The sequence below is a fragment of the Dermacentor silvarum genome, chromosome 3, assembly GCF_013339745.2.
Source record: "Dermacentor silvarum isolate Dsil-2018 chromosome 3, BIME_Dsil_1.4, whole genome shotgun sequence".
NCBI classification, from domain to species: Eukaryota; Metazoa; Arthropoda; class Arachnida; order Ixodida; family Ixodidae; genus Dermacentor; species Dermacentor silvarum.
Genome location: NC_051156.1, coordinates 131,273,264 through 131,345,352, shown reverse-complemented (window position 1 = coordinate 131,345,352; position 72,089 = coordinate 131,273,264). Strand labels below are relative to the sequence as shown.

The window sequence follows — 72,089 nt, the reverse complement described above, 5'->3', positions numbered from 1 at the left end:
CGCGATGCGGTGAGCGCTGGAGTTGGGTGCCGGAAGTAGCTCGCGCAGGCGCAGACGGTCGAGGTGCGTTATCTTGAACCGCGTCGACTGCTACGGCGGCGCGCGCTGGCCGCATCGTCGAGAAGCGTGCTACTGTCAAGGGCAGTTCATCGTTACTGCGGGAACTAAGACGATAATGTTAACTAAGAGTGTAAGATAGGTATCTTACACTGTGAGGTGGATACACACGCGAGGGCAAAATCCGGCCTGCTCCGCGGGTAAAACACTCACGTGATCACTTGAATCCGGCTCAGCCGAGTTAGGTCGCATTCCCACAGCCGGAGTAGAGTGACCTAGAATATAGGAAGGAATATAGGAGAGAGAATATTGAATATAGGAGAGGCTCCGGCGATCGAGGGCCTTTTTCCGTGAACTGCCGCGCCGCGCCGCTGCTGCTCCGGACCCGTGGGCTTTTCGCGCTCGCGAAGCGTGCGGGAAGCAAGGGTCGTCTGCTACGCGCTGTAATTTTTTGCGTTCATTTTCCACGCAAAGCACTTAAACTCTATTTAACTTCAACAGTGAGGCGCTGCATGGAGTTTATCCATCTTTGAGCGTTTCTTTGTGCTTGGGCTGCAAGATAATGCAAAAACTAACGTATCAAATCCATCAGCGCGGCCTAGCTGCGGTGCTAGAGTTCACGAACGGTATTACGGTAACTGTGCCTGCGTAGAAACACGCTATATGAGCCCGCGCAAGGGAAGAACGTAAAAAAAGGTATTCGCATGGGTACGTGGGTAATAGCACCATGCTTGCAAGAATAAGAGTAACGAAAAAAGTAAATTACTCGCGCAGTCAAGTGAAATATACTTACGTGCGTGCATTGACTGCTTCAATCACCACTACGCGCATTTCGCTGTGGTTTAGAGCCATATGCATATGTATTCATTCATAATATTTTTAGCCTCGACAATACTTTATTATGAACAAAGCGCCGTGAGAAGGTGTAAGGGCAACAAGAAAAGGAGCAGAGATGGCCCTAACGCCGTAATATTGTTGGCCTATTTCGCTTCAGAGATAACGTACACGAACAATTCTTGCTGTACGCTATCTCTTCAATACAAACTTCGCGCACGATGTACCTTAAGGTTCACTGTGAGCGAAGCTGATTTCAAATTCAGACATTCGAAAGAAAAGCAATTCCAGCCAATAGGTAAACAAACATAAAAAGGTATATATATTTTTCTACATTGAAATGAATAGATAGCTACTACTGGCCTAGCTATTTACTCATTTCGTATGCAAAAGTTATTGCAGCAATAGCCTTGCTTTATTAATCCGTGAATCCTGTCTGAAATTACCAACATATAACTTCTCATGATATAATAGTTATTGCTTAACGTGTGATTTTTACATATACTAATAAGCATTCATGGCGCGTAATGATGTTTGTGATTGCATTATATTGAGTGGAACATCGTCTTGAAAATTACAACCTTTGATGCACTACAAATATCGCTATTGATTCTACATATCCCTAAAATAGTTACCTTCAATCAGTAAAACATGAGAAGTTTATGTTCTGGTGATTAGTTGCCTCCTTCATTACGTAACTACAAGTACGTAATTATTTATCAGTAAGTATATTTGCTGTGTACGAACCAGCGAGCATACGCAATAAATATTCCTAAAGTTACTTTCATGTTAAAATTCGCTTAGTGTTTGCGCTCTTGCAATACAAGAAGGCGAAAGGCGAGTTGCACATCGGTAATGCATCACGTTTGTTTTCTGACGTTCGCTCGTAATTATGAAATGAGGCGTACGTACACAATGTCGCACTGTTAGCGTTTCATTTATTTTGGTTTGTCTTGTTTTTTGCCGCCGTTTATTTCTCGCGTACCCTTTACCTACACGCCGTGGTAGCTTAGTGGCTTTGGTAGGTTGGACTCGAGGACGTGGGTTCGATTCCCGGCCACGGCGGCTTACATTTAGATGGAAGCGAAATGCTTAAAACACCCGTGTACATAGATATAGGTGCACGTTAAAGAACCTCAGGTGGTCGAAATTAGCGGAGCCCTCCAATACGGCGTTTCTCAAAGCCATATTGTGATTTTTGGTTGTAAAACCCCAGAAATTACCATTACTATTATTACCCTTTACCTGTACGTGCTCTCAGTTCTTCATGATATATGAGCAAGTTCGACACGCTGAGATCGAGATTGGCATTCAACACGGTATTATCGTCACATCCACACTATCAGAGGGATTTCTGGCCGAAAAATGCGGGTTTGCACCACACGTGATATTGTTGTCGTTAATCGCGACGTGAATGCAAGTATGTCAAGTTACTAATGCCATGACCCATCAGTCATATGCATCTTAGTCACACATTTGTGCCTTTTCACGCTATACTTTGGAATATATACCAAGTGAACGAGACGCGATAGTTACGTGGTTTGTATTTATTTTTGGTACCGCGGCCCCACCGACGGATGCATTAAGCTTCCAAGAGCCTGTTAAGGATTTCGCCTTAATAAAGAAACAGCAGAGCGTGGGAGGCAGTCTTATAAAACGAATCTAATGCATGAAATAAAAGAAAGGGAACGGTAGGGTGTAAAAGCGTTATCATGAGCTAGCCATATCTTCCACGTTCTCCTGGTTGTCATCGCGATCTCCAGCTTATTTTCTTCTGCAGCACGTTCACGTTGCTCATTCCACGCATAACTAAATGAAGTAAGTGCGCGGAATGCGTTACTCAAACAGCCGCGTAAGCGCGGACCAAGCGAGCTAGAAGGAAATAGACAAAATACCCGTATTCACAGCCGGCAAACGCGTTCTCTGTGTGGCGAGTCACTGCAGTATTACCTTGCAGCAGGGGCGTAGCCGGAAATTTTTTTCGGGGGGGGGGGGGGGGGGTTCACCGGCCCGACCGGGGGGGGGGGGGGGGGGGCAAGCTTCTGCTTTCCTCTACGTCACGTGATCGATAATAAATATCGGTAGTTTAAGCAGACTCTATACATGTAGATCAAAGACATGGGACCGCCCCCCCCCCCCCTCGTGTGTGCTTGTGAAGAAATTAAGTAAAAATTAAAGTAAGCTCAGTAAATACAGTAATTACGACAGGTACAGTGGGCGTTTGGAGCCACAGTCTCTCATCGCGCCACTGAATGAACCAGTCTTGGAAAACGCATCATTGAGACGACCCGTGCGATCGGAGAACACATCATTAATTGTTAATTTCCGTTAAGTGTAGGTGGCGTCGTCCTCGTCGGGGCGAAGTGCGTTTCACACGCAAGTCAAGGACGGCTATACGCGTGAAAATGTATTTGTGACCACGCTATACCTACTCCCATAGTAATAGCTTGTTCGCTGCGTCTTTGCGCTAGAAAACTTAAATATGCGCAAAAACGCATAAGGCTTTTTTTTTTTTCGAAGCTTTCGTCGCCCTGCTCCCTCATACGAGACGGTTGCATTTCCTGCGGCAAGTGCATGGGCCGCTGTGTCTTCCGCTGTGTGCGAGCGTGCAGCCGTCATTTGCCTTTACGTCAACAGATTCAGAATTGTACAGAATATTTCACCGCACAGCATAGATATGGCATGTGTACGCATTTTAAGTAGTGCGTGCAACTCATTTCTGCTTCACTTACGCCGGTGCAAACAGGAAGCGGCCTTGTACCTCGCAGAATCTCGACTGATTGGTGTACTAGTGATGCAGGAATGAACTCCGGTCTTGTTCAATGCATAGTGCACATAATCAATTTCTCAGGACGCGTGAACTCTGACGAGAACTGTCAGCGCCTGCAACAAGGGTTTACTTACGCTGTACTGCGCACAGCAGTAATTCATGCTTTTCGGCTGTCTGTTTCATGCATTCTGTTGGGAGTCGATGGAATTTCACTGCTGTCATCAACCCCTTCGTGTGTACACTGCTGGTTTGGGATTCCACAACAAAACAGCAACTACCAGCCTTCCGTAATTGCTGGTTTGGGATTCAACAACACAACAGTAATTGCCAGCCTTCCGTAGGGGCGCAATCGCAAACAAGAGACGTTTCTCGCGCAGACTAAGCCTACGTTCACACTTGGGAAGCGGCAAGCGGGCGGAAAAACCAAAGCGGGCGGAAAGGCCAATGCGGCCGGAAAATTTTTTCCGCGCCTGTCCAAGTTGTTCACATTTGTTTTGCTACCGCCGCGGCCGCCGCTGCCGTTTTCGTCCAGACCCATGTAGTCTTTGTACGTTTGTCGGCGTGGTGGCGCTCATTATCGCATTATTTCGAGCAGTATGTTCATTCATTGACCCACGTACCGTCATCAAAAGTGATCATTTTACGCAACTTCGCGTGTCATCTGCGACCTTCGGTAAATTCCTCGTTGGCGTTCCGTGATTCTCCTCACACGGGCGCGGTAGCACTGACTCACAGGTTGTGCCTAGGCGTGATAATATTTATTTAATAGCTTTTATTTACAAGTTGTAATAACATTTCATCATTTCGTATTGTCGGCGCCTCCAGGACACTAAAGGGGCAACGGGAACACCACAGTTAAAACCCGGGCTGGCCCTTCTATTGGGGCTCGCCAAAGCCTGCGCGTCCTACGTGAGACCTACGCTCTCAATCTATCGTCGCGACGAGAAGAGCACCCCGCGTCTTCTGCAACATACCGTACACGTGCGAGGAAAATTATGGAGCACCAACGAGGAACCTGCCTAACTATTGTCTGCCATGGAAGTGGAAGAAGAAATGGCTTTTATACTTCTACCTACTTGTTTTCTAGAAATGGACAATGAATAAACGGAAGACGCGGACACCTCGGAAACGGCGGTGGTGGGTTCGCCTGGCTTTGAAAAAGCGCGAGAAGTTGGGACACGCCAAGGCTTCGTTGCCGCACCTCCGGTCGCGCGACGTTGAATACTATCGCGAGTATTGCTGACAGTACGCTTTAGTGCCACTCTTGTCGTAGAGAAAGGGCTGGTTCTTGATCGCGTCGATCAGCATTACAGCCTACACTTTTGGTGCCATGTTTAATTTTACGACCGGTTGTTTACATGCTAGTGTAGCTTCCAGTGAAGCAGAACGACTTTCCGCCGCGTTTACGCTTCGCCATGGCGAAAAAATCGGCCCGACACCGATTTGGCTCGCAGCCTGTTTTTCTGCCTGTTTTGCCGCCTAGGTGGGCGGACTTTTGCAAGATTTTGCCGCTTCCGATAGCTTCGAGACCAAGTGTGAACGTAGCCTAAGATCCTGCGCGAGCGCGACCTAACCGGCACCTGAAGGGAAGCGGCGGAAATGTATACCGGAGATTTCGACCACCTGGGGTCTTTAACGTGCACTTAAATCTAAGTAAACGGGCCTCGAGCGTTTTCGCCATCATCTAAAATGCGGCTGCCACATTTGTTGCGCATTTGTTGCTTCAGAATGCGGCCGCCACATTCTCGCCCAAAAATTCACAGAGTATCAAAGCCTTGACAAACACCGTGACAGTTTTTTTCCATATGCAGACATGATTCGCTGTAAATTACCAACCCAAACGGAAGCGCCCAGGAATGAAATTGTGATAGTAGCACCGGTTTCATGAATTATGTCAGCGCGAAGCGACGAGAACAAAGGGTGGGTAAGTGGAGGGGGGGGGGGGTGAGTTGAACCCCCCCCCCCCTGGCTACGCCCCTGCCTTGCGGTGACGTGGTACTTAATATATCCCAAATTTTTGTGATGTTGGCTAATAGCAACCAAAATACCAGGCTCGTAGCCGACGCCCACCGCCTTGGCGCGGCTTCCGCAGTGGAGAAAGCCCACGATGGATGGATGGATGGATGAGGCTGAACCCTTTAAATCGGGCGGTGGCATACGCCACCAAGCCATGACTATGAACATATTTTGTACATTGTGGTGGGTGAAATGTCACCCCTGCCTTGTTTTTATCCACCAATCAGATAGCCTCTGTTTGGTTATTTCTACCCGCTTAAAGTCTATTTTGCCTTCACTGTCCCTAAACACCAATGCTTTGAAAAAATCAACCCCGTTGCTTTGCACTGTAGGGTTAAGCCATTTACACAAAAGTATGAGGTGTTCAGCCATTTCCTCTTCTTCTCCACACGCACAGCACAACGTGTCTATACCTTGGTTCTTGACTCGGTACATCTTAGTCCGCAATACTTCCGTCCTGGCTTCAAACAACAAAGAGCTTTCCCTAGAATTATCCAGCGCCTCCTCTACTCTGAGATGCCTGGCACGTCGGCCGCGCTCCTATTGTTCGTCCGGGACCGCTGTGTTTCTCCGGTTTTCCGCGAGGTGGCGCTAACTTCTGACACTACGCACCGCTTGCTCCGCAATAGAAAGTCACTGCTCCGGTCCCTCTCCGAAGGTTTGCAGCGCTGAGCGGGGAAAAAAAAAATTGTGCTTCAAGATTTGCAAAGCTCAGCAGAGTGAAATTAGGTAGTTTTGAAGACGAAATGAGAAAGTAAATGAAGTAAAATAAAAATAATTGTTTTTTTACTGCAGCAGAATTGCAGGCTAAATATTCTTTTTAAGGGCATGTTGCAGATAACGCATAATTACAATTATTGATTCAATATGAAAAAAAGACAAAAAGCATGAATGCAAAGCGAGATCAAATATGGGCTCATGCACATAATGCTAAGGAAATTATGAACACAGAAGAAAAAGATATGTAAACATTTTATGGCAGGAATAAGTATGACACTGTTTATGCATATTAGCAGCAGTCCCAGCTATGAAGAAAAATGCAAAAGATTGACAGTTAATAGACGTGCAAAACAGGAAATGACTTTGCTATCACAAACAAGGGTAGGGAAATGAGGGTGTTCGTTATGCCATATATACATATTAAGGAAGCCAATAATTATTGAAAGCAAGGAATAGAGAAGAAAGGTTCCCCAATTCATAACACTGTTATCGTAGTTTTTCATGCCTGCAGTCCGATAAAATCACTTCACTAAACAAACAAAGAACATCAAAGTCTACATTTATTATATACAGTTTCAATATCGATGTTATTAGATGCAGATATCGGCTTCATAAATTTTTTTCATATGAGCTGTACAAAAGCCTCCCGTGGTCATCGTTGCAGCTTTCACGTTTCAACACAGGCAAGCGATTACACTCACGCTGCGCTACAAACACTGATCCATAGGTTTCAGGAGAGATTTTCGGTTTGATAGCATTCCACATATTTCTTCAGACCACAAAGAACTAATGAGTTCTACTGTCTGGTAGTAGGGGCCACCCCTATCTTGGTGGGAAATCAACCCATCCATAACAGAGTTTCTCTTTGCCTTCTTAACTAAAGCCACACAGTTCTCACACGCAATTTTTTCACTAACTACGCGAGATATACAAGACAGAAAAGCCAGGGAGCTTCTTGCGCTGGCTTGACATGCAAAAGGGCACGCAGCAATACCGTGTGGCTGGGCTTCAACTGCGGTTATTAGGCAGAGCAATGAAGCGGCAAGACAAACGATAAAAAGCAGCACGTCGGGCGCCGAGAAAAATTAAGACCTAGAACGTTAATCCTGACTCCGAATGGGCTACCACCGATACTGCGCGGGCACTAGCGGTGCCGGTGGGGCGCACGGTACTGTTAGGGTGCCTCGATGCCAGCGCCGCCGTTCAGGGTGGTGCCAGCCTTTGACCGCACCCGCGCCGCCGCTTTCTCGCTGCGACGCCATCTTGAGTCACAGCGAGCGGTTGCGAGTGCTTGGTGCCGGTGCTTAGTTCGAGACACAGTGCGCGCGGATGCTTCGCTGACGCTTCTACTTGCTGGAGAGTGTTCAGCCGCATGAATGACAAGCTTGTCAAGTGCATCGAGTCGACATGACGGGCTGTTGTGTTCCCAAGTGCACCGGATCGACGCGTAAAGTAAAGGGCTTCGTTGTTTACGCTTCCCCCGGGACCCAGAGCGAAGGAAGAGATGGGAAGCCCAAGTAAAGCGGTATCACTGGAAGGCAACGGATAACTCCTACATTTGCGAGGTAAGTGTCAAGAAAGTTTAGACTATCGCATCGTGTTTTTCATAAATAAGAAAGTATTCTCTGATCCTCGCTCACGTACCTACGTTCGCTCACGAACTAAGCACTGCACGCAAACCATAGGCTGAGTAGCCTATGGTTTGCGAGCGCGCGTCGCATAGGCTTTTGCCGTTTTGATCAGCGCAGTCTATGCGAGTAGTACCCTTATTTTAACTGACGAAAATGCTTCGCCGCGAAATAGCCTTACATTAGCTATAAATCGTCATGTAAACCACCTATTTTACTTTTTCACGGGAAGCACACATCGTGTGTCTCTTGTTTCTTTTTCCCCTCAGTTTCTTTTTTCGCTACTGGTTATTTGGGACTAAAGAACGCAGTGCTTCTTCTGGGGAGAGCGGCTGTTGTGCACGTGGCAAGCGAAGCATTGTGATTTTCTCTATTCTCAGCAGATATCTTGCGGATCTCAGGTTGTTAAGCTATATAGCTGATTTTTTAGACGAATATATTTGTAGCGTGGTGCTCGTAAGCCGATGGTGATTCGTGCTCATTCCCGATCGTAGTGGGTACTGTGACGGTCTTTAAGTGCTTGTGCACGGTATGCCCAGGTGTAGTAGAGTAGTAGAGGGACCAAAATGTTTCGGCGCTTTCTGGCATGGTGTCTGTTGTAGCCGGTGCATTTCTTCGAAACGTGTGAAGCGAGGTAATACAGCATTACTTCTGCGAAAATTTATTTTTAAGCACTGTAATGGGTTCTCTAGCTGTATTTACAAGGCAACTTTTCATATCAATAATCACTTTTGTTGTTTTACTTGTACTTACCCTTACAAAAATGAGTTTAGACTGTCTGTAGAATGTCTATAGACTACTTGTAGACAACTTTGCCTTTTTATAGATTTGTTCTTTTGTTGATAAATAATCTATAGACTGTCTATAGACAAAAGTTGATATGATTTTTATTTATTTTTGTATACTCACTTTCTATAGACATTCTATAGAAAAAAGTCGATAAAGTGTTTGTTTCTTCTTGTCTACTTCCTCACTATAGACTATCTATAGAAAAAAGTCGATACAGTCTCTATTTATTTTTGTCCATCCATTGTCTATAGACTGTCTATAGACAAAAGTTAGTAAGATTTTTATTTGTTTTTGTCTACTCCCATTCTATAGTCGGTCTACAGAAAAAAGTTGATAAGTTGTCTGTTTATTTTTGTCTACTTCCTATCTATAGACTATTTAGAAAAAAGTTGATACAGTCTCTATTTACGCTTGTCTACTCATTGTGTATAGACTGTCTATAAACAAAGGTTATTAAGATTTTTGTTTCTTTGTGTCTACTCCCATTCTATAATCTGTCTACAGAAAAAAGTCGATAAGATGTTCCTTTATTTTTGTCTACTTCCTCTCTATAGACAACCTATAGAAAAAAATTCGATACGGTCTCTGTTTATTCTTGTCCATTAATTGTCTATAGACAAAAATAATAAGATTTTTATTTCTTTTTGTCTACTTGCATTCTATAGTCGGTCTACAGAAAGAAGTTGATAATTTGTTTGTTTCTTATTGTGATCTTCCGCTCTATAGACTACGTATAGACCAAAGTCGATACCGTGTCTATTATTCTTGTTCATTCTGTGTTTAAGGACTGTCTGTAGGCGACAGTCGATAAGGTGTTGATTATTTTTGTATGCGCCTGGTTTACAGATTTTCTATAGGCGAAAGTTCATAAGGTGTCTACTTCTTTTATCTATTCCCCGTCTATAAATTTAGTCTTGACAAAAGTCGTTAAATTGTGTTTTTGTCTATGCTCGGTCTATATTAGAGCACTGCACGGGCTTGGGCTTACCCGAAAGCCCGAGCCCGGCCCGGCCCGTGGGCCGGGCCGGACCGGGTAGAACAATTTTTTCACGGGCTCGGGCACGGCATGTGCTTTTTGACCCGGGCCCGGGCCGGGCTCGGGTTTTTTGACGCGGGCCCGGGCCGGGCTCGGGCTTTCTGGTAGTGTGCATGTAACGTGCAGCGAGTTATTCTCGGGCGTCTCAACTCTGAAAAAACATTATTTTTCGGTCTCGGGCCGGGTTCGGGCCGGTTTCGAGTCGGGCTCGGGCCGGGCTCGGGTCTAAGGTAAAGGGGTGGCGGGCCGGGCCGGGCGGGTAACGTAGATTATTTCCGGGCCCGGGCCGGGCCCGGGTCTCGCCATAAAAGTTTTGATCGGGCTGGGGCGGGCTGCGGAACGTTTAAACGGGCCCGAGCCGGGCCCGGGCTGAAAAAATCGGCCCGTGCAGTGCTCTAGTCTATATACACCGTTTATACGCAAAAGTTTTTCTGTTTGCTATTTCTTTAGCCGATTGCCAGTTTATAGAATGTCTATAGAGAAAAGCAATAAAGGTCACCATGTCATCTCTGTCATTGAATTACACAGTTCTTAATTATTATTTTACCAGATAATTAGGTCTTTAAGAGTCTGCTCGCCGAGTTTCATCCAGTATTGCACTGGTTTTTAACATGTAACCTCTGGGCCCGGCACCCTAGTTAGTCGGGAATGCATCCCCGACGATAATTTTTCCTTGCGAACCACACGGAGGCGGAATATATACTTCTATGTGATTGAAATTATTCTTTAATGGTTTCCTATATCCCCCCCGATGAACGCTATAGGGTGGGACATCACCAAAGATCATGTTAGCTCGAGGAGCGAACAGACCGTATACCGATTGCGGTAAGCTGTGAGATGAACTAAAGGACAGCCGATATTGTAAACGTCTTATTGCTTCAGATTTACTTGCCGTCTATAGACAAAAGTCGTTAAACTCGGCCCAACCCGTGTACGCTGTAACCAAGTGGGGGTACAGGCGGATAATACGGAGCAACGTTTGATATAAACCACTGGGATTGTATATACTGCTGACATTTCTTTAAAGCCTTTTTGTAGAGTTTATTATAGACATGGTGTATATACTTCCGCATTTGTTCACCACATTATATGACCTCCGCAGTCGCTCTCGGCAATCCCAAGACAGTCCTTACAGTTGTTTTTCATAGCGTTACGTTTGCGGTAGTAAAATAAAGAAAACAAACTGCCGATCCAATCATGTAAATAGATGTTATGAATGCCAGTTTTAGCAAGAAGCGGATTACAAACAGGCATCAAGCTAACAGCACAGAGACTTGTAATGTGTATAGCTGACAACGCAGAATTTGCTAGTGTGCGATGAACCGATGTCGCGCATGAGGTGTGCGCCTTATGCGTCGTCTGATTCTCAGATACTCTTTAGGTTCTCCCCATATCTAGGCTGCATCACTAATATCGCGTGGTTTTTCGCAGACTGATATCCCGCGCTATAAATTCATTAAAGCTTCTTGTTCACTTACAATGTGCGCCAGATACTCTGAGCCCACCCAGTCCTTTCCAGGCGCTATATGCCTGTGCGGCCGAGCATATGCGTGCGTCATTAGTGTATTGATTGCTTTGACATATCACCGGAACAGGCAGGTATCTTATTTGGCAGTACGTTGGAAGCTATGCTAGAAATGCACTGCATTACTCATCATCGTTGGCCATAATGCTAGCGCCTGACTTGCGTGCTAACGGTTTTTACAAACACTGCGTTCATCCAAGTGTGCGCTCTTGCTCCATGCGATAGCCCACAGCGTTTGTAATACAGCGCGCCAAGGCATTTCCTTCTTCCATGGAAAGAACTGAAAAATGGAAGGTGAAAGCAACCGGTTTCGCGCGCATGGAACGCAGAGAGAGAGAGAGAGAGAAAGAGAGCGACCATAAAAAAAAAAGAAAAAAAAAAGAAAAGGGCAAAGGCACTCGGGTTTCTCGGAGCACGTACGCCGTCGGCGGCCTCAGCGTTTGCGCATGCGCAGCGGCAGAAACGGCGGCGCGCCATCTCTCTGCGTCGATTCGAATTCTCAACGGCTGCGCCAGGCAAGTGAACGCTTGTTGCTGCTGGTGAGCTGCCTGCACCTTTGTGTCTGTGTATTCGCCTCGACTTTGTGGCATCACACGTCAACTACACTGAACGGTAAGTTTTAACGAAGATGTTTTCCGTCACTAGCTCATGACTAGGTGAGCGTATTTCCTAGCGCGAACCGGCTGCATGTAATGTAGGCGACTCGGGCGTACTGTCGATTTGTCGTTTGGTTTGTAAACGCGCTCGGGTTCTCGATTCTACTATAGGGAATGTTTAACGGCAAGCGATCGCTCGCGCTTGTTCATTTTACCGTCATTGTCAATGTCCGTGAAAAAGGAAATACACCATGTTTAACGTGGATACTGAGCAGAAATAAGCGCGGATTGTGTGTGTTAAGCGGCGTACTGTGGGCAGGTCTCGTTTTGTGGCGCTCTATCGGCGGCCATAAACGCTGCGCTGCCTGTCTAATAAAACTCATCTAAAGCGCTTTATGTATATACCTCGAAATTGTGCTAGAGTGACGAATTGTCTAAAAGAGACGTACAGTTAAATAAATGCTAGCGTACTCAGATGAAAGGCCGTGTTTGCGGGTCATGCATCAGCAGCGTGTGCTGCCGTTTTCGTAAGTCAAAAGTAGGAGTATTTATGGGGCTCCTGGCAACCAGTATAAATATATGTAACTGCAAAAGCTTTCAGAGCACGAAACTCGCGATAAGCCCAGTCAATCGCAGCTTCTTAACCGAAAGAATTGGAGAACAATAAATTAGTGGTTCGGGGAAGCACCCTTTACACGTCTGAAACTGAAGCCATTGGTTTGAGGAGAGTTTGAGGATTTTCTGTGCTGTGCTCGTGTTGCCATGAATTACGAACTTGGCCAAGCCCTTGTCAGCTTTATTAAACAAGTGCTTCAATTCAGCTGAATCTAATAGTGCATTTCCAGTGACTGACGTGTTATTCGTTATAATTTTAATTATGTACTGGCAGTAATTTGGCAAGCATTAAACCACAATATTTTTTATTGCCCCTAAACTGCGGGTGTCATAGACTGCCAGGGAATTTTCATGAAAACACCAGGGAAATTGAAAATGTCAACATAGGTATGCTGTCTTGTTATTTCCATACAATGTTTCCAGAGAATCGCTGTCTTAAACATATTTTTGAAGCATTTCACCTCCCAAAAAATTACAAATAGGTACGATTTTCTGAAAAAGAAATGAAAGTGAAGCATGCTGACATGGGCATTTCTTACTCAATCTTTTTGCATTACGTAAGTGTCCTGAACCTCGAAACTCTAGAAAAAATACTTATGTTATAGAGCGCCTTCAATTATTTACTGTGATAGCATTCATTGTAATGACAGTTTCAGTTTTGTTTCCCAGAAGGTGCATATGTGTCGTGCCACAACACAGAAAGTGCTCACGGGGTATTTCTTGTGCTCATGTGGTATACCTAACTTGCAACCGTGTCAGCATTCCAGAAAGATATGATTATCTATTGGAAACTAAGTGACCATATCGACACAATCAATCCATCTGCCTTCTATTGAAGTTATGGCCAATTATGTATCAGTTAAGAGTACGAGACAGACATTTAAATGTGTATTAAGGAAAATAAATTACAATCTTTGGCATGATACGTTCAATACTCCAGTCACTCTTCTGAGCATATAATTCCGCGCGGGTATATTTAATTACCAGCCAAAAATGTAAGCAGTCCAACTGGGTAGCCTAGTTTCAGCAATTAATATAGAGGTCATTTGGGCTAATTAAGTACATTATGTGTCATATGGCCTTGTCAAAAGATGTAACATACTGTTGCTGGCACCAGCAGCAATTGTAACAGTTTAATTTTTCACCATACGGTAGAGTGAAACATTATGCGATGGTACTGTTTTGTATTGACAAGCAGCCATCAGGCATAGTTAAACCGTATTAAGGATTGACTTAAGTGGTTTGAGCGAATATATTAAGCTGCTTAATGAACGTACAAAAAAATACACATTTGTTATTTTTGACTCACATTGTTGTATCTACATATTTGCAGCATGCACCGGCAGCACCTTCGGAACGGCTTGCACGAAGGTCAAGGCCAGCCTGGCAACCATGCTCGCCAAGGGGAAGCAGCTGTAAATATGTAAATATTCTCTTTTGATGATAGCATAAGACATGCATTTTATTAAATGAATGTATTATATCGTTCAATAAAGACAGTTAATTCAATATCGGTGCACTTGTTTTCTTTGTTGCACTGCATGAGTGTGCACTAGTGGAATTGCTTGAAATATTTGTTTCTGCAACATATGAAAGTGCAGCTGGTTCAGGATCATTAATAATCTATTAACGTGAATGCATAAATGCAGATGGGAAGCAACAGGTGCACATGCATAATATACGTTCAAAATTTTGTTGCTGCCATATGTAAACAACAAAAATTTTAACTAACTTGCAGATAGTAGATTTCATTCAAGCAAATGCATTGCATGCAACTAAACTTTCTTCAATGTGCAATTACACAAATGCTCATGCAGCTTTACAAAATGATTCACGGCTGCATACATTTTAGATTTTTGACTGCTTCCATCTGCATGCATGCTTTTCTATAGAAACACTTTGAAGAGGACCAGTACGAGGGAAATCGACAGGATGGGCGCCGTCTGTTAAAGTCAACAGCCTTACATCATCATGGACTATATTTTCGAAGGGAAAAACATTGCTAATCTGTATTTGACTGTCTTAGTTTCATTTACGGTTTTTGTGCGCGATATGTATGCAGTGTTGTTTATTTTTTCAATGTAGTTATCAGTGTTCTAACGGTTATTTATAAAATGTTCTGTACTCGCCATCGATGTGTTTGGCTGATGCGACGTATTCGATGGTAGCTGATGTATTCTGGCTGGATATCTTGATTAATATTACCCGCGGTTGCGTTTGCTTGTTTGCATTCTTGTTTTCGATTTATATTGTGTGTAATAAGGTTGATGTACTCACTTGAACCCCCCTATTGGAGGGGGCATGTAATGAATAAATTAAAAAAAACTCACTATCCCGAATTGTGTGTCGAGCCTACTTTGCGAATTTTTTGTTTATCTCGTCTTTCAACATAACCTTCAGGCGCCACACAGTACATATAATTTGTCATGTACATATCTCTTTCATGATTGATTGTACTAGACATAAGTAAATGTATTTTGTGCATCGTTTGGTTTCTTGTGTGTACTACGCAAGATTGACACAGACAAGTTACGTTACATGTTTCTATACAGCACTAACTAAACCTTATTTTCACATCGCAGTTATTTTTACACCAGCTTAATCCTGTCAGCACACAGTTTTGTGGGCAAAAAAAAGCTAAATTGCGCGTAGATATCGTCAAATAATTGCAACGAACGCGAAGAGCACGCGCAACGCAAGGGAAACTAACCGCCGTGCGCGAGTGGCTGGCTACGGTAAAGGAGGCGTGACGTGTAAACCAAAATACAACAGCGAAAAAGAAAAACTTCCACACACAGGGGGTCGCAAACCTTATATACCAAGCATCGAAGCGCAAAAAAAATAGTGCGTATTTCAAACATACACACGGCATGTTAAATGTAAATTGAATTAGGCAACTTGGGGCATGTTCCCGGCGCCATACATTTACGTCTTGGACATTCGACGAGTTAACGGCTATTGGTTATAAAGATGTGCAGATGCGATACCGATAAAAAAAAATCCTCATCAAGGCAAAGCACTTGGAAGTGCGCCGCGAGTAACACTATTTATGAACGCAAGCGTAGCTGAGTCTCAGCTCGTGTGACTCAATATGGCGGCGCCAGCGGGGTTGTCTACACCCTGGACGGCGGCGCTGGGCATCGAGTACAGTGTACTAGAATATTGGGTAGTGTGTTCTCTGCCCTATGCGGCGCACGCTTCCAACTGAAGCCGCGCATGTCGCCGGAGCCGGAGGCCGCTAGGGGCGCTGGAGCTAGTTTCACCTGAAGACCCGTGCCAGCGCGTGCGCTCCCGTCATTGCCATTCGCTTGCTGTAGTCTGCACACGAGGACGCGAATCGACTTGATTTTGATAGTTTTTTGTAAAGTGCAACGTTCGTCGACTTGTCTCTGCAACGTCCTCGGACTTCCTTTGTGCTCGTTCTACGGTGCACTAAGAAACTATGCCTAGTCGCCGGCGCAATTACTGTTTTGCACCAGGGTGCGTCGAGTGAAAGACTCGCCGAAGGCGTCTCTTTTCAGCGTCCCACAAGAAGAAGAAGGGAACTTACACTGTGAAGAAAAGAAGCTTGACCAAACATGTGCCGTGTGCGAATTGCACTTTGAGCGGCGTTACATAATCAGGGACTTCGTTCACGTCGTTAACGGCAAGGAGTTTTCTTTTTCTTTTTTTTTCATTTCGCCGTACTGCATATTCTTAGGCATGCTCTTAAAGTGCTTTGTATCTAGTGTGTGCTCTGTGAGAAAAAATGATTTGTTTTATTTTGTAAACATTGTTATTGTTGTACAAAGAAATATTTCCTGCACGCACTAACAGGGAGATTTGTAATATTTTTTGGAATCTGTGCAGTTCTTTGAGTATTGTTCAGTTGAGCTGATTTTGCTTAATTATTTTTCACTGCTGCAACAATATTGTACACCGTTTTTGTTTCGATGCTGTTCCTAATAAAATGTAGGAACTTGAAAGTGCATTCGAAAATAAAAGCAATTTTATGCGCTCAAAGAGCAATGCCGCCTGCTCGCTGAAATCATTGCTCGAATTATTGTATACACTTAGAAATAAGCTTGTTTGATATTTTAAGGAAAATAATTTTTCATGAATATATGCACCGCGTTTTTATTTCCGGCGATGTGTACCCACACGTCGTGTATATGCATTTATGATGCAAGAAAACTGTCCGCAACTTGACCAAGTGCGGTCAGCTTGGGCAACGGTCCACTGCTAATGAGAGCGGCGCTAGCTCGACGCTGGCCTTAGTGGACCGCAGTGGACGATTACACGGTGATAACTGGTACTAGATGTACATAAAACGAATCATCGCGCTCACATTATCGTCGCAGTAACTGCTACAAACTACCGCAAGCTGCCCACTTTGGTGGCGAACCAGCGCCCAATTCATGCAACGCCTCCCGAGCCGTCGCAGTCACAATGGTAAAGTTATATATATATATATATATATATATATAGCACGAAATGCGAATTGACGCCTTTCCGGTAATACAGATAGCAAGAACTTTAAATTTACGCTATGCAGTGCAATAACCCGCGTAGCGTAGGCGCAAGACTGCAAAACGTTTCAGGTGCAAATATTTGTAGCGCCATCTCTCGGAGGCGACATCAAGGGCCTCAAGCGGAGTCGTCATCTGAGCCCACTACCCCTATTCTAGAACACTATAGCATCGAGGCACCCTAGATAGTGTCAGAACACAGCGCCGCTGCGCGGCAGCGGCGCGCGTAAACAGGAGAGGGTTGAGCGGGGGCTTCGGCGCTGACGTGCTAGGCATCCTAGTAAAGGAGGCGTTGAATTATCATAGATATTTTCTTTGGCAATTTCTTGCTTGAAAGTTCTGTATGTTCCCAGTGCTGTACCAGTGCTGTTCCCAGCGCTGCTGTACCGCACCCCACGGGTCCGGTACAGCAGCGCCGCGGCGCGGGGGTTCACACAAAAAGGTCCTCGCTCCTCCCATGCATTCGCGCAGCGCTTTGGACACTCTCCCATATTCTAGGTCACTCTAGCCGGAGTGCCGTTTGCGGAATCCGCGTGCTTACTCTCGACTCCAACGCTTATTAGCAGCTGCGTGTTTGCATACTCGGCGTGCTCTATATTCCATAGCACTGTGAATCCCTCAACAAGAGCCAAAAAAGTGACGGTTGCCTCGTCACTTAGCGTTTTCTTGTGCTCTTCAATCATGTTGAGGTCACGCAGGCTGCACGGTCTGAGTAAATAGAAATGCGCGCGCAACCATGACTCGCTGTTCTCGCTGCATCACAACAAAATACATGCGGTCACTGCTGCGCAACGAAATCACACGTGGCTCCAAGCCCATAACGCGCCGTCGTAGCCACGCCAATGCGTCCAATGTTGACACATTTGACGCTGAGTACGCTAAATTGACGTCAGACGACCGCCAAACGGACGGATGGAAATACCGTCGAGCATTTTCAATCCGGACCGCGAGCGGAGGAGGCCGGACTATAGGCGAGGGCGGCACGTTTTGATGACACGCGCGTCACGTGATACGCCATCCGCTTGGAAAATTCCTCCTCCGTCTGGGCATGTGAATGCACCTTTAAGTGTGAAACAGACTGTACAAGATTACCACAGGTAAAACTTGAAGTTGTCAGGAATATCCATATTTCTTTTGAAGATATCTACAAAATATCCATGGGACGTTGTTTTTGTCACAACGCTAGAGTGTACTATAAGATCAGGTTGTAGTACACTCTACACTGGTCATTATGAAGTTATTTACATACACATCTAAGAGGGCTTGTATATGCACTACGCCGGTCGTGCAGATATCACAGCTCGCTATATAATATACGGCACTATGACAAACGACCAGAACGTTAAAATCTAGTTTAAAAGAGGTCCTGAATAGAGATGTAAAATTGCATGAAATATTAAGGGGAATGAAACAAATTGTTTTTTTCCCATTTTTTTAGAAAAATACGAAAAATGAAAAAAAAAACGTCGATGGCGCACATATTGACGAAGTTAAATAAACAGGCTGAAGTAAGCGAAAATCTGCTTTCGAAATTTGATAATAATTACGTACTTCAAGAAAAAGCCGACTATCAGCTATTCACGCTCGGCCGTGGCCGCCCTCATAGGAATTAAACTTTGGCCACCCCCCTTATCGGTGTCGTGGCTGTCGGGTCTCGCTAATTTCGACTATTATAGTTTTGAACGCTCAAGTAGCCTCGAACCACGCGAAAGTTTAGTTCAGACCACACGCACGCTTGCCAGCGGGCGCTCACTCCTGGCCGCTCCTGGTTAATCGCTTTGGCAGTTTTATTGATAGCGCTTCAAAATGTGGAAGTTGGATCTGCTACTATCCGTTGGTTAAGCTGGTGAAGCCCTGTAGTGCACAAAGCAAACGATGCGCATACGCACTACTTGCATGCAGCTGCGGTCCCCTACGTAGCGTAGATACCGCGGCAGCCTGGCTAAGCGCACTCCGGCTCACTGATGACAACTTCGTTTGGCTTACGTTTGGCGTATAGCAAACTAGAATTGTTTAGCGCGTGGTAGGTACCAAAATGGGAAGTGGCGTCGTCGTTAACGTCCAAAACCAAATTTGAACCGCGCGCCACGGTCACATTCAGAAGGCGGAGCGTTGTGGGCACGCCCCGTTTCGCAGTGGCCTTGTTTGATTGCCAGTAACTTCGCTTCAACTGAATGCATTCAAGTACTTTTTGCGGCAAAGTGTTTCTGAAATGGGCCCTTTTCACTTCAGTGCATTCAAATGCAGTGCTACACTTCGATAAAAAAGTGATTCAGGACCCCTTTAACTTTCAGCAATGTTCCATTGACTTTTGACGTCATGGCATGATGATGTTTAAAGGGACGGCGCTTAACTTAACAATGCAGATGTATCTGCATTGCCTCGATCGCAGAAATACTAAAATACAGAGCACCGATGCACAAAGCGCAGTTGCAAACCGCTCAAGCGCTGCTCAAGCGAACATTTGTAACTTGTTTATAGTGGGCTTCTTCGATTTTCGGCGTTCTGGCAGCCCGCTGGCAGCCAGACGGCAGCCACCTAGTTCCGGTGATGATAGGAAGTCACGTGAGCTGGAATCCCAAGACAACCCGGAGCTACCCGAAGTTTGCAAAATCGAACGCCGGGACAGCGCTGGCCGCGGGATAAATGTAAACAAGCTACCAACATGGCAGCGACCGGCGTCGGCGGCGCGCGCGCGGCGTAGTCGGCCCGTTTCTGCGTTGCCACCGTGAAAATATACAGCTGTGTTCGGGAAAACCATCACTTTTGCGAGATTTCGCGCGACTGGGCATCTCAATTTGCACAGCGTGACAAACGGCCTTCGACGAGTCCGATGCCAAGACGCAAAATCGCACGTAAATAATTGCGAAAAAGCGATCGCTCGGGGATGCCTCGAGGAGGTCGGCCACCGGCGACATTTGAAGTCATTTGACAAGACACGAAAAAGCGGGTACGTCATTACGCGTAAAATTTTGTGCCGATCGACATGCTTGAATTCGATTTCAGAAAGTTTGTTTCGGTTGATAGTGCTCCTTTCAATTCAGCTCCTGTGCTGAAGGAGCTGGAGCTGCGGCTGGCGCATGAAAATGCACGCCACCTGTGACCATCGAAAAGCTTTATAATGAGAGCAATAATTAACCTAATATACGCGTGGCCACTACTCATCTCAGTGCATTCCTTTAACATCAACGGCAGTTTCGAGCTGCCACCCAAGCATACGACGGATAGACGGAGCGAACGTGGGCTAGCTGCGACGCCTTCGCTATATATCTGCAGAAAAATTATATCGCCGCATATACGCGAGCGATGTGAAAAGGGATACCACTAGAGAAAGATGAACCGAAAAGGCACCGCGATGTGTGGGAATTGAGCGTCTACAACTTCGCGAACAACTTGCGCGGAACACGATGAAAATACGATGCAAGCATAATCGACAGCGCCCACGGTGACAGCGCCGCGCGCGCTGTTTACGGCGGGGAAGAAGAATTCACGGCATACACACACACACACACACATACACACACAAAAGAAAGTTTCAAATGGTTCGCCGCCGCTTGTATGGCACCGCCTCGCAAGGCGGAACGGTGCGTTAGAACCCTAGTAAGATAACGCTAGAAGCAACGCAATCAGCGATCCACGCACCGCGCCGACGAGTACGGGAGACGAAGTCCGAAACCACAACAACCGGGGCGGCGCGCGCTCGACGCAAGCCAGGAGCGAGGTGAAAGTCCTCAAGCGCCCGCGCTGCAATCCGTCGAGTCCCCACAAAGATGGCGGCGAGCGCTCATCGCCTCTTTTTGTCGTCTGCTAGCCAGAGAACTTCCAGAGAGCAGCCAGAACAAAATCGTCCTGGCAGGTTCTGGCAGCCCGCGGGTAGCCAGAACCGTCCAGCCCGAGTAAAACGAACGCGCGGCGGAAGTGCGTCACGCGGTCGGCGGAGCAACCCGAGAAAAAACGAAGGCGCGCTGGCTGGCTCTGGCAGCCCGCGGGTAGCCAGAAGTGGAAAATCGAAGAAGCCCAGTGGATGGATGGATGGATGAGGCTGAACCCTTTAAATCGGGCGGTGGCTCGCGCCACCTAGCCGTGACTATTAACAAATTTTGTACTTTGTGGAGGGTGAAATTTCACCCTTGCCTTGATTTTAGCCGCCAATCAGATAACCTCCATTTGGTTAATTCTACCCACTTAAAGTCTATTTTGCTTCCACTGTCCCTAAACTGTCCAAGGTTGTACCAAATAGTACCAAGGTTGGTGCCACACCGCCTGAGAGCGATGAGCAGGGCCTCTGAGATTGCCATTTGGAATATTTTGCTTAAGTAAAGTTTGAAGGACATTTTTTCAGTGACCTAACATTTCAAAGTGGTCTGAATTATAGCCTCCAAGATTTGACGGTGCTCTCTTTGTCAAACATTCCAGGAGGCTCTGGCTGTACACGTTGTTTAATCTCTGAGGCCACAACTGAATATATACTGCGTGGGCGCCACCGCAAAGCATCGCGTCATTCACGTGGTTTCGGCTTCGGGGACAAGTGCAAGGAGTTAACTCTACACTCTAGGTCTAGGTGGCAAGTGCACTTCAAACGCAGTTTGCTTGGTTGTCTGTCGCGGCCTGCGCGTGGAGCGTTTGTGGCGTGTGTGTGAATTGGTGAGCGCTTTCTTTGTGGTCTTCATACTTATTTCTTCACCCTGCACCTTTGCGTTCCGTTTGGCTGTAGCACTGTGAACCAATTTGTAGTGTTGACGAAGGAGTTATTCCGTAAAATAGCTGTTTGTCGCCCATTTGTCGCGAATGTCGTGTCTTGTTTTTTTCGTTTGGTGATGTCTCGGTCATCTCTCTAGCGTCTAATTTCGCTGCTATATTTTATCGTGACAGCGTTAAGTAGCGCGGTGAAATGCGTGGCGATGGATCCCAAATGCCGCCTTATTGGTTCTTTAAACACTTGCATGTTTCGCTTCTGCATAAAGTAAACAGGATTTGGTAATGGGGGTACATACTAGGGCGAAGTCGAAGCAAAGACTTTAGGAGGGAGTACTAAAGAACTTTCCTACATCCTCCTACTTTAGTGGATGCACGACGAAGACAAATAACGTGTCATTTGCGTGATTAGCGGTCGTTCATATTGTTAGAGCGTGGTTTTGCTTAGTCTGTTTTAGGTAACCAGTCCTCAGCATTGAAAGGTGTTCATTCGACAGATGTACCGGGTGTTTCAGCGAAAACATTAACAAATTTTTAAAAGTTGCCTGTGGCAGATAGCACAATTCTAGTTCGTGAGCTGGTCTACTCGAAGAGGCGGACATGCACAAAAAATTGAAATGCATAATCGACTAATTACCAAAAATCGCTAATCCAGTTTTAACTAATTGATTATGGCCCATATTCCAATTTACAATTTCTAGCCGCGGAGTTCGCTAGGCGGATCCACTTGAAACGAATTCCCGGGATGACACCAGTTTCGAGATATTAATTTGCAAACTTCGTGGAGAGATACATTGGCGTTCCAGTTACTTTTGTGCCTCAGTGCATAAAACGCCGTTTTGTTAGAATTTGTAAATTTTTGTGCCAGAAATGTCCGCCTCTTCAAGTAGACCAGCTCATATGAACTAGAATTGTGCCACAGGAACAATTATTTCACTTTCAAATTTTTGAAAGTGTTCGCTGAAGCACCCCGTGTATGTGTGATTTGGTATAACTGAATGAGAGGACTGATTTTAAAAGTACTTCGCTTACAAAGCAGCTCAACAATTGGCAAACAGATTATTGAAGTTTAGAAACATTGGCTTAAGGTCGTAAGATACAGCGAAAGTAAAGATGGAGAGAGAACATAAGTCAAAGGCACCAAACCCACAACCCAAGCACTACGCTGATGGGCTCTAAATTTGACACACTGAATTCACACCTTTCATTGTACGCTGAAGGCCTCCGCAGTGTTACTGCCCGGCTGGAGCAAGGACGAAAAGCAAAAATAAGACCCGCCGTGGTGGCTTAGTGGCTATGGTGTTGGGCTACTAAGCGCGAGGTCACAAGATTAAATCTCGGCCACGGCAGCCGCATTTCGGTGAGGGTGAAATGCGAAAACACCTCTGTACTTAGATTTAGGTGCACATTAATGAACACCAGGTGGTCGAAATTATTTTCAGGAGTGCCCCACTATGATGTGCCTCATAAACAGATCGTGGTTTTGGCAGGTGAAGCCCCATAATTTAGTTATTAGGTTAAAAGCTGCACTGCGTGGCTGTACTGACCTCATCTCTGAAGAATGAGTTCTGGCTTTGAAAGGTCAGGTACTTTACAATTAGTCTTCTGGCTGGTGCCAAGCTCAGTCCTATCATGCGTGCATGTCTGCAGCATGTGTGAAAGGTGCTCACGAAAACCAAGTCTGCATTTTGGAACCTCGCTGCTTCTCTCGTAAACGTTTTGCAGTGCTACTGTCTTGTGGCACGTGTATGGGGGTTGTGGTGTCAAACAGTGGATGTGGGCAAATATGCTCGGGTGTGTCGTGGCTTACGCTTTAATGTCATACGTAAAGGTAAAGCTTGCTGGTACAGCAGATACTTTAGAGGTGTTGCAATTTTACTGAGGTACAGAAGGAATGTTTCTATGCTAAGAAATAGCCAACATACCTAGGGCCTTAAGGGGCCTCAGTGTTTCCATGCCCGGCTTCTGAATCTGTGACGTGCACTTGTGTTTCAGGTGGTGTAATCTGCGGCAGGTGGCTGATGAGTACACGACCCAAGTTAATAATGAGACAAACATACAAGACAGCAATGTCGGTGAGCCCTACTTTTCCAAAACACTGCATCGAAGCGATGCTGGTTCTTGCCATTCCTTGTAAGGTTGCACCCCTCATCAGCTAGCACACTTGCTACGTGAATTTTTGATGAGCGACCTGGTCGAAGCACCAAGTGACTGAAAAGTGAGTGTGCTCTGTCATTTTTTGGCTGCTTGGCTACAGTTGCCTTTATGTACCTTTGCACAGCCACTTGTGTCACAGGCAATGGATTGAGCAGGTAGTCACAAATACAACGAAGAGACATGTCGCAGCAGTCATGCGAGCCAGTTCTTGCACTGTATCTTTTCACAACCATATAGTCAAGGCACAGTTAGCCGTGACTAGGAATATACCAACCTTTAACTCGCCGCAGGTCAATTTCGTGAGAGATTGAGTCATGCTGTGTATTTGACATTTTTAAAATTTTTCTAATTTTGCACGCTATGCACCCATGACTGAATAGTGTGAAACTACACTTTGTTTTTAAAGAAAGCCATTAGTAAATAGGAAAAAGAAATCATCAATATTTAACATCCAATGACCACAACTTTAGGAAGTGTGTTTTTCTTAAATTCACGACCATGCTAAAGACCACACAAGTAAAAGATAGCAAATATCTTTCTTTGCAGCGTTAATAGAAGTAAAGGGAACATAGCTCGCAGCATTTTCTCTAAACCTGGACAAAGTATCTTTTTCTTTAAAAAAATTCTCACTGTTCAAATACTGTGTTTCGAGAACGTCGTCCATAGTGCACAAATGAGCATTTCTTGCAAAAAGGAAATACCAAGACACCCTTCCGTCTCTTCTGAGCTTTGCTCAACAGCAAGAATGAGGAAATTTCTGTTTGTGGGAACTGTTTTCAAAAAGAACAAAAACTGCTTGCACAAAATGCAGTCGCATAGCTCAAGACCAGTACAGTGCCAGATATTGTCTACTGGCAGCGCATCCAGTAGCAATTTTAATTTCTTTCATCTGCTTGCATGGAACGGAATTCGCACCTTGGATGCTAACGAATGCATTCACTCGATATGTGTGTGTTGCAATGTCGCCCCATTCTGTAATGAAGTTTTTAGAATTAAGAGGTTGGGAAAGGCAAAAGTACTTTGTACTCCAGGAGAGCAGTCATACCCAGTCACACGGGCAACCCCAGTCACACGGGCACTTTCAAAGTCCTTTGACCCAAAAATCCTTTAAGATGCACGCTTTCATATGGGCACATTGAAGGGAGCTTTGAGTCAAGGGAGAACGGACAAAAAGACAAATGCAAATTTCAGAGAAATACTCTTGAGTCTAGAGGGCCTCTGACAGAAAAAAAAGATTCTGTATACATACGGAAGTTCAATTTTTTCCTGTTAAAACAAGTTTCACAGTATTATTTATAAGCACTAAACACTTTTGCGACACTCGCAATCTCAATCATAAATGAGCCGGTGCAGCAGTGCTGGCACGGCCTGTCACCATGAGTAACATTGAAGCAACATGGGTGCCATGTGCAATTTGTTTATTGGCTGCTACGCATCGAAGTGACGGTGACAAGAACTTTTATTGGTCCTGAGAAACTGGCCAGGTTCGCGTATTTTTCTGCACTTCGTGGCTTTTCTCAATTGTCACTTTTGCACATTAGGATACGTTGCGGTTTCTGTTAAAGGCTTCAGCGGAGACCATCTGGAGACCGTGTAACACTGACACTTAACCCTTGAACTAATGTTCCTTTCAAAGCTCTATGCTCCTTAATTTTAAAGGACCTTTCCTATGCCAATATTACTGGAGTATTGTTTATCAAAAAAGTGTAAATTTTCGCACCAGATGCAATCAACCCATGCTTAAAATGTTTCGGTTATGGGAAGCTTGGTGGTAGCAGTTTTGGCCTCAAACAAAACACGTTTACAGCGAGTTGCATGTGGTCTGCAAAGCCAGACATGCCATGACCGGATGCCTTGCACATGGGTCGCAAGCTCCCACTCCTTCCTTTTTTCATTACAGGAGCACTTGATCTCACCTGCAAGTGTATGAATCAGCTCAATCTTCTTTAGCTTGCTTTACATTTGTGCGACCATTTTAGATGCTGACTGCATTACTTTGCCGTTTTCTACCCGTTGGTTGTGAAGAGACCCTTGATCTTTTGCGACTCCTCCAACTCTATCACATCAATTCTTCCCATGTCCAGTTGCAGAGAACAGCCACTTTACTAGCTCATAACTTTTGTGTTATAGCTAGTAAGTTTTTCTTTCTTCCACCGCCGGGTTCTTCTTTCTTGGTGGTTTAGTTGTTGTCGGCTGTTCTTCAGCCACTGTACTGTTCTCGTGCTTCGGTATTCCGGTACTCAAGATTGTGGATGTCAATAATTCAAATTGAACTGAATTTAATTGCAGACAGAGAGAGAGCAAGCGAGAGAGGAAAGGCAGGAAAGTTAACCAGGAAGTGAGTTTCCGGTTTGCTACCCTACACTGGGGTGGGGTGTAAAGGGGTTAGAGAGAGTGCAGAGAGAAAGAGCAAAAAAAAAGACAGGCATAGGTAACAAAAGAGGCATTCCGATCACAGACGTTCACACAAACAGAGGTTACACTGCAGGGTTACATGGCGACGAACCACCGGAGCCGCCCGTGCCACAATGCTGCCGACCCAAACACTCCCCAAAAACTCCCTTCTCCAGATGCCGCTAACGGCATGCTACGCAATTAATGGTGCTCACAAGGACCAGTGCACAAAAACCCCTTGCCGCTCCCTTTTTTGCTGAACTGCGTCCCGCCACTGGCCTCCCAAAGCAGGCTTTGGACGCGTTCTCAGGAAGCGACTCGGGTGCGAGAAAACAGCACACACAACATTACAAGGCAACCAATCCACAAACACAGAAAGAACCTCAGAGAAGAAGAGCGTGCACACACTTCAACCTAACAAAAAGATAGCATCCATGAGTTAACCAAGGTTAACATTCACAGTGACCTTGCACAGCTCATACCCGTGACATTTCTTTTTTGTAGTGACTTGCAGCACTGTCACTTACACAGGTAACATGGCTTTGAGGCAGAATTTCAAGGCACTTGTGGATCTTACTTAATGCAAAGCTAAGAGGGGCTGTGTCACGTGGCATGGCATCGCTTATAGCAGCGTAACTGCGGGCTGTTCTTCTGGTGGTTACAACACAGATGAAAACTGACACTTGTTTTTTTTTTTTTTGCCAATGATAGGAGGGAATCCCATTTGAAACAGTGGCAGTGAGGTTTTTTGAAACATGTGAATGTAGAATGAAGGTTGCTTGCTGCTCGCATTGTTTTGCTTCATGAATGGCTGCAGCTTGTATTCGTCGTATATAGTTGTGCGCAACCCACATGGAGATCCACTTAGCTCTTTCACAAACGAAGTTGGTTGCAATGTTTTCTTTGCAATGTCTTCGTTTTCCCACACTGCATATGCAACCTCAGCCTTGTGTGCTGTCCCTTAGGTTCTTGTAGTTATTCCATCTCTAATATGACACAATTCACAGTCACCGGGGTAGTTTTGGGATGCTAGTGCAAGTGAAGACTAGTGCCATGGAAAGCTGCGACTACCAAGCAATAGACTGAACATTTATGATTTCTCCGGGTGCCAGTAGAGGGCCTCCTTGCTGCGCTCCCTTTCAATGCAGGGAGAGAACCAGTTCACGTACACGATGGCATTCGCGATTCAGGTGGAGAGCAACTGTGAGCGGTGCACGGTAGAGTTCACTGCATCACACCCTCCCCAGTGAGTTGCTGATGTAAGTTAAAGGTCCGGGTGAACAGGCATAGTGGTGCGCCTCCCACTACGTGTGCAGGGCGCTGTTGTTCGGGATGAAGTCATTGTTGCCTCTTTCGTTGCTCTGATGGAAGGTGCCACAGCCCCAGCGACATGCCTGGTCAGAGTTCTCAATATGGGTCGGTTTCACGCGGTCATAGAGACCACCCCACGTCAACCATGAATGTCCACAGTAAATTGCTTGCTTTTGCAGTGGAACACTTTGAAAGGCTTGTCATACGGTGCCTGGAGAAGTTGCGGCACTTCGTCATGCTACACAAACATGGGAGCAGGACTGCCGTTCCAAGTTCATACATACGGGTCGCCGCGCCGGCTGACGAGATGGCGTGACACGAAGCTTGCCCATGATGTCCTGCTGACGTAGTCGCCAGTAGCAACGGCTCTTTCACCTCCACAGCTTGTAAAAAATTTGCCAGGCAGTCACATTGTGTTTCTGTAAACCAGCTCGGCAGCGCTGCACCCAGGGTTGGATTTCAACTTTGTTCGAATACCCAGAAGGACAAGTGGTAGCGCTTCTGTGCAACTGTGCCCTTTGTTTTCCTAGAGAGCTGCTTTTGAGCTGGCACTGAAAACATTCCACCATGTCGTTGCTCTCAGGATTACTCTCAGAAATTTCTGGAGCCCAGGAAATTCTTTCTGGGCTCCAGTGCTGTCAACTTGATAACTGACCCGAGGGCCTTTTCTGCCGAGTGGAATGCAACCTGTGCATCTGAGTTCCATGGTAGAGTGTTTGGAACCTGCTTGTCCGTTATTCTTGTCAGTGGTACAAGGAGTATTGAATAGTTAGGCACATAGCCTCGATAGTTGAGAAGCCCGAGGACACTCGTCATTTTGCGTTTTGTCTAGGGTGGCCTCAACTGCTGAATAGCGCCCACCCTATCGGAGTGCGTGTATACCTGATCCCACTTAGTGTCCGAGATAACTTGTGACTGGGCAAGCTTGCACTTCACCAGGTTTGCTATGAGACCTGCATCCTGAATTGCTCGCAATACTGCCTTGACGTGGCGTATATGGTCTCCCCATGACTCGGAAAATATTGCTATATCATCAATGTTTGCACAAGCATACTCGTGATGGTTTCTGCGTAGCTCATTGACCATCTGCTAGATTGTAGCCGCAGAATGCATAGTCCATAGGGCATAACCTTCCATGCATACAAGTCACTGAGCATTGCAGACTTTTGCATTGCAGGGAACTTTTGCGATTCTTTGTCAAGCAGTATTTGCCAATACCTGCAGGTCATATCTAAAGCAGTTATGTACAGTCATGTTCAATATGAGTTGTAACACGGTAACCATGGCCGAAGGGGCTCTAAGACTGAATGGAGGCAATCACATATGAATAATTGGAGAAGTAAACATCACGTGAGTAACTGGTATTTATTAAAGCAATTTCTTGGATGTCACAGCCGCCGTGCAGCCTTTCTGCCCCTTCGGCCACGTGCACCGTGTTGTAGCTCATATTGCACGCAAATGTACTTTGCTCTGGCTATAGAGTATGAGCTCAGTCACATTTCCCATGGAAAACTGATCAGGTTCTGTGATGGCATTCAAGGTCCTGTAGTGTACACATATTCTCATGGATCCTTGACGTTTGGCTGCATACACCACTTTGTGGGGGTGAGTGAGTACTCGTGCCGATGGGCTAATTACTGTCGCACTTGGGCGACAGCTAACCTTTGCTGCACGTTTACTAATCTGGACGCGTCGGCAGCTTGCGCAGGAGCGACGAAGGATATAACTTCATCGTTGGGATTTGTTTTAAGACTGGTTTATTTTACAGAATACAAATCGGAGGGAAGAGAGAACACAAAATCTAAGCTCTCCGTTGGCTGCACCGACGCTTTTGTCCCTCTCGGAGGCGTCGGCGATTCGCACTCAGCAGGCAGTTCGCTGAAAACAAGACGGCACGGATCAGGTTGCAGGTTGAGGTGCCAACTGGGACTCTAGCCCAGCGGGGGCGTCTCTTGTTCGTTCGCCGGCTCCTCCCCTCTCTTGCGTCATCGGGCCTCCAACCACGGGTGCAAAATGTGGCGGTCGCTTGCAATCCTCAACAATGTGCAAACACACTCTACACTGTGCAGGTAAAGTACCACGCCAGGAATTCATGCATTTGCTGTTTAACTTTCACCCTCAAGGCCATTCGTCCCTTATATATATGTGGTTGCACTTTTTAACAGCGGAGCTCGTCAAGCCGGAGTGCAAGTTGTGCCGCGAGCCGCAGAACATCGCTGAGCGATGGGTCACCTGAGTTGCCTAGCAACCACCTCGTGGAGCGGCGTGTGCTTCGTCTCCTTTCCGTGCCGTGCACATGTTGCTTTGACATGGGACGTTGAGGAGAGGGAAGGAGAGCATGCGCACGGCGTGCGCAATGCTCGGGATAGGGAAAGATGCAATGAGAGTGAGAGAGAAAGAAATTGTAGCAGCACCAGCAAGGCAACGCGCAGAGCTGCTGCCGGCGCTGCCCGCGTTTTCCCGTGTCCTCGCGTTCGTGCCAAACGCGCGGTGTCCATGACTGCAGCAGGCTCCTCTGGCGTCGGCTCAGCAGGTTTCGACCAGCCACGCCTCGGCAAGTGTGGAGGCGCAGCTTGGCCGTGACGTCGCTGGGGAGATAAAGCTCGGAGCCGCCGCGATGGTGGCAGAACTCTCGTTGGCTTTGTGGCAAGTACATGTACCCTTGACATGGGACGACCAAAGAAGATCCGGACACCTGAAGAAGCCGCCGCTCATCTTGAAGGGTGTTGCGTGGCCAAGCAAGAATCTGCACGTCGGCAGCGAGTGGATTCGGGATACCATGCCTAGCAGCACTTAGCATTTCCTTGCAAAACTTAGCCAAGTCTGGTCAAACCTGGAAGAAAACCTAGGTCGATCACCAGCTCCGCTGTTTACTCCAGCCTTGCACCAATAGTGCAAGCTGTCGTTTTTTTAGCTCTGAATTATATGATTTTATGTTCATCAAACTTACTTTAACCCGTCCGGTCTGACATCACTTCTTTATGCTGCTATAGAACTGTGCTCAGTTCTTTTCACAGGTGAGGACTTAAATCATTTGCCCATGCAGCTGCATAGAGCTGCTCACATGACTTAGCAGCTTGCGGTCTCGATGTTCCCAAACTCTATGTCGACCTCGAATATCATCACCGCATTAAGCAGCAATGGCAGTGGATGAATCAATCGGCACAACATATATTTGTCATTTTAAGTAATGGTTGCAAAATAAATGTGAGTGCAGCTGATGTTTAAAACGCTCCTTAACTCTTTTGTTACTGCGAGAAAATGGTCATTTTTTATAGGTCTCGGAGAAAACATTTTTGCCAGTACAAATAATACTCCAGCGCACATTCAGGGAAAACACGGGGAAAGCGGGAGATGGAAATTCAAGTCAATGAGCAAAGCGAGAACAAGGTGAAAGCAGGAGCCAACATTTTGACAAGTGGACTTGTCTTTTTTAACCCATTAGGGACCGGTTTCTTTTTTTATGAGATTTGTCGAAACAGATGTCATTTTTTATCATATATGCATCTAAAGAAGGCACACTAAAATTTTCATTGTGAATGTTCTTTTAGTTAAGAAATATGGCCCGTGACCATATGGTCACACTGGGCCCGTATACCCCAGTCACACGGGCATACCGAAGGTCTGTTGAAGTTAAGGAGCATAGAGCTTTTAAAGGAACATTAGTTCAAGGGATATGTATCAGTGCTACACGGTTGCCAGGTGGTCTCCACTGAAGCTTTTGACAGAAACCGCAACGTATTCTAAAACGCAAAAGTGACGAGAAAAAAAAAACACGAGGACACTTCGATGCGTAGCAGCCGATAACCAAATCGCACATGGCACCCATTTTGCTCACGAGGGTTGCAGTGTGTGCTTGTTGGTAACGCATCTTGGAGGGTTAACGGTATAGCACGATTAAAAGTACAAACTGGACTTCGATAACAAACACTGTTGGAAGTTAGCGCCGTGTGTGTCCCTGTGTGTCTTCTTTTGTTCCGTCTTTTATTCGCGCTACCGTAAACCCTACAAGACCCATTTTGCGTAGGTGTTGCCGATTGTGACAGGACCGTGCCGGTGCTGTTGTACCGGCGCATTCATCATTGAGACATGCGGGTGTCACGAAAGTCTTTAGTGCTTATAAACTTCTATAATATAGTTAAACTTGTTTTTAACAGGTAAAAATAAACTTTCGTATTTTTACAGAATTTTGTTTTCTTCTGTCGGACGCCCTCTAGGCTCAAAAGTATTCCTTTGAGATTTCATAGGACAAACGCGGACTCCCTTGACTCAAAGCTCCCTTCAACTAGGCCTCCTTTGATGTGCCCATGTGACAGTGCGCATCTTCCCTTGAAGTAAAGGACCTTTGATTCAAAGGACTTTGAAAGTGCCCGTATGACTGGGGTGTTAGGCTACAGCAAAAATCGCAGAGCGAAAAATTTTATTTCAGGCCTTGAAACATTGCGGAAAACATAATTAGTGAAATGTCGGGCACTTATTTATGGTGATATGGTATAAAGCATGGAATGCACATGCCGACGTCACATTTTGTGCACTGAGTGCGCACCATGCTGTTGCAGCTGTCTCCAGCGCACCGGCGCCTTTTGCCGTTAGGCACGTTTCCAACGAAATGGGCTGTTTGGTCATACCGTGGGCCACCAATCGCACTGTTGCCAAGCGTCGACGTTCTTCTACGGCCAGGTCCTTTTGGCTTGTTATTCCATCTTGTGAGGTAGCTTTGAGCGATTTGCCTTCGAAATTCCAGTTGAGTGATGTTCGCTCCTGTGCTGCGAATAAGCGCCCAACCATTGCATATGGCTATGTCGCAAAGCCAAGTGAATATTGGCCACCACCATTTCTTGCCATGAATTGCAATCCGGAAGGCCCCTACGTTTGCGTCGATCTGATCAGTGCCTCCCATAAAGCTGTTATACTGGGTAACGGCATTAGGGTGAGGCACTTTGATCCTCTTCTGTGCGCGGGAATACCTGTCTGCAGAGGACATGGGCTCTACGTCGTGCACAGTGCTTGCGATTGTTACAACAGAGTTGTCCATCCAGCGTACAATGATTATCCCCTCATCCGAAAGCGCGTGCTCTTCGTACCCACGGCTCTTGCGCTTGATACTATCAGGTCGAGCGATGGGGCATTCCTTCGGCACACGGTTTTGCCTCACTGTGCCCGTGGATTCGTAGTTCTTGTCTTTCAGATGCTTGAGAAGGTGCAAGCTGGTGAAGAGATTGTCGAAATAAAGGTAAAATGGCCGATGACGAACTTTGACTGGAAATTCGTCCACCATTTCTAGGAGAGGTGCTGCTGCTTTTCCGAAGTATTTTTCATACTGCGTGCTTGTGGCAGTGTCTTTCTGCTTCCCTTGATATACTTCAAAGTTTGCAAGGTAGCCATTTTTCCCATTCAGGTACCACACTTTGTACTTGAAGCGAATTGGCTTTCTCCGTATGAAATGCTTGTAGCCATGACGACCATAATACTCTATGATGCTTTCGTCGTAAATCAACTGACGCATAGGCTGGAAGTGCTGCAGGAACTTCGCCTTCAGAAGTTTCATCAGGGGGCGCAACTTTGCCAGCATGTTGCTCAAGGTAAGGCTCGTGTTGTCAGCACAGTGAAGAAACCTCATGATTTGCACGAAACGATTTCTTCGCATGGCATTGTGTACCATTTCGTTACGCATGTCGGTTCCACTGTCCCAGTAGCATTTCTTTCCTGGCAAGCAGTTGTAACTGGAGAGAGCCAGCAGGCCAAGAAAACACTTCATCTCCTCTTTTGTGACCTCAGGGTCCGGCATATTCAAAAACAAAGCATAGCTTCTTGTTTGTTCTACCAAAAGATCTATGACACTTTTGTCAAAAAAGAACTCAAACAATTCTACAGGCGAAAGGTCCCTATAAGCGGTCAAGTTTGGGTCTGGAAATATTGCGGAACTTTTCACAGGGTCACAAATCTTCCATTTGGAATTTGAAGCGTAGTTCGCGTCAGTGCTTGTGCTTCCTACACCTGAGGAGATATCTACTGGCTCAATGCCTTCTTGTTCAAACTCTGCTTCATCTCCATCAGAATCGCATCCACCAATACCACGACCATCGGCAAGAACAGTTTCAGCACCTGCTCTAAGCTGCCTGCTACTAAGATTGCCTATGAGACCACCAGAATCCTCATCTGCGGAATCTTCGTCTGAGTATATGGTAGCCTCCGGTGACTCAATGTAGATAGCCGACACATCTTCATCGTCCTCTTCGAGTATTCTGGTTATTTCTTCTAAAGGGTAAACCTGTGCAGACAATAAATTGGTGCATTATTGCCGCGGAATTACCCTACAGAGAGCGTAAAACGAAGTAACGCAATTGAGCAAAATGCAGAGCCTGAAAGCCCAGCGTGACCATATGGCAACACGTAAACTAACGCGCTTTTTCACAAACAACACATCAACTTATCTCTCTCAAATTGTCACCATAGGCCGCCTACTGCAAGTACTCTACAGAGACATGTACATTGTGCTATTTCAAAACGGAACTATATAAATAAATCCACTTACCCGCGGGAGCATTGCATGTCGGCGCGCTGAAATGCAGAACCACTGTTTCGCGCCTTTTTGGCGACTCCCAAATAAACATCGTGAACTTCTGCCACCTGGTGTCAGTAAGGGGTACCCTAAGCTAATGAAAGGTATGTTGCCGTGATTCTGGCACGGTTTTTCAGACCTGCATAAATTGAAATGCTTCGTGTATATATGCGTGACCATATATCATTTACCAGTGTGACGAAGCTGGTACATAATGGCTTAAGGTGACATCTTTCACACATTGCAGCATACCAAATTGTGCATAATGACATGCTCTGTTCAAAAAGATAATTTGAAAAGCAAAAAATATTATGAAACAAAAATTGGAAGAAGTGCCATTTTTTGGCCAGTTGATAGAAACAAAAAAAAATGTGATATCTACAAAAGCATTAATAAAAAAAAATCAGAATGTACATTTTGAAGACAAATGACCCAAGACCACATTCTAAAAAAATTAAATGCTCTGTACAACACAGGTCTTCAGATACGTAAAAAAACTACAGACCAGGAACTGCTTCATCGCTCCTGCCATTTAGTGAAGCAGTTCCTTGTTTTCGTGAGGCGTAGGTGCACTCTGCACTTATTGCACAAAACATTTGTTTTTTAATCCACTTTGTGTTTCGGTCCACTTTGTGTTTCTTGCAGCATATTCTGCAGTTCCGCCTTTCAGCATCTTCTGAGGATGGTGCTGAACTTCTTTTGGAACAGGATCTATTGGGGGAACATCTTCATCGTCAAGCTCAAGCATCTGTTGGGCGAGTTCTAACCGGAAGGAAAGTTGGTCGAAGTGGGGCGCTCCTGTGAAATTGCGGTGTCGAGAGGTATTGCTTGCGATGCTCTTGAAAAGTGATGAAACTGTTCACAACTGCACGTCAATGCAATGAAAGAAGAGTGTTTTCCCACCTTACGTATTTTATCAAAACGTTGTAGGATGCAATCAGCTGATTCGATTTATCCACATCAAGCATCCCAGAATTGTAGTTATCAAACAGCAGTGGCTTCGCAATTGGGATGGTAGTCCACATGCCACATCTCCCTTTTCTTGTGGCTGTAACATGCCTGTTGACAATGGCGCAGTAGACATCGTGTGGACAACTTTCTTGTCCTTCGACTGCAAAAACGGGATGTTGCTTCGTCGTAGCCACCGAACAGCACCTCCCTTTGCCTTTTCCCACGAGGCAACCTTCAATTCAGACGGCAAACACCGACGATCTTTACGCGTCGTGCCACAAGCGAGGTTTTTGTGCTCTAGCAGGTGAACAGAGAGAGACGCAGAAAGTTATTCATGTAGATAACATATCCTTGATCAAGGTACTTGTTGCACAGCTACGTCACCACATCAAATGCTGGTCCACTGGCACAAGCTGTTTCACGTTTGCCGGTGTACACATAAAATTGAACAGAATAGCCAGTCTGCAAATCAGCAAGTCCCCACAATTTATAACCCCACTTTACAATTTTGTCCCACATGTATTGCCGAATACCCGATGTCTTGGTTCCCAGTGCAAGACAATGAATATAGGAAACAACGCACAAGACACATTTATAATATTAACACACAATACACCAGTCCACATCAAATTCACGTAAATCCGGATAAATGGTCTAGTTACACTGAGTTACTGGGAATTTGGTCTGTACACTTTCCCGCTATTTGTCTTAATAAATCAAGTACTATGTGGCACTTACATATCTGCTTCGGCATTGTCCTTTTGTAATATACGCGCGACCGTGCACTTGTGGTGTTGTGGGACCGACGCAAGAGGAAACAAAAAGAGAGGCAAAACTGAGAAGAAAAAAGGAAGAGGAAAGCACGAGGCACCGGCGAAAAAGAGCGTGAGCTGCGGGGCTCGAAAGGCTGGGGGCACGGAGGTGGTGCCGGTTTGGGAAGCGGCCGCGTGTCTCGAGAGGGAGCCAGGAGGCAGCCCTGCTGTCCGAAGGAGCCAGACTGTCCCGCGGACGTTCACGGACAACGGACCAGACTGTTCCGGGGACGTTCACGGACGACGGTCAATAGTCGAGCGGTGTTGACGTCACGGAGACGACTGGCCGGTCAGGCGAGAGAACACGGCCTTGGCCCACGACCCGGGCTCCGTCGACCGGTGTTGACGCAGTTCCGCACCAGGACGTCTCCAGGAGAACATAGCTCCAACCCACTCATCGACCGGGCTGGTCGCCACAACCGAGCTTGACGTGGCAGTCAGCGTCGACAAGGGGCCTTTGCGATTCATCCTCCGCCGCGCCCTCGGCTACCACCCCGTCGTCTGAGCCAACGCAACTGCCCGGGTAGATTTGTGTGTCACAATCATCGTGACTTTACTATTGGCCGCGTCATTGTCGGGCGGAACATTATATTACTTAGGGACTGTAAACTTTTCAACGCATTTTTTTTCTTTATTCTGTCATATGTGCCATACAAGTGATAATGTCTTATAAGTGTACAAACGGCTCTGTCTATTACTCGCACCAAGGTTGCCCTTGAGTGCGCAACACTAAACCAGAACCTGTCATCACACCTTTCATGTGGCCCGGTGGACTGCTGTCATGTTGAGGGGTTGTCTCCGTAGCGTAGAACAAGCTTGTTGAGCCTTGCCATTGGCAAGGGCGAGGTTGTTCCCGTAGTGTAGGAAGGGGCCATTGTCATATGAGCAAGCCTTTGCCGGAGACCAGGGGGCACAGCCATTATGTGGAGGTTCAAGCCAGACTGATGCAGCGCCACTGTTGTCCCCCTCCTGCTCAGGTCTTTGATGTCGGTGCCGCCGGTTCACCGCCTTTCTGCCTAGTGCTCAATCGCACCTCTTTCTTCTTCCGTTCTAGCGGTGTTCACCCATGCCACTCTTCGCTTCATCCAGGCTACGTCAGCGTTCCCCTCTTCGTTATTCTCTATTTCTGTTTTTTCCGGATGTGCGCTCTTTCTTCTTTTTGAGGTAACGGCCATGTTGTCTACGCTGCTTCTTTTGTATTTTTTCACGGGGTGCTATATTCTTGTCTTGTCTTCTTCTACTTTAGCTCGTGACACAGATCTTCCTTTTGGCTTCACCATTCTTTCATTTACAAAGAGGTTCTGTGCAGGTTGAAAAAGTTCTGGTGATGTGTTATTCACATGTTGCAGAAGCCACAAAACAATTCGGTGTAGCATGCTGTACGAAGCTACAATAGTCGCCTCCGGATCAGTCACACTTTGGAAGCGCAGAAGTGCTGAAAGCCGTCTTCTTGGCACAATGTTCCGTGGAAGAAGCCCTGAAGAAAGCCTACTGGTGTTTCAGTATAGATGGATGTGCAGTATGGGCACAGTGCCTATATAAACTAGAAGTCCTAGTGAACATCATCAGTTCGTCGGGAGTCCCCTCATTCCAGTAGCCAAATCTATCAGCACAGCTTGGCAACTCCATAATATGCGTTCAAGCATATTTTTTTGTATTGTTGCAGTTAGTATTCATCACTTCCGCAGTGAAGAACAGCAGAAAGAAATCACGCGCCGATGTCAAATGTCTTGCCCTGCTCCGTAGTGCTGGGCCGAGATGTGTGCAGGGCGGCCTTCTTGATGTGAAGTTTTTTTGCAGCTGGTGACAGCACATCCTGACCAAGTGAAGTATGGACCTTGCAGATAACCAGAATAGCTCTAAGGTCACACACAAAGGTCAGCAGATAAGCAGGCACGACAGAGGAGACCGCTCAAGGCTGTAAACGAAACTCGCCACTGAACAGCTGCAGATGTCCCGAGCTGACTCGGGTATTTATTACTAGAGTCAGCAGAATGTCCACTTGTGTTGAGAATTTTTCACAGATAGGCACCTGATTGCCCTTGTATTTTGGAATAAACCTATCAGAGTTGAAGGATGCACACCTCTACACTTATATAAATCTGGGAAACCACAGCTGTAGTCCTTGCAAAAACACATGCAGCTTGGAATCTTTGGCTTTGATGTCGGATGCCTCCTCCCTGAACAGTTCATTGACGATTGAGTCAGTGTTGGCGGTCAATTTCAGTCTTACTTGATCTTGGATAAGAGATAGTGCGCTCAATCCTCTTGGAAGAATCAATGAGGTCGGCTTTTCTACAAGTCTGACGAAATCTTTCTCTTCATAAGATCTCATTCTTGGACGGCCTGCACACTGGGCGAATTTCCTGACCAACGGATCTTTGGTTCTTTCCCCGAAATAATTCCAAGAGCTCCATGACTCTGTGATCGGATATGGGAATTGTTTAATGTGAAGTCTGGATTAGTGACATCCCTGAGATACCTCCTGTGGAGGGTCTATATGTACAGCTCGCAGATAAAGCAACTTGATGTGTTCGTCAGGGAGTTTACCTGCCGAGTTCAACAAGTAACAGCCGATCTTGGAACAGGCAAGATGGAGCGGGCAAAGAGACTAAACAAACAAAACATAATTGCTGCAGACACCATGGACACGCTAGACTCGGCCACAGTCAATGCATTCCTAGCCACAGAGCTCATCATGTTCCCGAATGATAGTAGCTGATCATAGTGATATAAGTTGTTCATTACCAGCCCTTGTTTTCTAGGGGGTAGATCTGCTCTCGCAGGACTGGCACTTTTCTATAATTGACGTAGTTGGACAATTGTATAGTCTCTTCCCTACTGATCTTCAGTCAGTGTTTATTTGTTCCTGCCAGGAAAGTGTTCATGGATTTCCAAGGTTTTATAGACTTGGTCAAGTGCGACCGTTAGCTCTTTATCAGTTAATTTGGCAGACAAAGCATTGGCGGTGTTGATCACTTGGTTATCACCTTGGGCCAACACTGACTTTTGCGTTCCAATCTTTGGCTTTTCTGAGGATGCGCCTGGAGACTGTCGAAGGTGAGGGAGGAAGCGGCAGGGAAGCAGATTTGGGCACGGCAACTCCGCCGCTTCGGTGGCAGTGGCTTCGATAGCTCCCCTTGCCCTCCCTCTCGACTCCCTTGTAGCTGCCTTGCCTTCGACTGGCTCCGTGCATGCCCGCCGTGCCGGCGCCGCCACTCCTGCCGGCCCGGTGCCAGCTTAGCCCCGCTCCCTGAAGTTTCATTTCGTGTCGTTATCGGGAAGTGAACATTGGCCAGCGTGGGCAGTTTCATTGGCCCGACTGGGCCTCCGCCGCAGCTTCCCTCTGCGCCGCTGCAACAGCGTTCAAGGTCAACACGTGACGAGAAAATAGAGGAAGCAGAAAGGAAAAGCGTTCACTGCATTTTTCTCCACGTGGCTGAGACGGCATGGCATGTTCTGGCGCGACGCATACACGGCGACATTACCATTGGAGAGAGGGTGAAATTTCCACCGCATTTTTTTTATTATTTTTCCTCGCGCGTCACGTTCAGGGGTTTCTCCTAAAGCTTTTGCTCTATGGCGGGGTCGGAGCAACGCTGGTCGGAGGCACCACCACATGATTTGGCGCGCTGCTGAGAGCATTCTCGGAGCGCGGTGTGTTCAAATTCAAATTACCAGGTGTTTTCGCCCATTGGAATACACATTACTTTGATGGGACCACAGCATCAGTTCGAATAAACTGGACGTTCGAATTAACGAGATTCGACTGTATAATGATACCCAGGGCTTGGATAGTGTCTAGGCTCAGAAGAGGAGGGCCCTGGTCCATGACGTAGAATGTAACTGCTGCAGACGTATTGCAGTATTTCACTACCACGGAGAATTGTCCTGAATGCATTATTTCTTCTTGCGAGTAGTTCTTAAGTCGAAGACTCGAAGCCAATAATAGAAAACCTTGGAAGTGCTCTTGGCACATAGGTACCATTCATCAGAGATAGGGTTGTGCAAATAGTGGATTTCAAGTTCGAAGCGAGTAGTGATTTTGGCCGCATAATTTCAAATCGAATATCGAATAGTTGCCAGTTCCAGAATCTTGGCTGCAATGGCATGCAAGATAATTATTCGTTGCGTGCAATTATTAAGTGGACTAATTTGCGAGAATGAGACCACAATTAATTCTAGTGTGATTGAAATGATGGGAAAAGAAATAAACTGTAACTGCGTCTGTTCAGTATGTAATACACACACCACAATTCTTACATGTCCCAGTGTCCCGTGGGAGCCAAGTTCAATCATTTGTCGTGAAGAAAAAGAAGTTCGACATGTGCCGGAAGCAGGTGCTCCCTCCTGGTCATTACAATATTGCCTGCGATTGAGAACACCTTTTCACTGGCCACCTGGGTAGCTGGAATGGACAGGTACGTCTGCGCCACTGTAGCCACAGCAGGGTAGAGCTGGAAGCCTAGGGTCGACCACCGCAAGAGGGAATCCTCTGAAGGGCCAAGCAGTGGGGTTTGCAGAAACTCATTCACTTGCTTCTGACATGGGTACAGGCCAGCCGACTGCAGTGTTTCTTCCGAAGTCATTTTGTCTTTAGAGAATGCATTCACCACAGGGTATGCTTCTTCTGTGGTGCTTGCAGCTTTTACATACTCTCTGGCTTCTGCTGTTCCAGTTGAGTGCAGTTTCTCAACTTCCGAAAGAAGCGGGCTACTTGCAGGCTTGGTGTAGAGTGAAAGACTGCCTTGTATACTGGTGCATCTAGATGTAGCTCGTTGCTCGGTTTCTTTTGCCCATTGTTAAACAAAGTTGAAATGACTCCAATTAATATGTTTGAAACCTCCCACCATAATACATATTTATACGGTCTTGCCGAACGTGTGAGTCTATTTTTGATTTGAAGAATTGTGCCTTATTAGACAGTCAACAAACGCGCGACCGTGAGTTTGCCAGCACATTGAAAAGCACGAATATTACCACTGCTCTCGAAGCGAATATTGAATGGCGTAATTTTCGAAAGTACTTTTCGAAAATTTGAATATTCGCACAGCACTAATCAGAGAGACGGTAGCGCCCGTATCGACAAGCAACTTGAGCGAAGTATTTGCAATCAGGACTTTGACGTAAATTATTGCCGGATGAGAATTGGGTGTTTGTATTGGTAGCGCGGAAGAGTCTGTAGACTCTGTTTCAGCGAAAGAGCAGATGAGCTGAGCTCCTGCAGGAGACGCTCAGTGTGTTCGGTTCCATGAATGGCAAACTGAAGCGTAATGTCCCAGTTTCTTGCAAGCACGGCATGTGACATTCCTGGCGTGTGGACAGCCTGGATCGGATGCTATGGAGTGAGTTGATCCACATCTGTAACAATCGACTGTAGCGTCCTAACTGGCTTTGTGAAATTCTTGCTGGGCGCTATGTTGGCCGACTTCCCCAGTTCGCGGCTTCCCTGATGTTGTCGGGGGCCATCTTGAACCTGTCCAGTCGAGGAAGAAGCTTGGCGAGGACGGCCATCATGAGCACCCGGGAAAGGAAGGCGATGGTTAGCGACGCCACCTTGCCGCTGCAAAGAGGCGCACTGCACTAAAGACTCATTAAAAACCTAAATTCTTTGTGAACTTGATCGACATTTGGTCCAAATTCTTTGGCTTTCTGTAGTGTTAACGTAGGGCTCTCGTACAGAAGCCTTTCTGGGATTCTTATAGATGCGACGCCTTGCAGAATTTGGTCTTTCAGCGACTCATCATGCCAAGCGCCGAACACGCAAGCAGGTGGAAACCTATGTAGTATGGGGTGACAAAAACCTGGAAACTCTCTCCTGGCTGCCGTTTGCGATCCTTGAAGACCATGCGCTGTACCGTATAATGCGGAATATATGTCGAGACAGACTATCGGTCGACCTCCTTACCTTGAAGCAAAGAAGTCAACATAAAAATTATTATGCACAAAACTTCGTTTTATTCATGGTACCGTCACTGCTCATTAGTTCGAGCTGTCTGCACTCTCGTCCGAAAACGAGTGCTTCTCACTGGCTGCATCCCACAACATGTCGTTGCCAAGGAGTTGCTGATGCAACATTTCTTCAATGCCCTCACCATGATATTGTCGGGCAGTGAGCGCCAAGCCTGCGACACCCATGTGGCCACAGTGGCAAGGGGCGGCCTACGCAGCCGGCTGGTTGGGGTCTTTGGGTTGTCATCGGCCATCCACGGATTGTACAGTTCGCAAACCCGGTCTTTAAAGTGCTTGTTGAGCACGACGTCGAGTGGATGAAGGGTTTTAGGTCATGCCACCCGGAATGACGGCGAGCTCCGTCCTCCTGTCGCAGAGCACCTGCTTCACACCTGTGGGTGAAGCCTGCGAAACACATCCAAGGCGATCATGCTTGGGCACCGCAGGAGTGCGCCAGGCCGCTCATTCCAGACCGTTTGGATCCAGTTGATCATGAGGACCTCGTCCATAAAGCCTTTTTCGTTCACGCGAACAGCAACGTCCCGTGGAAATGCCTCTTTTGGCAGAGTCTTCCTCTTGAAAATTATAAAGGGGGCAGCTTACTGCTGTCTGTAGTGCAGGCGAGCATCACTGTGAAGTGCGAATGCTCGTTCCCCGTCGAAAGAAGTTTTACTTCCTTCGCGCGATGTTCGCACACTGTGGTGGACGACAGCATGACGAACCACACTGGCGTTTCATCGGCGTTGCCTATCGGTCCAAGCATGTAGCCATGCTGCCGGATACGGATGACATAGTGCTGGAATTTGACCAGCTTGTTCCCGTATGCCTCTGGTAGCTTCTGGCAGAGTGATGTGCGCCGGCGAAGTGCGGAACCTTTGCGTTGCATGAAACGGCGATCCCAGTAAATGCAACCCTTAAACTGCTGTTAGTCCCGATTCACGGGCAAGCTCGATAGCTTTGATGCGGATGAGTTCCGATGTCACTGCCAAAGATCTTGCGCGAAGCTCGCGTGCAAAGTCTGCCACCTTATCTTCGAGCTCAGGGTGCACCGCACAGCGCCCGCGAAAGGACGTCTTCTGCACGTTGCACGCAGACAACTTGCCTTTCTATGTCCGCCAGTATCGGACGCATTTTTTTCGGAGATGCCAAAGTGCCACTGGGTGGACATGTTCCCATAACTTCAGTGTATTTAGTCACCTTCATCTTAAACACCGTGGCGAACTGACGTCGAGTACCAGTACTCATTTTGCAGGTGGTTGCGAAGTCAACAACGCCAGGAATGATAGCTGCACAAAAAAAGGGAAGACGGTGTCGGTCAAACAGCACGGCCTCCTCTATAAAATTCTGACCTGTTCACCGACGCCACCCCTACGACGGTGCGGAGACCTAACGACTGTTGCGTAGAGAGTGAAGGTGCCACCTGAACTAACCCCCACAGCAGACAATGCGATGTAGCGCACATTGAGCGCACGACGAGCCTGGAGCACCGCTGTGCACGTTATTCTATTTGTTTTTAATGTTTCTAACATGTAGATTGCCAGATTCATGGAGTTTTAACGTCTTAAAGCAGCACTCTAGCCATGAGAAGCACCGTAGTGGAGGGCTCCGAAATAATGTTGACTAGCTGACCCAGTTTCACGAGCGATTTTGCAGCGGGAATGCGTAGCTAAAAACAAACAGAAAAAAATAATATACAGTGCATGGCCTGGAGAATGCAACCCTTATATTCTTTTTCGTGCTTCATTTTGTGCAGTGCCGCCTCATTGTCTGCTGCAAAAATAATTCGTCGATGGGCTTGTTGGTACATTGATCTAGAAACCAGAGTATCTGCCATGCAAATAAACAGAACATATACAAACGACGTAGACGGTCACCCATCTAAGTCGTTTACCTTTATGACCTGGTAATTTCTGCTACATAAACTCAAGTTTCAAGATTACCTTTATCATCCTGTCCACAAGGGAAGAGCGGAAAGAACGGTTGTGTTCTATGCGTCGATGTCTAGTGATAGCGGCCTTCTCAGGACGAAAGTGTGCCACGCAACCGTCGGCGTACCACTACATTGCTGCAGCAACTATTCGCGCCTACAATATTTTCAAAATGATCCCTAATAGCGCTAGTTCTCGCATTTACGGCCACCGCTCGAGCTTCGCTGGCATTTCGGTTTATATCGCATCGGCAGTGCTCCTGCGCTCTCATCACTGCTGCTGCATCGTCTTAAGAATGCTTCAGAAAAAATCGTTGGGAGAGAAACCGAGCTCAATTGAGCAGCTCTTGTGAGCACTACTGATCCGTGGGAATGTTGGGTAGACAACAGCCAAGCTTGATTTAGTACGACTAATTTTGATGCTCTACCTATGAAAATCTTGTGCGGAGATACTTTTTCCTTTCATTGGATTTTTATTTTTAAAAGGACATGTATTCTGGCTGTCTGTCCGCCACATTGCACCATCATCCTATTGTTTCTTTTTTGTTCCACTACTTTTTAGATGTCACACCCTGTTGTTCACAAAACTCGATTAACCTGCGAGATATAGTCCACTACTAATGCACTATTCTGATCAAACGCTGTATTTTCTATTCTTGGTTGACATCGTGCACATGATGCATGCTGCAATGTACTGACACCTCAAAAGCCTCTATAGCATGAAATTCAAGATCGAAATTTTATTGCAGCCAGTGCATTCACCCTCAAAGTGAAATGCTCGGTGGACAAGACACCTTATGACTGCTACATATTTTCATAGTTTCCATGCTCAGTGCCGAAGACGCATGAAAATGTGAATTTCCTTTTAAAGTTCCATGCTCGAAAGGTTTTGTAGGCAGCTGTATGTAACACTTGCACTGCAAGAAATAGAAATGAGAAGCATGCTTACAGTCCAAACAAAGTTTTATTCCCCGAACGTATGGTACATTGCTGCACCAGTACTTGTAGTGAAGATTCCTGTTCACATTTGCAAGCATTGCTTTTGAAGCATCACAAATGTAGAGGAAAATGAGTAATCGGCAACTAAAATGTTCACACCAGCAGAACACATTTTATTAGTGTGCGCAGCCCACAAACACTAACACTGCAGTCTACACAACACTACCAGTTGAAAGCGGGCTGTACGAGTAAGGAAATAATCAAGTATATCTGAGCTCCAACTACCTAGCACCCAGCAATTTATCTACAGCCCAGCAACATCACATCTGAAGAAAGTACACAGGCATCAATTCCCCACTTACTCTGGCAGAATTCAAATCAGCCCTGCTCCAACTGCAACAAAATACAGCCCTAGAACCTGACAAATTCCTACATAGGATCACACGGAATAATAATAACGGTTCCTTTATTTTTCATCATGAAGATGATGGAAGCTGGGAGAAAAGGCTGAGAACCAGCTTGACTAGCTCTTGCCTCCCGGAAATACTTTAGTGATTGGGCAACATAAGTGTACATAATCAAGATCAAAAGGTGACATGTACAGCAAATAAGACAAACAGCATTATGAATGAAAAAAATTCTGTATATATTGTCACGGATTTCGGTGGACTAAAGACAGACAGGGAGAAGTCGAACGTTTAAAACATACATTTATAATTGCAAAAAGGAAACGGCAAACAACACAAAGCAAACTATTTACAAAACGAGTTAAGTCTAGAAGTTCCCCAAAGTCCTGAGCTATCTTGATTTGATGAGTACAAAATATTTACATGAAGTACCTCGACGTGGCCACGTCACCTCGTCGTCGCGGTTTCCGGTGACACGTCGTTGGGCCCGCCGATTCGTCGTAGACTCGAAGTCGCTGTGTCCGACGCTCGGTCCACGGTTGACCTGGTTCGGGGGTCAGGACGGTGGGGTGACCGAGGCACCTGGATCGCCCGGTCAACTCCGCAAGCCTGCGGATCGTAGCCGCAGAGAATCCGGGAAGCGGTGCCGTCAGCCCGTAGCTGCGGCTTCCGATGGGGCGTTCGCTCAGCTCGCGGGTCGTGGCCGCGGCAGCTGAAGCACAGCTTCCATTGGGTTGCCGCCGTCTCCGCGATTCACCCGTCCTGTTCGGCCTCCAGCTCCTTCTGCCCCTCGTCGTCCCAGAGCGTAGCTGGGCTGCTCTCCTCAGCTACGTGTCTCTTCTCCCGTTGGCCACGTAGCTGCGCGTGAACTTTTGCGCTTCTTCTTCTGCTTTCATAATGCATTCTTTTTATTCGGACGCTCTTATTTTATAACTTCTTTCTTCTTTATTTCGGCCACCGACTCCTCGTGTCTTGTTCTCTTTTTATCTTCTGCTTTTTCTTGTTCTTTCTTTCTCCCTTTATTGGCTCATGACATATTATGCCCACCTTCAAGAGTTTTTTCCATGTGAAAAACTGCTTCTTCCTCCTCGTATCGGATAATTCCGCTGTCTTCATACGTCGTTTCAGCATTAGCACTTGATGGCTTTCACCATTTTTGTCATTTGCACCACTGGGTATCTTCCCCACACACCACTTCACTTCACATATTCACTTCACTACATGCATCATAGGGTTCACTATTCAGCACCAAAAAGTCATTGTCGCACACTGCTATATCCCAACACTGCTATACCACTTGTCTATGTAACACACCGTGGTCCACTGCTTCACACCAACACTTACACCACTTAACCAACATTACTAAACCTCCTACGTCCTTAAACACAGCTCCTACAGCACTGCTCACAGTTAGCAATGAGTCTTCACACGACTATACTCATCCACTCCGCCACTATATAATCTGCAACAGGGCAAAATACTTTCCGTGGTTTTCGCCACGGTAAGTCTCTTATAGAAAAAATATGCATTTTTACACACCATTATCTGAAGTATGTTCTTATGATTTCAGCTGTCACAATGCTGTCATCGTATGAGTCCCTTTAGGAGCACTGTTCTTCTATCCATATTTGTGCGTGCCGTCGTAACAATCTCCTTAACTCCCAGTGCAGCCATTTCTTTCATTTCACCCAACAAATATCTTGGTAACATACATCCGAACCTAAATGCAGGGTACCCTCTAATTCTTCCCAGATAAGCTATATTGCATATTAAACAGCAGTAGTGTTTCCAATCAATTTTTCAATCTATCCGCACCTCATAAGAGCATACCTGCCAACTCTTCCGAATTTTCCGTAAAGTGTACGAATTTGGACCCGTCTTACGATTTTACGAATGTCGGCTCAATTTTTACGGAAAAGTGGTTGTATTCGCGAAGTAGTTTTTAAAATTTTTAATAAATTCACACCGTTGCTGGTGGGTAGGGGCGCCACTTACGTAGGGGCGCATAGAAATGGAGGTATGCGCCGTAATCTTTGTCTGCAGAGTAAGGAGATTTTTCAATCTGTGACGTTGCCTTCGTCATCGGATTGTTGGACTACCTGACGACGGCTGGAAGTCACTGGTTGTCGTTACTCTCAACATAGAGGTCCACCTGTACGTAAGTGGCGCCCCTGAGACGACGGCGATTTCTGGTCGATGCGGCAGGCACAGTTTCGGTATGGGAGGCATTGGCTAGTCGTCTCGCCTGTCACCTTCGCTAGGCTTTTTTCGCGAGTACAGTAAAAGCTCGGTAATTCGACCCACGTTAATTCGGACACGTCCTTTGGTCCCGGCAGGTGTTTGCATTATTTAATGCAATGAAACTCGTTAATTCGGACGTATTTGGCCGCACATCGGTGAATTCGGACAACTCTCGGTGCTCGGCGAGCGCGGAGCGCCGCAAATGTGCGACGCAAACGAGCCATAACTAGAGTGTACTCTACCATAACGGCATTAGCGTCCACCGAAACGAAGCGACGGAGTTCAAATCGTACGGAATGACAGCAACGCCAGAACGCTTCGTGCCTATTTGAGCCTTTAAAGCTTTTATTCTTGCGTTTGACGGCGCGCATAGCACCGCGTTGGCCGCATGCCTTCAAAACTGCGTAGTGCATCCGTGATCGCGTTGATAGCGGCCGCGGTTTCATCCGCAGCGGTTGCGGCAAAAAGTAGTTTCGTTTTCACTCTGTGTCCGTGCCGTCAGGGAATGGAATGGAACTCCTTGAAAAGAAAAGAAATTTGAGCCATTCCACGCCGCCGCGCGTTGTTTTCCATCCTTCCCCGCATCGCCAGCCAGTGATGTTCCGTACTGCGCCTAAAAATTCCCTTTCCGAGACATGAAAATTCCCTATTTCGAGCATTTTTCCCTGCATATGTCTAAGAAAATCCCCGGATTTTTCCCTGCACTAACGAATTACACACACACACACACACACATATATATATATATATATATATATATATATATATATATTACGGCTCGTGCAATTCTTTCAGGCGCCTGCGCTCCTGCACAACACAAAAGCATGGCCTTCGAGATTGGCTTCTAATACTCCGAGGGATTTGGAGGGCCAGACGGCGCGTCAAGCGACCTCACATCAGCGATTCGCACGAAACAGATCGCTGATGTGAGGTCATATGACGCGCCGTCCGGCCCTGCAAATCCGGATTCGGTCCTTCGTCTGGATGCACCATAAGCTGCAGCGGAGGTGTGCGATGCGGACAAAATGCGGGTGCACATTTGTGTAGATTACTAATGCTAGCAGACGCGCGAAATCTATACCCTCCACATTTTATACCAAACAGCATAAACAGCACGCCAGCTTTTCATCAATGTTGACTAAATGGTTTTAAAGAAAGACCAAGCTTTGGGGAGCAGTTTAACTTTTTATTGACTAGATGAGCACCAATTCTTCAACCCAACTGAAAGAAAACACGTTAATAAATACGAAGTGAGTTGTGACTTGCGCAAAGTGACTAAGAAACTTTTCAGTCGACCAGCGAAAAATTTAGGTGCCACGAACGAAAAAAAAAGGCAAACGATTTCACATATATAATGTACGGAGCACGGCACAATGACTAGAAAATGTCAGCCCACTTGGGCAAATGCGAAGGCAAACCGATCCCTCGAGCAGTCTGTTGGCCTCTGCGTTTAGTTCACTCGAGTGTTGTCCTGTGTGTGCAGTTTGATGTGCTTTGGCGTCACCTTGAAGCTGTTACAGCAGGTGCCTTTTGAATGAAATCTAGAACGCATCACCATCGTGGCATTCAATGTATCACTGCCTAGCTTATTGCGCTTGCGTGTTTTCACGTCACTCACCCACGAGAAAATCCGTTCAGCGTATGCATTTGCATGTGGAATGGACAGACAAAGTTGTGCGAGTTTCGCCACATTCCTGAACTGTAGTTCGTCTTTGAAGTCTTTAATTTGCCCGATTTCCTTCCACATGACGTCAACATTCATTTCGCGAAGAGAAGCTTTTTGAGCTTCTGAAAGGGAAGCTGGGAGCTGCCTCCATTCCAGCTGAACATTACATGAGTTCAATCTTTCCGCAAACCTTTTTGCCAGCTCAGGGAGCGATGGCACCTGTTCGTGGCCTTCATACGATAAGGCAACATCGGCCTGAAGAAACTATATTTCCTTTATCAGCAGGTCTTTGTAGGGCAGTCGTGACTTCAGTTGTTGAACTACGGTGACATAAAACTGCAGACACCTCTTTCTGAACTCGCTCTTTCCTGCGATGTCCCCTTCAATCACAGCCAGTTGCTCCTCACATTCACTTCCTATGTAGACTTGTTCGAGGGGAACATATGTGCCAGGGTCATTCTCATTCACGTCGCAGCCCTTCCTCTGCAGCTGTTTGGCTGTGACAAAATTCAACAGAAAGTTCTTGATAAGCTTCTCACTTTCGTGATGTAGCGTATGCACGAGCACTTTCTCCGACTGGAACAGAGCATTAAAAACTGTGATGCTCTTTAGAGAGAACCTGAGAAAAAACAGGTACGCCTGAATGTAAGGGTTTCTCATCGCTTCAAGGCATCGATCTGCACTAAGTAGCTTGTCCTCCACACGTGCAGCGAGGAAGAAGTGCTCTAGAGCAGTCCACTGTTCCAACAGCCGGTTCACACAGTTAAACAACGCTAGCCAGCGAGTGTTGGACGGCTTTAAAAGCTTGTGTTTTTCCATTCGGAAAAGCTGCTGAATTTCTACTATGATTGCAGATCTTTTTGCACTTCCCGAAACGTAGTTTACGATGCTGTGCAGCATCTCTTCCAAGGTTCTTGGCAGGCATGCAGCAGCAGCACTGGCAGCAAGATGCGCTGAGTGGCATATACATCGAATAACCACCAGATGCTTATTAACTTCCATCAAACGTGTCATTACGGAGTTATGCTTTCCCACCATAACGCTGGCGTTATCTGATGCGAGGCCTATGATATTTTTTAGTGGAATGCCCCTCTTTTCGAAACACTGTTCGAGGGCTGAGAACAAACTTTCAGCTGTCCCATCGGCTGCGTTGACTTGAACAAGTTCCAACAAATCTGTCTTTACTTTTCCTGAAGACTGGTCTACATACCGTACCAAGACACACAGTTGTTTCTGACTGCTGATATCGGTGCTCTCATCTATTAAAATAGAAAACTCAGTTTCTCGCAGCGCTTGAACCAGTTCCTCTGTCTCAACAGGCGCCAGAATGTTCTTCACAATGTTGGTACATTTTTTTCTGCCCAATGTCACTTGATCTAGTACCTTGGATTGTGAAATTTCTTTCAGCAGCGGCACTAAGTGATCCACAACTTCAAAAGCGACATTATGAGTTGCGAAGAAAGCTGCCAGTTTAATCTCCGCTGTCTTGACCGGGTCAGTTACAGCGTGGGCTCTCTCAAAAACAGCATTTATCGGCAGTGTGCAATTGATCGATCTTATTGCTTCCAGGTGTTTCGCGGTTTTAGCATGCTTCAGAAGGTCGCTCTTACCGCATTTGATTGTCACGCCGCAGGCTTTGCACTTCGCCTCGGTAGTCGTGTGCTCTACAAGCCATCCTTTAAATTCCGGCAGGCTGAGCCACTCCGAGCGAAACAACTTCACAAACTTTTTTCTCGTTTGCTTTGCCTGTTTAGGATTTGATGGTCCGGAGCCGTCATCCATGCTGTCATCGGAGCCCATTGTTTATGACAAAATAACTGACGCAAGCAAAACGTTCAAATAAACACCCGGTTGCCGCTCCTATGCTCCTCTTTTGATTATTCTTTGGATTGGATGCTTGTGGCTTGTTGCCCATTCATAACGAAACAATAAGGTCTTCCACTACGATGTCACGTAGCAATCTCGGAGCCCATGTGCTGTGAATACGTTGTGGAAATGTGGGTTCCAAATCAAACACGCAAAGTAAACAAGAAATCGCTTTATATAAGTAACAATAACGAATCTCAAAGGCTATGCTTTTGCCTGCTGCATGCGCCGGAAACAATTGCAGAATCCGAAAGCGCATCTTGTCGCTATGTTTTGGGCATTATAGAGGAATTTCACCATTCCAGAAATTCCCTGCAATATTGCGAAGATTCCCTTTTTCCCTTTTGTCCAAAATGACGGCTGAAAATTCCCTGAAAAAGGGAAAATTCCCTGCATGGAACATCACTGTCGCCAGCCTCGCGCGCCTCTGTCCCGTTGCCCTTCCGCCCCTCCGAACACGAATGGTCCGCGCCCATAGCTCTAAGCCACGCCACCCTCCGAAACATGAATGGACCGCGCCAAAACAACGTTGGCGTCCACCGAACTGAAGCGAAGAAGTTCGGATCGCTGTAGTCATCACTAAAAATCGTACTGGAATGACAACAACGCCGGAAGGCTTCGTGCCTATTTGTTACTATCCGTGCCTAGCTTGCGTTTACCGCCGCACATAGCACCGCGTTGGCCGCGTGCCTTCATGACTGCGTAGGCACCATCCATGATCGTCTTGATAGCGGCCGCGATTCCGTCCGCTGCGGTTGTGGCAAACAGTAGTTTTGTTTTGACTCGGTACGCACATCGGCCGCGTGCCTTCATAACTGGGTAGTCGCCATGCATGATCGCGTCGATATCGACAGCGGTTTCGTCCGCAGTTGCAGCAAACGGTAGTTTCGGTTTGACTCTGCGTGCGTCGGCCGCGCGCCTTCAGAACCGCAAGGTCGCCGTGCATGATCACGTTGACAGCGGCTGCGGTTGCGGTAAGCAATATTTTCGTTTTTACTCAGTGTAAAGCTGTCGAGGATGAAGAGAGAGAGATTGCGGTTGTGAAGAGGAAATGGCGCACCGTCTACATCGCGATGGGCGGCGACCCGGCGACATTGGCGAAAAATTAAACGGGATGTGCGCGCGCTAGTGAAAAGTGCGTCTCAGATGAAGACGCGCGCCGCGGCCACAATGTGAAGCAAGTCGCGAAACTTTCGCCGCTGCGAGCTCTAATCAGTCGCGAGATGACGAGAATTGCAGCTTCCGCATTGCGTTTATGCAAAATAGAAACAGAATTTGCTGATTCATACTGCAAATAAGAGCGTGTTGACGTAGTAATAATTCGTTTATTGTTTTCTTGATACCCTCGATAATTCGACATTCGGTTAATTCGGACATTTGTATCGGTCCCGTGAAATCCGAATAAACAAGCTTTTACTGTATGACCTGTTGTGTGGGCCTCGCTGTTTTTTTTTATTTTTTTTGTGCGACATGCTGCTGCATCGGGCGCAGTGCGACTCCGGCACTCCGGTGTTTCGTAGCCGTAGAGGCTGCGAAGTGTGATGGCGTGCTCGAAGCCTCGTCAGTACTAGACTCTATCAGTACTTTCAAGTGTGTTTGAAGTCGTACTCCTCGGCAGAATTCCCGTGCACCCCCCCCCCCCCCCCCGGTCGCGAATTTACGAATTTCAAAGCCTTGAGGTTGGCAGGTATGTAAGAGCCAGTTTCCTCTCCCTAATCAAATTCCATTTGTTACCCTCAATGTTGTCGTTGTGCCTTTCTGTTGCGTCGCTGTCAAGACTTCCTATATTGCCTACTTTCCTTCTTAGTTCTCTTTTTTGCGCCTGCACGGTTCCTGCCTGGCTTTGAAAGTCTCTTGTGGAGTTCAAGTTTCGCCTCCTTTTTATTTGATGGACAAAGCTTCCTGAACGCATGCTTGTTCGCGAGCCATCTCGCTCTCGGCAGTCTCTTCATCTTCCGTCTGTACTTTCGTGATGTACGCCTTCTTGAGCGATTAGTGTAGCTGCTGGCTTTGTACTTCAACTTGAACTTGAAAAAATGACTCTGCAAAACCTTTTCCTTGTTATGGGGATATGCTTGGAATCTGCAGCTAAGTTCTCGCAGCTCTTCCTCTGAAACTTTGCGACGTTCTTCATAGTCATCATCTTCAGGTGATCTGCTACTTTTCACCCCAAATTTAAATCCCGCTCTCATAGTGGCTTTGCCATGAACAACACCATAGCGTTGCCCATTGGTGCTTTCTTCGGTTCCTCCTCTTGGGTATTGACTTTCTCCCTTTCTTTTCCTCGAAGCATTTTCTCGATCTGTTCTTTCTCTTTCGCTTCTTTGTTTTCTCTTTCTCTGTTTTCTCTACGCGCTTTATCCCTCTGTCTGCTGCCATCGCCTGCCTAATGCACACTGCTTTCTCGTCACTCGTAAAACTTGCGCACTTGTGGTCGTCTGGATCAGCAACATCTTGCTTGCATTTCGCTAGTTTGTGCTCACAGGGGTTTCTGCAGTCGAAAGTCCCCATCTCTTCAAAAGCCTTGCCGCAGGTCGAGTACTCTCCCTTCCTGCATGACATCGTCAATTGCTCTGCTCTCAACACACACCCTATGCAACGTTGCACTATTCCCCCTCTCGTCAGTGTCCTTTTGAATCTTCGGTTTTGCTGATTGTTCGCCTTCATGAGCACGACCTTCCGGTACGTACACTGCACTGCCGAAAACAGACCCATCATTCCAGTGTTGTACCCCTTGCTCTCCAGTGGAATAGGACTCGGCGGCGCGGTCATCGATAGCCTTATAGTGGCAACTATTCCGTCGCAGCAGTTCACCTGTGCGAGGCCCCTCTTCAGTTATACTATGATTGCTATGTATTATTTTGACTGCCTCTGGCATCTCTGTCTCCCTCATCTGGAACTGTCCTCTCTTCTCATACGCTTGCCGAAGTGTCTCAAGTTCCAAAGACCGAGCGGCATGGACACGGTTCATGACATCCTCAATTAGTTTGAGGCCCTGCTCCTTGCTAAGCTTTTTCTCGCGAACCATAGCTAATATGCGGTCCCAATCCATCTCTAGACCACCAAAATCTGTGACAGGGCCGGAAATGGTGGAATATGCTGGCAGGCTCACCAAATTGTCACGGATTTCGGTGGACTAAAGACAGACGGGGACAAGTCGAACGTTTAAAACATACATTTATAATTGCAAAAAGGAAACGGCAAACAACACCAAGCAAACAATTTACAAGACGAGTTAAGTCTAGAAGTTCCCCAAAGTCCTGAGCTATCTTGATTTGATGAGTGCAAAATATTTACATGAAGTACCTCGATGTGGCCACGTCACCTCGTCGTCGCGGCTTCCGGTGACACGTCGTTGGCCCGCCGATTCGTTGTAGACTCGAAGTCGCTGTGTCCGACGCTCGGTCCACGGTTGACTTGGTTCGGGGGTCAGGACGGTGGGGTGACCGAGGCGCCCGGATCGCCTGGTCAACTCCGCAAGCCTGCGGATCGTAGCCGCAGAGAATCCGGGAAGCGGTGCCGTCAGCCCGTAGCTGCGGCTTCCGATGGGGCGTTCGCTCAGCTCGCGGGTCGTGGCCGCGGCAGCTGAAGCACAGCTTCCATTGGGTTGCCGCCGTCTCCGCGATTCACCCGTCCTGTTCGGCCTCCAGCTCCTTCTGCCCCTCGTCGTCCCAGAGCGTAGCTGGGCTGCTCTCCTCGGCTACGTGTCTCTTCTCCCGTTGGCCACGTAGCTGCGCGTGCACTTTTGCGCTTCTTCTTCTGCTTTCATAATGCATTCTTTTTATTCGGACGCTCTTATTTTATAACTTCTTTCTTCTTTATTTCGGCCACCGACTCCTCGTGTCTTGTTCTCTTTTTATCTTCTGCTTTTTCTTGTTCTTTCTTTCTCCCTTTATTGGCTCATGACATGTATATATTACATGCACACATAGAAACAGCATTATCAACAGCAATGCAAAGCATTTTCATTGGAAAGAAACAGTCAAAAGAACACACTGAAACTTCCATTATGGCAAAAAAAAGCAAAAAAAAAAAAAAACGCTCATAACTACAGAATGCAGTTTTTAAGTTCCATACTTAAAAACAGTAGCGTGTATCACATTTCTGAAGAAACTGAGCAATTGTGCTTAAATTTCATCAGATACCTTTTAGCAGTGCTACAATAGGATTGGAAAGAAAGTGCATGGGATTTAAAACTCACAAGGACGAGTAAAAAAATACACTTAAACTTTCAGAACTTTTCCTGACAAATGTTTTTTGTTGAGCAGCTTCCTTTTTGCATGTCTCTCAGTTAAATTATTTGAAAAATTTGCCAAGAAAGGCCTCATGAATTTTCGCAGAAGTAAATTCAGGAGAGCCACTTTGTGCGACACACTGTCATTCATGCTGCAATCAAACAGAGGATTCTTCGTAAGTGCCGGAAGCCCTGCGCTGGAAAACTACTTCCATGGTTTCACAAGGACAGCAGCCACTCTAGAGGCAGTACTTTCAAGTAGGCTCACAAACCCGACAAATGCCACAGTGGGATAAGAAAGCCCTCCCCGGTCAACTCCTGCAATCAGAGCAATTGTGGTAGAGCTACATTTTGGCAACTGTATTTTTGACAATCAATCAGCCTTCGCAGCTCACGTTATCTTGCACAGCTCTTATACAGAAGCCATCAATCAGTCCCAGCGTGCTCGTTCGCAAACTTTGGTGGGGTGGACCTGGGAAGACGAAGAAAGGTTAGAGAATAATGGCACAATTAGTATGAATGATTCAGTAGCAACATCTAAAATTGTAATACAAAACAGTCTGCCTTTGCTGTAGCAGTGGCATCATCTAAGCAAAGTGAACTAATCTGAGCAATTTGTAAATGTGTCGAAAAGCAGCAGCCATTGAGTTTACTAAGCAACTGTAACGACAAGGGACTTTTGACTGCCATTCAAAATTTCTCATTTTGATGCAGCTGCATGTCAGCTTTGCACAAAAGTACTAAAACCTTTGGATACACTTTTCTCCCTACCTTCATGACATGCATGTTTTCATTACAGAAACTTGTGTGAGTAATGGACGCTGATAACTAATAAAATGAAGCAAACACACTTGGGTAGTTCTCCAGTGCAACCAGGTGAGGAAGCAGAAGCTTCTTGATGTCTTTCTCAGGTGTTGCCACTGGCGCAGCTTGAGGAGGGCAAGTTTTGTTGCCTTCCCAACGAAGCCTATCACGCTGCCCACGTTGATACCTGTAACTAAAACCTTCTGAAGCGACAACAGTGCCGCATAGGCATCAGTTTGGTCATTTGACCCATTGAGTTGTCGGATAGTTGAAAACAAGGATTCCACATCATCGCTCGAGCACTTTCCAGTTAAAACGAAATGAAATCCAAGGGCAAGGAGATGCCTGGTGCAAAGAACAGTTGACATCGTCGTGATTCTTAGCGCCTCATAAGTTTCCTCAGACAAGAACTCCAGCTTGTATGCGGCATCCTTTTTCTATTTTTCGAAATAGGCAAGGCACTCATTTCCGGGCCAAGTAAGCCTGCTGGAATAAGTGATGTATAATGTGATCAGTTAGAAAATGTTGCTTAGCATGTACATAAGCTGCAAAAACATGTACAAAACCATACATTTAAATTAAAATGCGGCCACTCATGCTTTTACATAAATCCAAGATAAATGGCAATTACAAGCAGTTTATCAGCTGGCATACCTTTCGTCATCTGGACCATAGAAGGGCATCCGCAAGGGGTCCTTGCTCAACCAGAATAATGTGCTTTTGAAATTTTGGAGAGTGAACCACTTATATACAAGCTTCATAAATTCAATGGTGGGAAAACACCGGTCGAATCCACGGGCACCAAGTTGCCGTCCATGATTTTCTAGAAACCTGAGGACTGATGGGACCTAAAATGAAATTATATTCCGGTTGAATATGACCGGGTTAATCATTGCCAAATTGTAGCGGTGAGGAATGTGTGTTATAGAAATAAATTTATAGAAATAAATAAACGATTATGGTGTGCTTTACCTGAGGAGAAAAGATGGCAACAGCCCTGGCAACAGACATCTAAAAAAACTCGGCCAAAGGTGCTTTTTCGTCAAGCACCTGACGAGCTTTAATGCACCTTACTTCTCTTGTATGTCATGTAGGTTCCTGTGACAAAATGCAACATTACACTATAAGTTCTGAGACATTTTTACCTCGGGTAGTCTGGAACGATCAGCGCTCCATTATTCCTGAAAATTCTTCTCGTGTCCTGGAACTGAATTCTGATATTTTTCATGACATGGCAATAATCAAATTATAGGAAGAGTGGCCTATCTGGATTAAGGGGGTGGCTGGAACGAATCGGTCAGTATTGTTGGCGCAGTCAGTGAAACTGTTAACAGTATACATTTCAATTTTGCTTTCGGGACATCTTGTAGTTATGTTATTTATCCATAATAAAAGGGTTTGCAACCTTTACCGAAAATCTGACTTAGCAACTAGGTACTGATGTGACAACAGGGCGTATACGGCCTCCAGACAAGCTGGCAAAAAAAACTTGCAGTTAGTGCTGCGGTTATTAGCAACTAACCTCACGACCTGAAAGCCAGCTTCTTCAACAGATTTCATCCCTTTCAGAGCAAGGAGCTCAAGCTGCTCTCTTGTCAAACATTTCGTGAAGTAATACCCCACAGGGAGCCTGCAGTTTTTTTGTTTTTTTCTAAAAGCACTAAGTGTGAGGTGAAAGACATGATATTCCTCTCAGGGATTAAAAACAATCTGCACAGGTCCACGTGACACTCACTGGCACTAGCCAAATATCCCATATACCTGTAGTGGGTAGACAGTCATACAAAGGTGAAAAAGAGCAGGTGAGTCGCCAGTTGCTCTTCTAAGCCAAAGTCCACCTCAGCACCCCCAAGGTCCACCAATCCGTGCAAGGCATCCGATTGCTTTTGGTAGACCGCAGCTTGCTTAAGCACTGAAAGCGAAGCGATAGGGGTAAGGTTTGGCGCTACAGCATGCGGAGGCAGTTTGATGAAATAAAAAAAAAAACTAGACTAGCAAAAGCAAATCTGGCGTCAGCGTCGGCATGAGCAGGTCGGAAGTTTATAGAGGAGGTCGTGGTTGGGTGTCAGTGCGTTAATCAACATGGAGGCGATAACGATGCGGCTACCAAAAGGTCTCCGGCTCCCACATGTTGCCAGATGACAATTGAGATTGTGCCAAGGACCGGTATATAAGTTGAGGGGTGACTTTTTAGTAATATTTTTTGGAAACAACCTCGACCTATATTCTGCACTATACGGTACCTAGCAGTGTGTATGTACTGTCTTCATAATTGTTGTCGACGCGGCTGCCATGGGTGCCAGTGCTGTGCACACAGAAACGCAGGGGCACGCCGGAATGGCGGCCGAACAGAGAGACGCAGGCAGGTACCGTGGCAAAGACGTCTTTTTATTCAAAAATCACAGCTTATATAGCCCTGAATGGCTACAACGGCACCCCCTGTGGGTGGATTACGTTGGTTCTGAAACTGAAACTGCGATTCCCCTTCTTTTAAGTAGAGCAGGGAATTTAAACATTATACAATTGTTAATGAGTAAACAGTATGAACATTCACATACAATGTTGTAACTCAGAAAAATAATATATCTGCCTTATGGACTCTTTGCAACTCTCTCCCCCCCACGAAATATACTAGCATCTGTCACATTGAAGACTAACTAGGCACTCTTAAAAAAAAAAAAAAAACACCGCACACTTTCCTGATGTGCAACGCATGACAAAGTATGGTACTCCCACACATAGAATGGGTAACGCAGCCGATAATGAATCAAAAACACTGAAACACCTATTTCGCACTCGTGAAAATGAAATGTAACATGAAAATGCGATGCACCTGTTGTATCGGTACAGCTGCCATGGACGCCACGCCGGGCACGCTGGGACGGCAGCCGAACAAACTGACGCAGATGCATGCGGGTACTGAGGTGAACACTTTATTGAAGGAGGCAGCTGCTTAAATAGGCATGCCAAGCTGCAACAGCGCTCCCTGGGAGCAGATTACATTGGTTTCAAACCGAAACCGCGATATCACATCATCCCCCCTCTATTAAGCAGGGCGGGGTATGTAAACAACTTTATACACTGGTTAATGAGTGCATAATAAGCATTCACATATTATATCTGGGAAAATATATCTGATAACTCTCCTCTTAAGCAGAGCAGGGAATGTAAACAACCTTGTACCTCGTTTCTTGTGTGCGCGCTGCAGTTTCAAGATGAATAGCTACCAACTCGCCCAGGAGGAGGAACAAACTTTTATTTAAACCAGCAATTTAGCTGGCTAGGCCTAGGCCTCCCACGTGGGGACATCGAGGTCTTGCCTCTTCGCCGCCTCGCAGGCTAGCTGGGTAGCCCAGAGTTGGTCGTCGAGTTGGGAGCTGAGCAGGGCGGCGTGCCATCTCGACGAGAGGGTCACGGTATTATTTGTCGGATATTGGTTTTTACATTCCCATAGCATGTGGGGAAGCGATGCTGCCTCAGTCTTACAGATCTTGCAAATGTTACTAGGGTAGGTGTCCGGGTAGATCCTGTGGTAACGTGTTAGTGAGGGGTACGTGTTTGTCTGTAACAGGCGAAGGGTGGTTGCCTGTGCTCTGTTGAGTTTGTGATTAGGGATGGGGAAGGTTCTTCTGTTGAGATAGAATGATTTCGTGAGGTCGTTGTAGCTGGTGAGGCGATCGCGTTCCGCGGGTGCACCTGCGCTGTCTCCGGCACGGTTGACAAGGCCTCGTGCTACGGAGTGAGCGACCTCGTTGAGGTTGGTGAGGTGCGGATGTACGTCGCCAGCGTGCGCTGGGAACCAGACAAGAGTGATTTGCTTCTCAAGTGAGTGAGGGGCTTGGTTTAGGATGCGTAGCGCTTGTTTTGAAATACGACCTTTGATGTAATTGAACTCGCCCAACTTTCAATACTTTTATAACCTTATACAATTTTTAATAAATAAAAATCGGCACATTGACATTTTATATCTGTTGTAATGTCACATTAACTCTCTCCACCCTGCGAAAATTGGTAGCATTTGTTAAGTTAGGCACTCGTTATTTATTTTTTTAAACAAAAATCACCGCACACTTTCTTGACATGCAATATATGACAGAGATACATACAATGGCTACTGTAGCCAATAAACATAAAAGACAGTCAAACCCAATTTCACAATCATGAACATGAAATACAAAATGTAACTCACCTAAAATGATAAACAAACACTGCAACCGAAAAATTTCAAACATTAGGGAACAAAATCCCTTAAAGGGCCTCTAAACCACCCCAGTTTTTTTTTTGAACATTTCAAGTAAACGCGCATCGAGTTCAGAATGCTGTCACGATCAACGATGCCAAACGCTGCAGTGCTACGCGCCGCAGGAGCGCCACAAAATAAAAAAAACAATGCCGTCCTCCCCTCACCTTTCCGGTATCCCTTGCAGTCGGCGCGATGTCAGCTGGGGGAATCTGTTGATGTCAACTGCGGAAACGATATCCATTGGTTGAATAAGGACCTATGACTTCCAGTTAGTCTGCTGGCAGGTACGCGCGCTTTCTGCTCTTCCTCGTTGTGTGGCTGGTTTGTGCGCCCTTGCGAATCGGTAATTACAGCTGCAACGCAAGTGCCAAATCGCTCGTGTTCCAACACAGTCGTGCTTAGCGGTCTGATTAGCTGCGTGAACAGAGTGCGACAGTGTTGGCCTTTCCAGATGTGCGCGCAACACAGGGTCTATAGCGGTACGCTTCGCATAACACGGGCTAGCAGCGCAGCAACACCGGGTAGCCGAGAAACGCTGAGTCCACGTTACCGGCACGGTAACTTGTCGCACGCCGTTTGCCATTCGCGGGCCGCAGTTCGACAGCGGTTGTTGCTCGCGAACGGCGAGATTTCCTTGCCGTACGTAGAGAGGATGAGACCGGGACTCATTTGTGTGGCAGCCTCACCGCCGCTGATCGCTCGACGGCACCGATATCGTCGCTAGGCCTTTTCTGGTTCCCTTCAAAGCTAAAACGGACGGCGCTTCGAAATGAAATACCGACACTCACAAGCCGCAATATTTTCTTATCGTTGTTATCGCTCTTCGCAATAATTGTACACAAAGAAGAAAAATACGCCAATATTAGCGGTGCCGTCTGCTGTGATGCGAGCACAGCCGAGCCCGTCATCTCCCGGCGGTAGCCGTGCACTGCAGCTGAGCTGCAGCCGATGTTTTCATTGCCGGTGGCGAAGGCGCGCAGCTTCGCGGTCGTCGATTGGCCCAGTGATCGTGCAGCGGGCGGGGCGCCGGCCGAACTGCTGTCTACTTTGGACTGTTCTCACGCAGCAGACGTTCTACAGCACTGGAGGCCGGTTCGCCGTCGGTATATTTGCCGCTAGCGTAGACGTGCCTTAACCGGAAATGGACAGCGCGTTGGCGATGGACGTATGTCACGTGACATTTGGAGGAGCACTCGGCGAGGAGGAGAGACCAGCCGACAAGGAGAGTAGCAAAGGAAAGAGCGAAATGAGCGAGGGCCGTTTTTCGATCATCAAACACGTGTAACTCCGCTATTATGGCACTATTTCGAAAAATTCTCGTGGCTACGTGTTCGTTGTGGACTCGTGGACAACTGCAACGCCACAACTAAATTTCGACCTCTGGGTGGTTTAGGGGCCCTTGAAATGTTGTCGTCTCTTCCGGCGTCTCTTTGACTGCCGAGGTAACCGAGCCGTACAAGATGCGGGCTCAGTGCCCTGCATTGGAGCCACTGATGGCTAAGAGGTAGTATGAGGTAGTATGCGGGCTTTCCTGCCCAGTTAAGCACCTGCCAGACGAAGCTGGAAGCGGATACACTGACTTAGAATTCAAGCATTTACGCTCGCTGAAATGCTTGCCAGCCAAAGTTGGAGACGAAGACAATAACTTAATGTTTGTGCTCTCGGGCTCGCTAAAGCGCCCCCCAGATGAATCTGTGGAAGAATAAGATACAAAAGAGTCGGATGACTCAGTGACATGCTCCTCAGGAACTGAGAGTGAACTCTCATCTTTAAGTGCATGGGAGCGCAAAGGCTCAGAAATATGTCTGTTGTTGTTAGATGAGAACATTGCATGTTGACTGGGCACGTCAGTCGTTTGTTGTAATAGTGCCTGCATTGCACCCTTTGATTCAGTTTCGCGCCTATTAGGCGAAATGAAAGCTTTTGGCTGGGCACCACAGCTGGGCATTGAATTGGCGCCTGGACAGAAGTAGATTCTGTAATAGGCTCTCCAGTTGATGCTGTGAGCGGTGTACATTGACTGGGCATGTCAGCATTTGATGATGTGCCTTTTCACATTGCCTTTCCGGAAAAGACTGTTTGACTGCTGGACTGCTGCTTTCATATGCAAAGTACTGCGAGTTCTGTCGTGAGAAAGAAGTATTTACCAGTGACTGTATGTCTCAATTTACATCGCTATCTTTTTCTGAATGTACCAGTACCAACTTCGAATCGTTTCAAATATTGCCATCACTCAACTTAAATGCATGAGTACCAACCTGTAATAGCACCGTGAAAGGACCTCGATATTTAGGATGTTTCCCTGGCATTCTCACCTTAACTTTGTTTCCAATCTGAAACCTAGGCGACTTTGCTCCCTCCCCTCTTGTCGTCCACATGCTGCTTCATGTACTGCTGCCTGCAGAATACCCTCGTCCGCACAACTTGAGGGCTTGAAGAGGAGTTAGAATTGTTGAGTTGGAGATCCGCTTTTTCAGTGGATGAACGAGGCTGTCGATTATGTAAAAGCATAGCACGAGACAAACCTGTCCATGCCTGTACAGTGAACCTGTAAGTGCCTAAGAAATCAGTGATGGCTTTTTTTCAATGGACGACGCTCAAGCTGTGACAACTGGATTTGCTTCTTTAATGTCCTGTTCTACCTGTTCATTAGCTTGCTGATAGCAGTTGAACGAACACAGATGCTTAATCCCTTTGCAAGAAAAGCCTCAAACTGTTGCGATTTGAATTGTTGACCATTGTCCATTACTATGTATGTAGGAAAATCTTCTATACTGAAAACTGCTGACGAAAAGGTCTTGGCAGCGTCTGAAGTGACTTGACATGCAAAACAGACTTCAGGCCATGTTGAATAATAATCGACCAATGTTATTGCAAATCTGCAGTCAGGAGGAGTATGTGACAGACTTGCAATGTCCCTACCTAGCTTTTCCCGTGCCTTTTCTGGAAAAGGGACTGGCTGTAGCGGAGCAAATACTGGTTTTGCAGATTTATCTGCAGACTCACAGATGTAACAATTTTGCACTGCATTTTCAACCTGCTTGTCCAAGCAGGGCCACCAGTACCTTTCTCTGAGCTGCTGTTTTAACTATTCCTGAATGATTTTCATGTGCCAGCTGTGTAAACTTATTTTTAAAAGACTCGGGGATGGCAACCCGCTCACCGCGGTAGATTAACCTTTCAACAGACGAGAGTTCATCCTTGACTACAAGTTAACGCACAATCTCTCGAGGCAAAGCCTTTCTGGTAGGCCAACCATCAGCAATGAAATTGGCAACCTACAGAAATTATTTCTTCCTCCAGTTTCTCAGCTGTGGGAAGCGGGAGAGGTAATCTAGACAAAGCATCGGTTACTATATTATTCGAACTCTTGCAGTATTGTACGGTGAAATTATAATATAGTAGTCTGGCACACCACCTTGAAGTACGCAGTGGGCGCTGCCCTACTGCACTGGCTAAAAGAAGTGCAGTTAAAGCCTGATGATCGGTGCGCAGTGTCGCGTGGTTAGTGCTGCGGGGCCACGGTAACACAGAGACAGACTGACATGTACAGAGGGGTCCACTGTTAAAGGGAACACTGGAGCGCGTGGCGTCTGCTCTGCGCCACCACCGGCCGGCGGCTAGAACTAGTTTCGCGCAGGCGCGGTGAGCGATGTGGGCGGTGCTATTTCGTCGTCTGCTACCGTCTGCAGCCGCGCTTCGTATCGTCGCAAAGCAACCGGTTCACGCGTTCTGAAAGTTTGCCGGAGGCTGCATGGTCACACTCGGATAGCTAGCCGGTGCAAGGCTGAACGAGAATTAGACGGGGCAAAATATTACCTCGCAGATTCTTCTGCCATTCGAACTCGCAAGGAAAACATGACAATTTTTGGCAGACTGTCTCTTTGGGACACAACAATAATAGACAGTATTTCTGCGTGTATAGTGGCCATCTCATGCGCGCTAAGGCATATTGGAGTCACTGCTGTGAGTATATATATATGCTGAACAAAGAATCCACAAGCGCCATTGAAGCTCATTCAGTAGAATTCACAGCGGTGTAAGATCGATGAAGAAATGTATTGGCATGCGTAACGTTTTGAACTCCCGCAGTTGCAGATATTTTAGTTACGAGTAGATGTTGAAGTTTAGCAGCATGCCAAATCGTTCTAGACCTTTAGGTTGTTTACGTTTACAAATCGCGCCTTTCTGATTACGGTAGGCATTTTTGGGTACGCCTTCAAAACACTGAGCGCAATAACCGTTTTATTAGGACTTGACGTAAAATGCGCTCCTACAAACAGCCGTCATCTTGAGCTTCAAGAAAACCATGTGTCAAAACAAATAAAGAAAACCCGTGCGTCGCTCAATATCTGGTTGCGTCGCCGTTTGCCTCCAGCACTGCCTTCATTCTAGAAGGAAGACTTGCATACAAGGCCTCCACAGAATGAGGAATTTTGCTTCAAACGCTCCCATTCGGCCTTGACCGCGCTCCAAAGGCTGTCCGCGGAGAGCCCGTGCAGACATTGACTTGCTCAGGCCTTCTTCATGGTACCCCAAACGTTTTCTATGGGGTTCAAGTATAGACTGCGGTGGCCAGCCCAGAACTTTCACTTGGTGATGCAGCAGAAGTGATCAAGCTCTTTTGTCGTGTGCACATGGGAGATGTCATGCGGTTGGAAAGCACTATTTGCAGCATGAGGGAGCGCAACTTGTTCGATGACATCGCAGTATTTGTCGGCCGTGAATTTTCCTTCTAAGCTGACGAGAGGCCCGAGGCCATCCTTTGTCATGCAGCGCCACACGCTGACGACTGTCTATTCTATTAACTGTATTGAGCGGCCTCTGCGTTAGTTTTGTAATAGCGCGTTGTCTGTACTTCCCTTGCCACAGTTCAACAATACGCTGCCTTTCATCGTATGGCACTCGAGCCATCGGGGATTAGTGGCGAACGAAGTCCACACTTATCCTTTTCTGAAGCGGGCAGTGCTTTATGTATGTATCAAGAAGGCGAACAAAAGACAGCAGCGTCATTGCTGCTGGTGTGCAAGGGGACATTTGTTTGATTATAGATCAATCCCGTGATTTTCCTTCCAGCTGGAAGGAAAGTGGCTGCTTTCAAGTACGAACCACGCGAGCTGCTTTTCCGCGACGATCCTAAGTGCGGCACCAGACGGTAGCAGACGACGAACGAGCACCGCCCACTACGCTCACTGCGCCTGCGCGAAACTTGTTTCAGCCGCCGGCCGGCGGTGGCGCAGAGCAGACGCCACGCGCTCCGGTGTTCCCTTTAACAGTGGACCCCTCTGTACATGCTGCTTGCCTAGACGAAGACGTAACCGTGCTCTTTATTGGGCCTGAACATATATAGGCACACACACACACAAGTTACAAAGGGTGCCACACTCTGGTGGCAGCTTAAATTAACACAAGGGGCTGAATTGTGGCGACCTCTACATCTCCGCCCTTGCAGCATTGAAGGTCAGACGGGAGGACTCGGGAAGCCAACCGTGTCAGAAGTTTCACAAGTTCAAGCGGTGTGGCGGAACATGCCGACCGTAACGTGTTCGTATCACACCGTCACTGCGGTCCTTCACTGCAGGGGACTGTTGCACAGACTGTCCGAGGGGACCATTGGTTCTGCGAGGTTGGCAGGCTGAGGTACCGATGCGCGGACGCAGAATTCACATGTGGACGGCTTGAATGAGCGGTCTGCTTGCGGCAAACGAGGCTTGGCTCCAGAGCGACGACGAGAGGGGAACTTGTTAGCCTTTGTAGCGTCGAGGTTGAGCTCCCGGGAGTGCTCGGTGTGGTTCTGGGACGCCTTTTCCCTGTCGGCGTCTTCGGATTGATGGGCCTGTGTCCAAGCGTCCTTGAGTGTTAAGTTGCGTTTTGGCACAGCTGGTCCGAGAGACGGTAGTCACGGAGGCTGATGATGAACCGGTAGCGTACGAGTCTTTCCTCGACAGCAGCTGAGGGATAGTTACAGTGCTTAACTATCCTGCGCAATTCTGCGTAGTACGTGTCGATGCTTTCGTTGGGTAGCTGAACACGTCTGTGGAACCACGATGACTTGCAAAGCTCATTTGGAGGGTACACGAAGTGCTCAGTGAAATGGGCGGCAACGGCTTGGTATGAGGCGAGCGACTGGGCGTCGAGCGAGATTGTCTCGTGAAGCGGGCGGGCCTCCGGGCCCATGCAGTACAGTAGCGAGCATACCTGCTTGTCTTCCGACACTTGTGTCTGATGTTCTTGTCACCGATCTCGGGAGCGTGCGGGTCTTATGAGAGATGGAGAGGGAAGACGCATGGCCACACAGCAAGCAGATTTTAATCTCACACAGAACCCAAGAACCTCAAACTAAAAACTCAAACTACACTAAAGAAATAAATACTGGAAAATGTACAACCTAATAAATTCATAACCATAAACTTAAGCACACTAAAACACGCTGCAGGAAAAATACTAACACATGTACAACCTAACCCTTAATAATCACTAAACGTGTCCTTAATTCAGACCACACTGATTCTGGGCGTTTCCTACACAAACGTCTGGCAACTCTGGCCTACTACAAGAATGGATCGTCCTTACTCCGTTCGTCCTCGTTGCTCGTATTCTCCCGGCGGGGATTTCGTTGGACCTTTCTTAAAGTCGTTGCTTTCGCCGACTGTCGCATAGTCGTGGCTGCCTTGCAGTCGGTCCTTGAACTTGTTCGCCTCCGAAGCCTGTATAACCCGGTCGCTGTTGCTGACGTGGCCGGAAGGCTTGACGGGTTAGGCCTAGCGACGTGCCACTTCCGTCCAGCTCCTTTCCCGAGTGCCGACGTGGCGTTCCGGGGATCATCAAACGTGCTGGTCTGCCGTGGAAGAGGCGTCCTCTCTGGGGTGCCCGGTCCTGCCGCGAGAGGCTGCCGCCGGTCCAGGAGCCTCACTCGAACTTGCCGAGGTCGACGACCACACCTTGGACCGCCCGCGTCACAGACTTGGCCAGACCCCCAAGTCTCCCGTCGCCAGAGCGGAGCTGGCGATGCGACCTTCCTGGCCCAGAGCCACGTCAACAATGCTCGCTCAGTGCCGTTTCTCCCTCGACCATACCTCAGGTCACGCGCCTCGCGCGCTCATGCCGTTCAGAACGCTCCGTTTACTTCGTCCTTTTCTTCTTTTATGTCGCCGCTGGCGTCTTACTCATGACAGTGTCAGTCCTGAAACCGCTGCATAGTCTTCGTAACGGCTGAGCCATGTCGCCCATGTTGGCGGGTTTGTGAAGTCACGCCGCTGCTGGGGTGGGATGCTTTTACTCCTGCAATGCCATTTGTTTGGCCTCTTCTGTGATGCGTCGCTCGTACTCTTCCGCATCTTGAGTGTAAATCTCGGTTGCCTCTAGCTGTGCAGGGTCATTAACGTTGGGCCTGAAAGCGCTGCATAGTCTTCGTAACGGCTGAGCCATGTCACGCCGCTGCTGGGGTGGGACGCTTTTACTCCGGCTGTGCCATTTGTTTGGCCTGTTCTGTGATGCAGCGCTCGTATTCTTCGGCATATTTTTTGTATATGTCGGATGCCTCTAGCTGTGCAGGGTCATTAACGTTGGGCCCGAAACCGCTGCATAGTCTTCGTAACGGCTGAGCCATGTCACGCCGCTGCTGGGGTGGGATGCTTTTACTCCGGCCGTGCCATTTGTTTGGCCTGTTCTGTGATGCGTCGCTCGTACTCTTCCGCATCTTGGGTGTAAATCTCGGTTGCCTCTAGCTGTGCAGGGTCATTAACGTTGGGCCCGAAACCGCTGCATAGTCTTCGTAACGGCTGAGCCATGTCATGCCGCTGCTGGGGTGGGACGCTTTTACTCCGGCAGTGCCATTTGTTTGGCCTGTTCTGTGATGCGGCGCTCGTATTCTTAGGCATCTTTTTTGTATATGTCGGATGCCTCTAGCTGTGCAGGGTCATTAACGTTGGGCCCGAAACCGCTGCATAGTCTTCGTAACGGCTGAGCCATGTAACGCCGCTGCTGGGGTGGGATGCTTTTAATCCGGCGGTGCCATTTGTTTGGCCTGTTCTGTGATGCGTCGCTTATACTCTTCCACATCTTGGGTTAAAATCTCTGTTGCCTCTAGCTGTGCAGGGTCATTAACATTGGGCCCGAAACCGCTGCATAGTCTTCGTAACGGCGAGCCATGTCATGCCGCTGCTGTGGTGGGATGCTTTTACTCCGGCGGTGCCATTTGTTTGGCCTGTTCTGTGATGCGTCGCTTATACTCTTCCGCATCTTGGGTGTCAATCTCGGATGCCTCTAGCTGTGCAGGGTCACTAACGTTGGGCCCGACACTGCTGCATAGTCTTCGTAATGGCTAGGCCATGTCGCCCATGTTGGCAGGTTCGTGAAGTCATGCCGCTGCTGGGGTGGGATGCTTTACTCCGGCTGTGCCATTTGTTTGGCCTGTTCTGTGATGCAGCGCTCGTATTCTTTGGCATCTTGGGTGTATATGTCGGATGCCTCTAGCAGTGCAGGGTCATTAACGTTGGGCCCGAAAGCGCTGCATAGTCTTCGTAACGGCTGAGCCATGTCACGCCGCTGCTGGGGTGGGACGCTTTTACTCCGGCGGTGCCATTTGTTTGGCCTGTTCTGTGATACGTCGCTTATACTCTTCCGCATCTTGGGTGTAAATCTCTGTTGCCTCTAGCTGTGCAGGGTCATTAACGTTGGGCCCGAAACCGCTGCATAGTCTTCGTAACGGCGAGCCATGTCATGCCGCTGCTGTGGTGGGATGCTTTTACTCCGGCGGTGCCATTTGTTTGGCCTGTTCTGTGATGCGTCGCTTATACTCTTCCGCATCTTGGGTGTAAATCTCGGATGCCTCTAGCTGTGCAGGGTCACTAACGTTGGGCCCGACACTGCTGCATAGTCTTCGTAATGGCTAGGCCATGTCGCCCATGTTGGCGGGTTCGTGAAGTCACGCCGCTGCTGGGGTGGGACGCTTTTACTCCTGCGGTGCCATTTGTTTGGCCTGTTCTGTGATGCGGCGCTCGTATTCTTAGGCATCTTGGGTGTATATGTCGGATGCCTCTAGCTGTGCAGGGTCATTAACGTTGGGCCCAAAAGCGCTGCATAGTCTTCGTAACGGTTGAGCCATGTCACGCCGCTGCTGGGGTGGGACGCTTTTACTCCGGCTGTGCCATTTGTTTGGCCTGTTCTGTGATGCAGCGCTCTTATTCTTCGGCATCTTGGGTGTATATGTCGGATGCCTCTAGCTGTGCAGGGTCATTAACGTTGGGCCCGAAACCGCTGCATAGTCTTCGTAACGGCTGAGCCATGTCACGCCGCTGCTGGGGTGGGATGCTTTTACTCCGGCGGTGCCATTTGTTTGGCCTGTTCTGTGATGCGTCGCTTATACTCTTCCGCATCTTGGGTGTAAATGTCGGTTGCCACTGCCCGTGCAGGGTCATTAACGTTGGGCCCGAAAGCGCTGCATAGTCTTCGTAACGGCTGAGCCATGTCATGCCGCTGCTGGGGTGGGACGCTTTCACTCCGGCGGTGCCATTTGTTTGGCCTGTTCTGTGATGCGGCGCTCGTATTTTTAGGCATCTTGGGTGTATATGTCGGATGCCTCCAGCTGTGCAGGGTCATTAACGTTGGGGCCGAAAGCGCTGCATAGTCTTCGTAACGGCTGAGCGATGTCACGCCGCTGCTGGGGTGGGACGCTTTTACTCCGGCTGTGCCATTTGTTTGGCCTGTTCTGTGATGCAGCGCTCTTATGCTTCGGCATCTTCGGTGTATATGTCGGTTGCCTCTAGCTGTGCAGGGTCATTAACGTTGGGCCCGAAACCGCTGCATAGTCTTCGTAACGGCTGAGCCATGTCACGCCGCTGCTGGGGTGGGACGCTTTTACTCCGGCGGTGCCATTTGTTTGGCCTGTTCTGTGATGCGGCGCTCGTATTCTTAGGCATTTTGGGTGTATATGTCGGATGCCTCTAGCTGTGCAGGGTCATTAACGTTGGGCCCGAAAGCGCTGCATAGTCTTCGTAACGGCTGAGCCATGTCACGCTGCTGCTGGGGTGGGATGCTTTTACTCCGGCGGTGCCATTTCTTTGGCCTGTTCTGTGATACGTCGCTTATACTCTTCCGCATCTTGGGTGTAAATCTCTGTTGCCTCTAGCTGTGCAGGGTCATTAACGTTGGGCCCGAAACCGCTGCATAGTCTTCGTAACGGCTAAGCCATGTCACGCCGCTGCTGGGGTGGGACGCTTTTACTCAGGCGGTGCCATTTGTTTGGCCTGTTCTGTGATGCAGCGCTCGTATTCTTCGGCATCTTGGGTGTATATGTCGGATGCCTCTAGCTGTGCAGGGTCATTAACGTTGGGCCCGAAAGTGCTGCATAGTCTTCATAACGGCTGAGCCATGTCACACCGCTGCTGGGGTGGGACGCTTTTACTCCGCCTGTGCATTTGTTTGGCCTGTTCTGTGATGCAGCGCTCGTATTCTTCGGCATCTTGGGTGTATATGTCGGATGCCTCTAGCTGTGCAGGTTCATTAACGTTGGGCCCGAAACCGCTGCATAGTCTTCGTAATGGCTGAGCCATGTGACGCCGCTGCTGGGGTGGGACGCTTTTACTCCGGCGGTGCCATTTGTTTGGCCTGTTCTGTGATGCGGCGCTCGTATTAGGCATCTTGGGTGTATATGTCGGATGCCTCTAGCTGTGCAGGGTCATTAACGTTGGGCCCGAAAGCGCTGGATAGTCTTCGTAACGGCTGATCCATGTCACGCCGCTGCTGGGGTGGGATGCTTTTACTCCGGCGGTGCCATTTGTTTGGCCTGTTCTGTGATGCGTCGCTTATACTCTTCCGCATCTTGGGTGTAAATCTCGGTTGCCTCTAGCTGTGCAGGGTCATTAACGTTGGGCAAAACCGCTGCATAGTCTTCGTAATGGCCGAGCCATGTCATGCTGCTGCTGGGGTGGGACGCTTTCACTCCAGCGGTGCCATTTGTTTGGCCTGTTCTGTGATGCGGCGCTCGTATTCTTAGGCATCTTGGGTGTATATGTCGTATGCCTCTAGCTGTGCAGGGTCATTAACGTTGGGCCCGAAAGCGCTGCATAGTCTTCGTAACGGCTGAGCCATGTCACGCTGCTGCTGGGGTGGGATGCTTTTACTCCGGCGGTGCCATTTCTTTGGCCTGTTCTGTGATGTGTCGCTTATACTCTTCCGCATCTTGGGTGTAAATCTCGGTTGCCTCTAGCTGTGCAGGGTCATTAACGTTGGGCAAAACCGCTGCATAGTCTTCGTAACGGCTGAGCCATGTCATGCCGCTGCTGGGGTGGGACGCTTTCACTCCGGCGGTGCCATTTGTTTGGCCTGTTCTGTGATGCGGCGCTCGTATTCTTAGGCATCTTGGGTGTATATGTCGGATGCCTCTAGCTGTGCAGGGTCATTAACGTTGGGCCCGAAAGCGCTGCATAGTCTTCGTAACGGCTGAGCCATGTCACGCTGCTGCTGGGGTGGGATGCTTTTACTCCGGCGGTGCCATTTCTTTGGCCTGTTCTGTGATACGTCGCTTATACTCTTCCGCATCTTGGGTGTAAATCTCTGTTGCCTCTAGCTGTGCAGGGTCATTAACGTTGGGCCTGAAACCGCTGCATAGTCTTCGTAACGGCTAAGCCATGTCACGCCGCTGCTGGGGTGGGACGCTTTTACTCAGGCGGTGCCATTTGTTTGGCCTGTTCTGTGATGCAGCGCTCGTATTCTTCGGCATCTTGGGTGTATATGTCGGATGCCTCTAGCTGTGCAGGGTCATTAACGTTGGGCCCGAAAGTGCTGCATAGTCTTCATAACGGCTGAGCCATGTCACACCGCTGCTGGGGTGG

General features: G+C 47.3%; 1 pseudogene; it reads right to left on the bottom strand.

The window, feature by feature from the left end:
- Positions 1-55,169: 55,169 nt before the first annotated feature.
- LOC119444019 (uncharacterized) lies at positions 55,170-67,485 on the bottom strand (annotated as a pseudogene).
- Between the last annotated feature and the right edge of the window lie 4,604 nt (positions 67,486-72,089).